Below are 58,466 nucleotides of genomic sequence, written 5' to 3' on the forward strand. Positions count from 1 at the left end.
TTTTATTTAATTCCTCCTCCCTTTTGCCTTTATAACTGCATGTAGAGAAGAATAATGAAAAAACTCCTATAAGACAGATAAAGAAAAGATGGAGCAACAAGCTAAAGACATGAGCATGCTACCTATTGGTTAATTTAGTACCACCACTGCTTGCAACATATTCTCACGTGGAAATTTTTTATGATACACGATCTGATAGTTCCTTGCCAAAGGAAAACTCAGATGCCGAGCTGGTGAGTTTGTCAAATCGATTTGCTAAAAGACAGTATTAGAGTGCTTGGACTAATTTATTTGGGGTGGGCACTCCGATGCTTAAGTCAACGAAATGGAGATTTTGGAGAGAGCTAAAGAGCAAAAGAGCTAGAGTACTTGAGAGCTAAATCGTGCATACCTTCTCTAAGGGAAGGGATGCTCTTATATAGGCATAAGAAACCTGGAGCTTCGTGTAACGCACTCAAGATTCTCGAGAAACCGTGCCCGCCATGTTCAAAGGAGATATCTTTACCGAATACGTGATCCACACAAAGGGATAAGGTCCGTCTGATCAACTCCGATGTAGATAGTGTGGAAAGACGGGTCTAACAATCGAGCGTCGTGATGCCAAAGAAGTCAGAGACGATAACTCACTCAAGGGGGAGGTCACCTGGCAGATCGCTATTTGAACTCGGGTCAAGTTGGCAGAAGTGGGTCGCCTTTCATGTTAACCTGATGTCTTGACGGGACCAGGGTACTTCGGTGGAAGCAAGTCGCATCATACACCGACCTGAGGTCCCATCTAATTGTTCGCAATTTGGTCTACTAGGGTAACCCCGAGGTCATTGATGCAGTTGTAAAGTGTCTGAGGTGATCTACTTACGTGGTGTCGATTTTGAGTCAACTTGGCCCGACCCGAAGGTCCATGGGTCGTGTCGTGGCCTGACACGATTGTATGGACCAATGGGTCGTGTCGGGCTTGGGGTTTTCGGTCAGCGGGCTGGGTTGGCATGGCCCGCACTGTTGTGTCGTGCCACTCGTGGCCTGTGGGCTGGCCTAGCCCAATACGGTTATATGGCCTATATATATTATATATATATAAGTTATAATTATATAATAATATATAGTATACAATATATTAATAAATAACCATTTTTTAATTTTTTTAATTATTGTATATATAAGCAATTGTATACCTCAAAATTCATATAAAGTTAAAACTTTAATTTTTTTTCAACTTTTAAATAAATAACTTTGGCCCGATCCATGGCTCGGCTTGGCCCAAGGCTAGGTCCATAGACCAGCCTGGCCCAATCCGACAAGGTCCCATGCGGGCTCGGGCTGTGGGCCATGCCATGCCATGCATCTCCTTGCTCCAAACACCCTTTCCTAATTTCCTTTTTTTTTGAATTTTTTATTTTTTTTAATTTCACAATTCACATAATTACCCATTAAACTAATAAGAAAATAAGCATAGGCTTAACTATTTCTAACAACCATAAAGAAAGAGGGATTTGCTTTTTTAATGTTTAGCCAAGTGGCATTGTAGGTACATAGTGGTCACTCAAACCATCAAAATACAGAGGATACCGAATTGATACCCCATGGACCCCTGCGATGAGTTCACAACTCATCAGCTGCCTACGATAAACTTATAATCCATCGGACGACTGTAATGAATGTATAACTCATTGCACGATTGAGACAAACTTGTACTTAAGACGAATCACGATGAACTTTGGTTAATGTGAACTCTTGATGAACTTTAGATGCACGTAGTTCTGCGATAAACCTCGGATATGCGTAGTTCTACGATGAACTTCAGGTGTGTGCAATTTTACGATGAACTTCAGGTGTGCGCAGTTTTGCAATGAACTCGAGACCATTATAGAACCTCAGGGTCATCGTAAACCAGGAATAAATATCAGTTACATGTGTTCCTTTAAGTTACGCACGTGATAAAACGCCATGTGGGTCTAATAAAAATGTGCCCACTAATGAATGATGTCACTAGTGTCACGTTGGTTAAATGGGTCACGAAAGGAAGTAGCACACACGGATTATGAGAATCCTCATATGAAAGGAAAGTCAGTCCTTTGAGGGATCTCATAAGACACGTGACGAAACCCTAGTAGTGCTCCTTGATAACCGATAGCAAATCCAATATTCCCCTTTCCTAATGGGAATCAAACACTTTTGACTCCTTCCTTTCGGGACCTCAGGATCTCTCCTTATAAATGAGAGACCATCCCATACAGAAGTCATCATTCGATCATCCTATCTTATCACCTTATCATCCTCATTTGCCCTAACCTTCAAACCTAGTTCCTACCTCCAGTCTTCCTTTGTCTTTCAAGGAGACCACTCTCACACAGCCTAACCACAGCACTTACAGGCACCATTCCTCCACTTTCTCCTAAATTGTCTCTAATTCCTATTTATCTGAGTACACATCTCTGCCCCATAACGTTCCACAGCACATCCCTATCATGTATTGGGAACATCCCCTGATGATAGTACTAGAACTGATGATGTCATCATCGGGAGATGTTCCCAATACATGGCGGGATGTGCTATGGAACGTTGTGGGGCAAAGATGTGAACTCTATTTATCTCCTAAACTTTCTCTAACCCCTATTTATCTCTTAAATTATCTCTAGTTCAATAGAGAGATTCCCTCCTAAACTATCTCTAATTCCTATTTATCCTCTCCCCCACTTTTCATCTATTATCTAATTAAAGAAAGTTCCAATAAAAAAATTCAGAATTATTTAAATACTATAACGAAATTATATACTAACTTTAAAATATTTATTCAAAACACAAAAATTAATTATAATAGATTTAATAATATTCATATTATTAATAATTCTATATTTTTACAAAATTCATCATGAAATTATGTAGTAACAATATAAATTATAATTTTCTGAATTATTCAATTTAAATGTTATTCAAATAATAAAAATTTAATATTAAAAATAGAACATTATTTTAATATTTCAATAACAAAACATTAAAAATTTTAAATATATAACAAAATATTTAATATTACATAATAACTTTAAAAGAAATAAAATTCAAATAATGGAAAATTTTAAATATTTTACATATTATTTAAATATTTAAATTGTGAAATATTTAACATGACTAAATTTTAAATAGTTAAAATAACGAAATTGTGTCATAAATTAAAAAAAGAATTCTTAAAAGTAGAAAAATAATTATAGTAGATTTCATAATATTCATATTAATAATAATTTAATATTTACAAAATTAATAACGAATTATTTACTAATAGTACTAATTATAATTTATTAAATTCAATAAATAATTAATATTTTAACAATTTAAATAACAATATCATTTAAATAACTAAATAATATTGTAAGTAACTAATTTCACTTATATCAATTAATAACTATAGAAAGTAACTTTCAAAAAATTTAATATTTATTAGTAATAATTTGACGATAGTAATGTATATTCATTATATATTTCTGTGTACTAAAATTAATATTTATTTTATTATCAGTAATTATTTATTGTATTTTTTGATAAATATATTTTCAATAATCTATTTTTGTTTTGTTATTTAACAGAAAATTTTTAATAATTATTGGAGATTAAACAACTATTATTTCACTTCTAAAATTTAATTTATTGTATTTTTGTTAGCAATTTATTTTTAGTAATTATATATGTTTTATAATTTATTGATTAATATTTATTAGAGATTAAACTATTATTTGAGATTACACAATTTATTGACTAATTTAATATATTTTCAGTTTTTATTGTATTTTTTAATTAACGTATCTTCATTAGAAATTTATTTTCAATAATTGTGTATTTTTGCTATAAATTTTCAATAACTAATGGAGATTAAACTATTAATTTAGCTAAAATTATGAGTGTTCATGGATTGTTTTAGTTCGATCGCAGGCTGTTTTGCCTACCAAATCAGGTTGTATTAGTGACCATTAGTGACAACCTGTCAAGTCGGGTTGTATCAGTTTGGGTCTATTTTCGATTTAGTTTGTTTGTTCAAAATATTTAAGCTTAAAAATTGAATTTAAATTTAATAAATTATAGTGGTATTATTAAAAAATAAATTAAAAAGAATTAAATTTATTATATAAAAATATTTTAGACTAAGAAATATGGGAATTTTCCCACTTTCCAGTATTAAAAAAACCATATTTAAAATAAAAAAATGTTAATATATATCTATGGTCGGGTCAGTTCAGCTTTGGTCAGTTTATAAATGGCCAAATCGAAATTGATCTAACTTGGTCAGGTTGGAAAGTTGTTGAATCAAAGTTGAATGGAAAATACTAAAAAACCGATAAACTCGGGTCGAGTTCTATCGAATTGGTTATTAAAAAGTTAAAATACAAAAAAATTATGTACTCTTATATATTTCTATTGTTTAGCTTTTGCTTAATAAAACTCGTACGTCATACGGGTCTCTGCAAGTATATATATAAAGAGAGAACTTTGAGTGTATTGGATCACCCAAGATTCAACTTATTTTTTTATTGGTGCTTATAACCAAGTGACTAAGAGTTTGGGAGTTAGCTTTGACTCCTTGAATTAAATTAGACTTCTTCAGGGTTGTGGTGGGTAGCATGAATAGGAAATTCAACAAAAAGGATCTCTATTTGTTCTATTATAGAGAACAAGTAGCTTTTAATATAACTTTAGAAATTCAAAATGCATAGAACAAAGTAGTTTAATTATCAAAGTGTAATAATCATTCAGAAAGTGTATATAAAAGCATCCAATTATCCAAATAAAAAAAAATTGATTTTCTTTTAGTGGTTTTATTTGCTCTTTGGTGCGAATTCATGACCAGGGAACTACACGAATATAATTTTTTTTCATTTATTTACTTTGTTGAAGTTTTTTGAGCGAATACTTCTCTGTTCCATTGCTCATATAAAGAAAGGAAAATCTATGATACGGAAAAGATATGGTATGCGGGAACCCTTTTGTGGTAGCCATAGTTCCCATGGTGAATAATAGATTACTTTACTAAGAAATACTTTAACCCTAAACAAAATTTAATTTCCATGAACTAGGGTTGCTAAAACTCAAAACTTTTTGATTGAAAAGGTGAGGATAGACATTTCATAGTTATCTTAGAAAAAAAAAACAAGAAGAGATATTGTATTGTGTTTGGCTGAATTGCAAGCTCAACTAAGCAAGCCTGATTTAGGGATGTAGCACAATTCATAGTTATCATAGAAAAAACAAGGAAAGATGTTCTATTATTTGGTTGAATTGCAAGCCCAATTCAGTAAACTTAATTGAGCTTATCTCCATGTAGGTATACAAACAGATAGGAATACACTAGATATACCTAGATCCAAATTTCATCGATATTTAGGGCTTGTTCTTTTGCTTTGAAGTTTTACATTTGAAAGTGTAATAATTACATTAACAGATATATTGGTATTAGTGAACTTTTCTTTCCTCTGAACTCTAAATGCAGAAAATGTTGTTTGAATTCTAAAAATTATCAAATATCCATTTTGACCCCATATATAAGGGTTTTTTGTTTGTCTTTAAGAGATAAGAGATAAGAGGAAATCAATAACCATTTTTCTCTTAGGCTCCGTTTGGTTCGTGGGAAGATTTAGGTCAGGTGGGAAAAGATGGGATGAGATGGGATGGGATGGGAAAGTATAAAAATTTATACTTCCCTTGTTTGGTTTTATATGGGGAAAATAATGGGAAAAACACTATTCATCATCTCCTACCTTCAGACAGTGCCGTCGGAGATGATGAATAATGCTTCTCCCAGTCTTCCACTACCCGCCGCACTGTCGCATCGTTGTATGCGATTACATTTCTGTGCAGTAGAAACGCGCATGCCCGCAGATCCCCTGAAAGCATCTCCCTAGCAGAAGCGACCATTGGGTTCAATTCGCTGATGACAGTTCACTACCATTTGGAATGTGGTTGCTTTGGAAGGAGGGTTACTATCAGCTTCAGTATCGCTGGTTAATCTCAGCTTCAGTGTTCAGTATCATTGGATTTCAGCCGGTTAATCTCAGCTTCAGTATCGCTGGACCTGTTAATCTCAGTTTCAGCCTCGACTGTTAATCTCAGCCTCGACTGGTTATTATCACTCTAGATTTTAGCTTCAGCATCGCTTCTTTGCTGAAATGAAAGATTCTCACTTTGAGGGGCGTCGGCAGAGAACGTCACCAGGCGATCGTCCTCAAGGAAGGGGAGGTAGTAGATCGCCGATGGTTTTGGTGCGACCCCTCCAGCTCCTGCTTCTAGGTTCGAACGTCACTGTCACCGAACCAGCTCCTCTTCTGTATTTTCCACACAAGTCATTCCTCACTCCCTCCTCTTTCTCAAAAATTTCCACTGGGGTCGCACGATTTTGGGATCTGACATCCCACATTTTTCTCATCCCATCCCTCTCTTTCCTTCAAAACAAATGAGAGAAAATAGTATTTTTAGAATATTCCCTTTTTCTCGTCCCCATCCCAGAAACCAAACGGAGCCTTAGAGTTAAAAATTTCCTCTTTAAGAGACGAGTCGAGGAAACGGACAAACACTTAGTGTTATTTAGATTCGGGTTCATGGGATCCGTCGGATCGGGCCCGACCCATTGACAGCCCTGACCATCGTTTCGAACTTGAATAGAAATCGAAACTCCGCGGACAACTTCAACTCTGCAATCGTGACTCTAGCAGTTCCTCCGTTCACCACTTAGGCACTCTCACCTCTCACTAGCAACAGATAGAGTAGAGAACTGGTAGTGTCACCTCCCCACCCAAAATGAATGTGAATTATAACCAATTAAAGCCATGGATTGAATCTTGAAGTCTCTTCTCTCTTTTTTGTTTGCTTGTTTGCTAATGCAAACCAAGAAACCTGCAATCCTTTGTTTGTTTGTTCGATTCTCTTTCTCGACAGTGTTAGCTCGTAACCCCGGAAAACCCTTTTTTTCTTTCTCACTTTCCACGCTAAGCCATCCAGAAACCGCCAAGTCCCACACACTCAAGACATGTATTGCTCTCCTGCGTTCACGCGCCTCCTCCAAACCCAAACTGAAGCAAATCCATGCCTTCTCTATCAGACATGGTGTCCCTCTTACCAGCACGGACTTGGGTAAGCACCTCATCTTCACTCTCGTGTCCCTTTCAGGCCCCATGACCTATGCCCACCATATCTTCTCCCAAATCCAGAACCCTAACATCTTCACTTGGAACACAATGATCAGAGGTTATGCTGAGAGTGATAATCCCAGGCCAGCCATTGAACTCTATCACCAAATGCACTTCCTTTGTATTGAACCTGACACCCATACCTACCCTTTTCTTCTCAAGGCTTGTGCAAAGGTATTGGATGTTAGACTAGGTGAAGGGATACATTGCATTGTTATAAGGAATGGGTTTGAGTCCTTGGTCTTTGTTCAGAATGCACTAGTTCATCTGTATGCTGCATGTGGGCTTGATGAGCGTGCACACAAGTTGTTTGAACTAACGCCCAAAAGAGACCTGGTGACCTGGAATTGCGTGATAAATGGGTTTGCCGTTAATGGGAGACCTAACGAGGTTCTCACCCTTTTCAGGGAAATGTGTTTTGAGGGTGTTAAGCCAGATGGGTTCACCATGGTTAGCTTGCTTACTGCTTGTGCAGAGCTTGGAGCTTTGGCTTTGGGCCGGAGAGCCCATGTATACATGTTTAAGGTTGGCTTGAATGAGAACTTGCATTCTGGGAATGCCCTTATAGATCTATATGCCAAGTGTGGAAGTATTAGAGAAGCACATATGATCTTTCACGAAATGGAGCTGAAGAGCGTAGTCTCTTGGACTTCCTTGATTGTTGGTTTGGCTGTTAATGGGTTTGGTAAGGAAGCACTCGAACTTTTTGAGGAGTTGGAGAGAGAAGGACTAAAACCTACTGAGATTACTTTTGTTGGGGTCTTATATGCTTGTAGTCACTGTGGAATGGTGGATGAGGGGTTTGGGTACTTTAAGAAGATGGAGGAGGAATATGGCATTGTGCCTAAGATAGAGCACTATGGTTGTATGGTTGATTTGCTTGGTAGGGCAGGGTTGGTACAAGAGGCACATGATTTTATTCAAAGCATGCCATTGAAGTCCAATGCTGTTATCTGGAGAACCTTACTTGGTGCTTGCACAATACATGGGAATTTGACTCTTGGAGAGGTGGCACGAGCCCACCTTCTTAGACTAGAACCTAGACACTGTGGGGACTATGTACTCCTCTCAAATCTATATGCATCTGAGAGGAGGTGGTCAGATGCACAAAAGGTGAGGAAGACAATGTTAAGGAGAGGGGTGAGGAAATTCCCTGGGCATAGCCTTGTTGAGCTAGGGAATTGTGTCCATGAATTTGTCATGGGGGATAGATCACATCCACAAAATAAGGAGATATATGAGAAACTAGAGGAGATAATGATTCTATTAAAATTGGAAGGATACGTGCCTCACACATCAGCAGTGCTTGCAGACATAGAAGAAGAGGAAAAGGAGAATGCTTTGAGTTATCATAGTGAGAAGATTGCAATTGCCTTTGCACTCATCAATACCATCCCTCATACTCCAATAACAGTGATTAAAAACCTGAGAGTGTGCGGAGACTGTCATCTGGTGATTAAGCTAATCTCAAAGGTCTATGATCGAGAGATTGTTGTCAGGGATAGTAGTCGGTTTCACCATTTTAGAGGTGGATCTTGTTCTTGTGGGGATTATTGGTGAACTGCCCCTCTGGTGATTATTAATTATTATAGGCCAACTCTTTGTATTAATTGTACTATAGTAGGTTTAACTGAAGTCAATATCAGTGATCCTACAAAAAAGGATGAGATGCTAACATCTAGAACCAGTTAACCAGATCACCATTCAACAACATGCATTATGGAAATCTACCAAGGCAAAACTTCATAGGATTTACTTTGGTCTTAGCTGAAATGAACTTTTACCAACTTGGCTTGGGTTTGTGGACTTGGCTATGCACAGGCTCAATGTGCTCATGAAGCGACTATTGAATTTGGAAGTTCAATTACATGCATGATGTATTCTGCAAGTAAGCTCTAGTTCAATTTTCCTTTTCTTGATTTTACACACATATGGTTATATGGTTTTATATATCTTGAAATAAAGATATATATTGAGCTGATATTGTAGTTCGTTTTTCTGGCTCTTCTTTTTCTTGTGCTTGTGAATTGTAAGCAGTTCATGTATTGTGAATCCATGAAATCAAGTTAGATGTCCAGTTTAAAGCGTCTTATTCGCAGAGTACCAAGTGGATATCTATATTCATTTTGGTGGAGCATAAATTATTAAATCACAATGTTGTTATAGTCAATTTTGATCTATTGAGATGAAATTCATCGCAAAGTTCCTATCATGTTGACTGAAAGAAATAAAACATCTATCAAGGGAGCCTAACTCTACATTTGATGGAAAACCAACTCATGTAAAAAAAAAACTTGCCTAATGCTAATGTTATAGCAGAAGGCAGAAGCAAAGAAAGTAAAATTGAAGGAAAAATCCAGAATCAAGGGAGTAAGCACATGGGTACACAGTTCCCTCTTTCATCAGGTGTGGAATCTGAACTAAAAAACATATAAGTTCGAAATATAAAACCATGAAAATATGTAAGACAATAGAGCTAATTGGAGAATATTTCCAGACACTAAGTTAAAAAATGATCTTTCTGTAATTGTATACCAGGCTATAATCTTGGAGTGAATACCTTGTTGTTCCACTCCTTTTCACATAAAATTTTATTAATGAAAATGCTGCTACTTATAAGGAAAAGGTAAAAATATCAGAAATCTCATCCTAGAAATTCAAAAAGAAAATCAATGTGTCAATTTTGTTATTGCTAAAAGTTTGAAGAAATTTCTATAGATGAAAACTGGGTGAATTAGAGTATTAGTTGGAATTTGTGTATTTTGTCTTGCCTGGAAAGCAACGAGGGATAGACTTCTTATTTGGAAGAGAAACAGTAAAATCTCTAAAAGAACCATGATTCATGTTCAGAGAGAATTGAAGGGGAAGCAGAGTTCTGTACCACCTACAGTGTAAATAACGGGTTAGTTGATTAAGTTTGAGATGGTTCTATTTAGACAGGAACCTCAAATTTTTAAATGAGTTGAAGAGAATTTTGGAGTTTGGCTTTTGAGATCTATTATGGGAGATGGAGAGGGATCCAATGGTTCCCTACCAGCTATCCTTTATTTTCCTGGTTGTCTGTATTACTTACAAATTATAACAGGGAGGTCACATTAATAACCCCATTACCCCATACATTGCTATCTTATATGATATATGGTTCCAACACCACACAACAGTATTGATTATATAGGTGTTGGGGGTAAAAAGCATTTCTTTATTTACTTTCTTTGTGTGTGTTGGGGGGGGGGGGTCAGCTTTGTGCGGGGTCGGTGACAGGTTGTTGGGAGTAAAATGTAATTTGACTATTGTATTTTTGTGTCTGTTGGGAAGTGGTCTTGGTTGGGGGTTGTCTTTTTGTCAAGTTCGGAAAACTTCTGCAAAGAGAGCTCAGTAGATCAAAGTAAGGGCTTGGGTCTCTCTTTCTATGCCTAGAATTCTTTTGTTCTTAGGCAATTTAATTGTTGCAGATACCTCATCATGGGTTTGGGCGATTTGGGGTCCTCAAAGCTCTTTTTCTCCTTTAAGATTCTATGTTTCTCTTCTTCCTTGGCAAACCTTTACCAATGGAAAAAATCAATAGAATCTTCACTGTAGTCGTTGATAGTTCAGAATCAGTTGAGGAGGTCCTTTTTATAATTTTGATATATTTCTATCTATATGTGGATGTACTCCTAAACCAACTTTGCTGTGATTTTTTTGTCAACTTCTCAAGATGATCTGTTATACTTAGAATTTATTATTTTTCCTATGTTAGTTATCACAAAGAAAATGACCTATTCTATGTCCTAATCTTGCCAATTTATTTACATCTTTTTATATCTATATTGTGATCTACTTTTCCATTAACAAGCTCATTTGGATTTGCAAAGCAGGGTTTCAGGGGAGATGATAATCTATAGTGCCAGGCTTTTTGCTTCAGAATAAAATGGAAGCTCCAGTTGAATGCATCCACATGGATCTCTGCGAAATGCATGACAAGGTTACCTCAAACCCAGTCCGCACACCAGAAAAATGAAGAAGATGAAAAAAGAAGTGCATGTTTGTCAGATATGTGTTCATGTTTGTTTCCGGATATCTTACTGATCCTTATCATTTTTTACTGGCGAGTAACTATATTGCTTATTCATTGAATTCTCTAACAAGAGATGATGCTATAAAAGATGAGAGACAAATCTTCTCTTTTGTAAACGAGTTTTGGTTGTGAAACTAAGGTGGCGTTTGATAAATCTGAAGTCTGATTTCCGACAAGAGATGATTTTCTGCTTTTAAGAGCTCTGAAAAGAGCAAGGTTTAATTTAGCTGAATGAGATGGCTGTTCAGCGGGCCATCCAAATGAGCTTGTTAATGGAAAAGATAAGATAGTTTGAGTTTGAGCAATTCTCCAACATCTGAAACTGTGAAGTTTATTATTTTACCCTTAGAAATAAATAGTTTGATAATATTATAATAATAAAAAGAATATTAAATAAAATATTATGATTTATTGAAATAAATAATAATTTATTATTTAATTAATAATAATATTTATTTATTATTATTAACTAATAATGAATAAAAAAATTTTAATTATTATTGTTAAACATATTATTAGATATTCTTATTACTAAATATATATTATTAGTAATATTATTATTTATTTAAATAAAGAAATGATAATGTTTATTATGATTATTAAATAATAATATTTAATATTATAAAATAATAATTATTATTTTAAATAAATATTAGTTTTGTTATTAAATAAATGTTGTTATTTATGTAAATAATAATATGATTTATTGTCCAATTAATAATAAATATTTACTAATAATACTTATAATGATTATTATTAAACAATATTTTTTAATATTTAATAATATTATTTAAACAAATATTAATATTATTTATTATTATTAAATAAATGAAAGTAATGAAGGTATTAACATCATTTCATCACGTCTGAAATGCATCTGATTCTAATAAGATACGAGATTTTTTGTTTTTATTTTTATTTTTTCTTTTTGGTAGAAGACATGAGTTCAGGTTTTACCATTTCAACAGTCTTTTCTCTTTTCAGATGTTAGAAATAGATATAATCTCAAGCACCCTTTACCTCTAAAAATCAAGTTTTTCAGATATTTAACGTCGGAAAGGTGTTGGTCACATCAGAAAGACTGATGCTATTGTGGAAATTTGGATCTATGGACATGTGAGGATGGAGTTTCACTTATTTCTGCAGTTCCTGCACTTGATAAAAAAGTGGACGTCTGTTCAACCATATAAATGAAGTCAAAATATGATGAGCGCATAACTGGTAGCCACCCATCCATGCTTCCATTTCCAAGTTTGTTGAGTTGCTTGATCAATCTCCACTTGATTAGTTCAAGCAGCATTTGCGACTAGATATGGGGGGCAATTAAGACGTATGCAGTCTTCATCAACTTCCTGAAGACAAATTCCATCCCAATGGGGCAATGGAGATACTTCAGAACAGGTTTATTCGGTTAGGAAATACTTCAATTGGTTTAAGCTCAAGGATGCCATTTCTGACATAAATGAAGTGGTATTGACAAAATTTGATGTTGTACGGTGCTATTTCCTGATGGAAAGATGGACGACCTCGACCTGTGCACCTCAATCATCAAAAACATCAAAGATGTATTTGGTTGGGTGGGAGACATAATAATGGAAACAGATCGATGCTGGTGTTTGGACCGGAGAACTTTGAACTCCTAAGCTACGTGAGGATTGGTGATGTAATCTAACTCAAGAACTTGTTTCCAGCACCGAAGAACATCAGTTTTTCGGAGTACGGAAAGACCCGATGCAGAATTCTGAATTCTAGCCCCCCCTACATCTTATCCGTCCATGAATTTGGTATCAGTTCAAGGTTAGGATGCATTTTTCCTATAATATGGGGCTATAAAATTCTGATCTGGGCTGATTGGTCATTCTCCCTAATTTTTTTTTAGTTCTTTTCTTTTTTCCCTCCCTAATAAATTAACAGGAAAACGATGACTAGGAATATCCGAATATGGATTCATAAAATTCCAATATATTAATAATGGTTCTTTATATTTCAGAATAATTTAGCTGATGATATAAATATATGTTCATTGGTACTGGTAAAATCTTGGCCTCTTGGGGAAGGATGAGAAATTTGAGAATGGGTTCGTGTCTCAAGGCATGTAATGATGCAATGCCAAAAGCCAGGACCGTAACCCATGAGCAACGAGAAGCAGCGGGTGATGCTCATTGGACCATCATCACCACTGCCGATCGGACAAGGTGCCAAGTCTGGAACGAACCCCAAGGTTGAGTCATCCCGGTTCGGGAAGAAGGGGACAATCACTCCCACCGCCATCACTGTCATCAACGGTGGTCGAAAGCGAGAAACAGAGTTGCCGCCTTCACGTCTCCCTCCATTTCTCCCTCTCGTCTCTCCTCTCTCCTCTCTTCTCTCTCTCTCTTCCAATCCTTCACCGTGCTCATCCTCAAAGTCTCCCAAGTCTTGTTTCTATAGAACCAGCACCATAACAACCCACTCTACCCTCCGATCGTCTGCATCGTCAACCTCGACACCCCGATCGATGACCCAGAAGCCGATAATTTCCGATACATCATCGTTGCTAGGCTCATTAATTCAATTTCACTATGATCTGGTTTGGTTTGTGATGTAGGCGCACCTGGCCCGGACCAATAGGATGCCTGCGCGTGTTCGAAGGAGGTGCTTAGAGCAGACCCAATCAGGGAGCGCGTGGACAGAGGTCAGCATGCAACCCGGAACCAATGGCGCGGGTGCATTTGGTGGCCTCGGATGACCACACACCTCATGTCTGGACTGCATCCTGACCGTCTGAGCTCACATACCTCCAGGCAGCCTCAAGTATAAATAGAGCGCTACCCCCTTAAGGTAAACATTTGGAACTGGAACTTGAATTTAAGAACTCGTACTCCCTTTGTGGCCTCGTCCACCTCACATTGCACCTATACTAACTTGACCATTGGAGTTTTCGCCTCGGGTACTAACGCGGGGCCTCTGACATCCTTCCTCATTTGCTCCTCGTAGGACTGGCCTACCTGCCCTCATGTCACGGTCTAACACGGGCTTAGCCTTGCCTACGCTTGGCGGGCTTACGTTAAGGGACACCATCATTATTTTTACCTGTAAGATTTTTGGGAAAAGTGATGTTATCTTTAGGCAGACCTCCAAAAGCTTAACGTACTCTTTGAGGAGGGGTGGTCGACCTCCTTGAGTGCCTAACCTTGGCACTCCTAGACCAACATCCCTTGCGGGGTGGCCCTGGTTAATGGCTAGCATGGCTACCAGGGTTCCTCATGGGTGCACACATGCTCATGGGGATAGTGCATGGACCGGCACTGCGCCACCGACACTTAAGGAAGGCTTGGCATACGGGCCTGGCTTAAGCATGACCCTTCACCATGATAGCCCCTTGCCTAAGCTGAATGAGCTATCCCATTGCCCATAGCGCACGGGTATGTTCTGGCCCAAGCGGTTGCCTATCATCATCGACACATCAGGTGCCTACATGATCGGCATACAGGAGTCCCTCTCATCGGCGCCTAGTTGCCTCTCATCATGGTTGTCCCCCTTTAGCACGTAAGAGGTGCCTCCCATGGTCCGGTTAGAGCCAGCAGAGAGCCCCGACCATGCGAACTGAGGTCATGATCTAGTGCTACTGAACTTGGTGGAGCCATCACATCGGGCAACTCCTAGCTCCAAGCACACATAAGGCTTGTCCTGGCTGGCCTTGGCCTGGATGCCGCACGGGTTTCTTCCGCTACAGAACTACCCCATGACACTTGGCTGCCCCTAGGCCTCAGACTACTCAACCATGCCTCAGCTTGGAAGAGAATTTACTATGTTGCCCTCAGCCTACTTTCCCCAACAAAAATTGGCATCGTTTGTGGGAATGGTTGCTACGACTTCCCTTAACTTAATTTACTCTAAGAAACTCAAGCAATAACTCCTAAGCTTCAGCGGATGTGCTAGCCAACTGCCAAGGACCTTCCGACCTCCCAGTCAAGGAAGGGACGAATCTGCAGAGTCTCACGATTATCGCCGAGACCAAGAACACCACTACTACCGAAGAGAAGACTCCCAGGATGAAGGATGGCGGTCGGGCCACCACAGCCCCCCTTTGAGGGTTGAGGACCGACACTGTGCCTCTCCCTCCCGCATCTCGAACCTCCGAGACCTCCTGAATGACAGGCGGGTCAGAGGACACAGACACACGCCCACATTAGCGTACTCGGGGAACTAGACTGATCCACACCGCGTCCAAGAGAACTAGGACGGGGCCCAAGCTCCCCTTGACCAAAGAATCGTTGACCTGCAAGCACAGCTCGACACCATCAAGGACGAGTTTCGCCAAGTTAGGGAGAGCCAAGCCGAAGCCTCGGCAGCCAAAACCCTCCGTTTGGGAGAATGGACGCTTTCACCCCTGACATTATCTCTTAACCTCTCCCACCGCACTTTAAAGCGCTCGCACTCGAGATGTATGACGGGACGACAGACCCGGACAATCACTTGGAAAGTTTCAAGGCGTTCATATTCCTCTATGGATATTCCGACGCCCTGACGTGCCAGACTTTCCAAGCGACCTTCAAGGGGGCAGCCCGCCGATGGTTCTTCGGACTCCCCTTCGGTTCATCGGCTCATGGGAACAATTCGCCAACCTCTTCCTCGCCCACTTCATCAGCAGCAAGCAATGCCAGAAGAGTGTCATCTCTCTCATGGCCGTCAACTAGAAGCACGGTGAGAGCCTACGGTCCTACATCGATTGCTTTAAGATGGAAGAACTCGAAGTCTAGGACCCCGATTCCATGGTCTCCATGCACGCCGCCATCAATGGCCTCCTATCGGGCTCAGCCCTCAAGTGCTCGGTAGCCAAGACAAAGGAGAGGCCGACCACCATCACAGAGGCCCAAAGAAGAGAAGAAATGGAGATAGCCACAACAACAACAACAGCAACAAGGACAACAAGAAGCCACTGACCTCGGCCCTGGCTTACAGCAAATACACGCCACTCAACTTCACTTGAACACAGATCCTCATGCAAGTAGGGAAAGAGGAGTACGTGAAGTGGCCAGAGAAAATGAAGAGGAACCCCAAGAGGGGAAACCTGAAGAAGTACTACAAGTATCACTGTGACACCAACTATGACACTGAGGACTACTATGAGTTGAAGAATGAAGTTGAGTCCCTCATCTGTCAAGGTCATTTGAAGCAGTACATAGGGGGTGAGGTCGACGCCTTGTCCTCGCACCAGTTGCAACAATAACAATAGCTAGCCAATGTCATAGACATCATCATTGGGGGCACGGCTTCGGGTGGAGCCTCGGCCTCGGCCCGCAAGGCCTATGCTAGACAGTTGAACATCCAAGAGCCAGCTCCTAAGAAGCCAAAGCAGAATGAAGCCCTTGCGTTCATAGACGAGGACTTGAAGGGGATCTTAGTCCCCCATGATGATACGCTCGTAGTATCCACCATCATCGCAAATTTTATGATGAAGAGGATACTGGTGGACAACAACTCCTCAGCCGACATCCTCTTCTGTGATGCATTCGAGAGAATGAAGCGGCTTCTCCGGAAATGTGGTCAGACCGAAGGGAAGAATCACCCTACCAGTCATAGTAGGGACGGATCCTCGACAGGTGACGAGGTTGAACGAGTTCTTGCTTGTAACGATTGGATCCCCCTACAATGCCATCATTGGGAGGCTGACCCTCCACGTGCTCAAGGCAACCATCTCCTCCTATCACCTCGCCCTCAAATTCCCGACTGAGCACGGCGTTGGAGTCATTTGGGGGGGGGGATCAATAAGTCACCCGCCAGTGCTATGTGGTCGCACTAAAGGGTAAGAACAAGGAAGCCCTACCGCTTGAGGGCCTCGACCTCAGGGAGGAACCAACGAGCTGAGGCCAGCTAACCAAGGACCTCATCTTGGTTACCCTAGACGAGGCCGAGCCCGAGAAAGCAGTTTGCATCGGGTCCAACCTTCCCCCAGAGAGCCTATCCAAACTAATAAGTTTCCTCAGAATCAATGCCAATGTCTTTGCTTTATTTGCCGCTGACATGCCCGAAATTGACCCTTCGGTCATTACTCACAAGCTGAGCGTGGACCTGAGCTCTAGGCCAGTTCGGTAGAGAAAGAGAAACTTTGCACCAAAGCGATGGACGGCTATAAGAGAGGAAGTTGATAAGCTACTCGATGCTGGATTTATCCGAGAGGTACATTACCCTAACTAGTTGTTCAATGTGGTTATAGTGAATAAAGCTAACGGGAAGTGGTGGATTTGTATTGACTTCATAGACCTTAATCGATCCTGCCCCAAGGATAGTTTTCCTTTGCCAATGATAGACCACCTCGTTGACGCCACCACAGGTTACAAGCTACTTAGCTTCATGGATGCCTTCTCCGGATATAACTAGATCAAGATGCACCCCAAGGAGGAAGAGAAGACCCCGTTTATCACCGAGCATGACACGTACTGTTACAAGGTCATGCCCTTCGGCCTCAAGAATGATGGGGCCACCTACCAACACCTCGTTAACAAAGTCTTCAAGCATCAGATGGGGACAAACGTCGAAGCCTACACTGACGACATGGTGGTGAAGAGCCTGAAGGCCGACCAGCACACCTCGGACCTAGCTGAGACTTTTGACACCTTGCGAAGATACAACATGAAGCTTAACCCTAGCAAGTGTGCCTTTGGCGTCACATTAGGCAAGTTCTTAGGCTTGTCGTCATGCAGCGAGGTATAGAGGCTAACCTAGAGAAGATCCGAGCTATCTTGGACATGGCACCAACTCGGTCAGTCAAGGAAACTTAGAGACTCATCGGCCGAGTGGCTGCCCTCAACCGCTTCATTTCAAAATCGGCTGACTGCTGCCTACCTTTCTTCCGAGCCATCAAGAAATTGAAAGGCTTTCAATGGAGGAAGAGTGTCAACATGCCTTTGAAGAATTAAAGCACTACCGTGCCTCGCCTCCCCTCCTCACTCAGCCACTCCCAGGAGACGTGTTGTGCCCGTATCTCTCGGCCGGGGACGAGGCCATCAATTCAGTACTGATTAGAGAAGATGGAGCGCAAAGACCAATTTACTATGTTAGCAAGGTCCTCTCGATGCTGATACCTAGTATCCCAAAGTAGAAAAACTAGACCTCGCCCTCGTGGTCTTGGCCAGGAAGCTCAGGCCATATTCCCAAGCCCAAGCCATCACGATCCTGACAAACCAACTTCTTAAAGCCGTCCTCGCCAAGCCAGAAGCCTCGGGACAAATGATCAAGTGGACCATCAAGCTATATGAGTTTGACCTACAGTACCAGTCGAGCCGCAATCAAAGCACAAGCTTTGGCTGATTTTGTGACAAAATGCACCTTCAGCTGATCCCTCCGCCAAGTCCCTGAAGAAGAGCAAGAAGAAAGGCATCAACTGGCCAAGTCCGAAGGAGCTCGGTCCACCTGGAAGTTGTTCGTTGATGGATCATCCAACTCTAAGGGAAGTGGAGCCGGTCTCATACTCCTCAACCTGGATAACACCGAAGTAGGGTATGTGTTGAGGTTTGACTTCTCAGCCTCCAATATTGAAGCCGAGTATGAAGCCCTCCTCGCCGGATTACAGCTCACGAAAGACCTCGGCTCCCAACACATTGAGGTCTTCAGTGACTCTCAGTTGGTAGTTAATCAAGTCTACAGGGAGTATGAGGCTAGGGAGCAAAGCATGACCAAATACCTAGCCAAGGTGTAGGAGCTAGCCCGCCACTTCTAGCACCTCTCCCTACAACAAGTTTTGCGATCTGAGAACATGAGAGCTAACGCCCTATCCAAGTTGGCAAGCACCTCCGACACAGCCCTCGGCCACATTATCCACGTGGAGAGGTTAGCTCACCCCATCATCGAAGAAGTCCATGTACTCCTAGTGCAGGCCGAGCCATCCTAGATGGATCCCATCATTGCATTCCTCTTGACCGAGCAGTTGCTTGACGACATGAATCAAGCCAAATGGATCCATTGGCAGGCTGCCCACTACACTTTACTCGAAGGGAATCTATACTAAAGATCTTTTACCTTGCCTTACCTCCGATGCCTCCACCAGGAGGGTGAGTATGTGCTTCGAGAGGTTCACGAAGGCATCTGCGGCAACCACCTCGGAGGAAGAGTCTTGGCCCAAAAAGCACTGGGCCAAGGGTATTTCTAGCCAACAGTTCATAAGGATGCAACCGAGCTGGTGTGAAAATGTGATCGATGCCAGAGACACTCCAACATCTCCCACCGGCCAGCCACAACCCTGTCGGCCCTCAGCAATCCTTGGTCCTTTACTAAGTGGGGCATGGATCTCCTTGGCCCTTCCCTCAAGCCATCAGAAATAGAAAGTACCTCGTCGTTACCATTGACTACTTCACCAAATGGGTTGAAGCTGAAACCTTAGCCACCATCACAACTAGAATGATACAAAATTTCTTCTAGAAGAACATCATCTGCCGCTTCGGCCTCTCCCACATGCTAGTCACCAACAATGGGAAGCAGTTCGATGACACGAAGTTTCGAGAATGGTGCGCCTCCCTCAGCATCAAGTAGTAGTACACCTCAGTGGGCTACCCTCACACTAGAAGGGCTGAAGACTAGACTTGACAGAGCCAAAGGCCTCTGGGCTGATGAACTAAATAGCGTCCTATTGGCATACTAGACGATACCTTGGACAGCCATGGGAGAAACTCCATTCAACTTAACTTACGGCACCGAGGTCGTCATTCCAACAGAGATCGGCCAGTCGATGCTTCGAACTGAGGCATATAGCAAAGCTGAGAACAACGAAGAACTCGGAACCAACCTAGACCTATTGGAAAAAGTTTGAAAACAGGCACAGATCAGAGTAGTAGCCTACCAGCAAAGAGTAGCTCGCTACTATAACTCAAGGGTGAAAGAAAGACATTACAAAGGAGACCTTGTCCTCAAAAAATTCATGGTGCCTGAGCCCGGTGTAGGCAAATTCGAACCCAATTGGGAAGGTCCCTACAGAATCAAGCAAGTCGTCGGCCTCGACACATTTCGATTTGAGCATCTGCATGGAAGACCAGTCCCTCGAACATGGAACTCCGAAAACCTCCGGATGTATTACTAGTGAATGTACTCCCTATTAGCTAAACAATGAATAAAAGTGCAAAGTTCCTCCCCCCCCTTCCCCCCCTCCTTGGCCCAAGGCCTTAGTGTACAAGTTCTCGCTTTTGCCAGCAGCCAGGACCGCTTGGCTACACAACCAGCCGACGCATACAGCCTCTCCTGAGGTTACACGCTCGGATTGAATGATGGTTGGACACACGGTTCCTTGCGAACCATATGTCCACCTCGCCTTCACACTAAGGTAGGGAATAATGGGGACCTCGGCTACGAGCGTCAACCAAAAACCTAGTCCGTAACGAACATACACTAAGAATAACCTAAGTGCTTTGCCAAACAGGAAGGGTACGGAAACCTCGGCCAAGCGCAGCTTGAAAGCCTCGGCCATCGAGGGATCACACCTCAGGGGCACTCCTAAGAAAGTTAAGCCAAGTCAACCAAGATATCCACCTCACCCCGACCCCTCAGTGGCGGCAGATCACCTAGGCTTCACTCACTTAGTGATGCAAAGGTCAAGAGGGAAACAACCTCGACACCTCAGTGGCTCCCCCCGACCTCCCCCAACCAACATCTTATGAAGGTGAAAAGCAGGCCAGGAGAGCTAGGGACTTCGCCTCCCCTTCCTCCCTGAGAAGCAAGGGGCCTCAATCACTTCGGTGCCTTAGCTCGACCTCGCCCGATCTCCTTAAATTCAACTTCCTAGGCGAGTGACTAAGTGGCAGGCCCCCTCAGATGATGACTTTTTGCTACTTGTGACCTCTCGGAAGGGGGCATAGACCCCTGCATACACAAAAAAAAAGAAAAGAGAGAAAGGAGCAACAAAGGCACAAGACATGCAAAAAGTATACTTCATTAAGTGTTCACTTTCAGATCTTACAAAAATAAGGCCTTGGATGAGGAGGGCGGGCCCTTTACAAAAAAGATAAACAAAAATACAAGAGAGAAGCAACAAAAAAAAAATAGAAGAGCTGCCTATGCATCACCCTCGGCAACAGGAGCAGCAGAGTCCTCGGTACCAGCAAGAAGCAGGGCAGGGTGGCAAGGACCCCTCTCGCCCATGACTAGCACAGACACCAAAGCCGAAATCGAGGCCTCCAGACGACAGGAGCCTCCATGACATCCCTTAGAGAAAGGAGCGAAGATCGAGTTGATGCCATCGCACGCAATGCCAAGATCATCCCCAACAAGCCGAAGCCGAGGCCGAAGCGCTCATCAAGTATGCCCAACGGCGCCTCCTAGCACAGACAATGCACTCTCTTTGCCTGAAGCCAAGGTCCACAACTCAGACCTCCACCACGGCCTTGAGAGTGGGGGGCAAATGATGTAGGTGCACCTGGTCCGGACCAATAGGATGCTTGCGTGTGTTTAGGGGCGACACTCAGAGCAGACCTAATCAAGGCACACGCGGAGCAGAGGTCGGCATGCAACTCGGAACCAATGGCGCGGGCGCACTTGGCGGCCCCGGATGACTGCACCCCCCATGTCCGGACCGCATCCTGATCGTCTAAGCTCACCTACCTCCAGGTGGCCTCAAGTATAAGTAGGGTGCTACCCCCTCAAGGTAAACATCTAGAATCTAGGACTTGAATTTAAGAACTCGCTGCTCCCTTTGTGGCCTTATCTGAGTACTCTCTCTTAGGCCTCATCCACCTCGCATTGCACCTATACTAACTTGATCGTCGGAGTCTCCGCTTCGGGTACCAACCCTGGGCATTTGATGTCCTTCATCTTTTGCACCTCATAGGACTAGCCTACCTACCCTCAGCCGCCTTGAGGCCTCAGACTACTCGGCCACACCTCGGCTCGGAAGCAAATTTATTGTGTTGCCCTCTGCCTACTTTCCCTAGCAACAGTTTGCAATAGAAAGACAGGGGTGGAATGAAAAAGAGTGTGGGAGAGAGGAGAGGAAGAAGAAAAAGAGGAGAGGAGAGAGAAAAATCAATGGTGACTTACCTTGCCAATCCAAATTCGTTCTTCAAACTTCGTCCGCAAGAGAGGAAAGAGGGTTAGAAAGTTTAGAATAGGGTAGTGTAAAGGGTTTGAGGGCATGTTATTTTGTTTTTCACTATTTTGTTATCTGACAAATTTCTTAAACTAGCCATATAGTTTAGCTAATTGATTAACGTTATCTTACTGTTTATATATTGTCTTAAAGTATCCTTATTGTTTCTAAAAAAATAGAATGTCAAATTTATCTTTCACTATTCCTCAAATTTTCAAAATAAAACCCAATTAATAAAACCTTTCAGAACCTTCCAAAATTCTCTATGTCATGCATTTATTGCATCTCGTTATTGCCATCATTGTCGTCATCACTACATCCATCGTCCATCACTTCAAGAATGTTCTTGGCGTAGAAATTCAAGCGCAATCAAGCGATTCTTGGTGAGAAACATTGCCATCCCCACCAGTTGTCACAACCTTGAGACTCTACAGCAATTTGGATGCAAGAGGATATGGGTATCGTCTGTACTGAAAGAATGGTAGGATCCATCTAATGGACGCCAAAAAGATTGCGGAATGGGTGGGCGAATTTCAAAAATTTTTCTACCTTCTTCCAATTGGGAATCGTAATCCCTAAATTTAGAATACAATATTCAAGGATCCTACTTGAACCATAATCGAACCAGATCTGAACCAAAAAGAAAAGGGAGGATTATACCTGATCCGGAAAAGCAATATCTCCCAATGTTGGTGTTCACGCCCAAAGAGGACACCAAGATCCGCTCCTGCTGAAGATGACACAGCTGTAGGTGGAACGGAACCAGCAGAGTGCGTCCTACACACTGGATCCTTCTCAAGAACCCTCTGGAAACTCTGAGCACCAAATCTTTTACAGTCTTTTCTGCAAGACCGATGTCAAGAATCGATTTCTTGATTTCTTTCTTCTACAAAGATCAAATCTTGCAAGAAGGAATGGTGGCGGCTGGAGGAGAACTCCTGGGACGAAGATGGTTGAACTGCTTCTCTTTTCTCTTGAGTGTGAATGAGATCTAATCTCAATTCGTAGGATGCTTTCTTGCTTACTACCCTTGGTTCGAAATCTAATGTGTCTCTTAGGGTTTCTCCTCTTTTTCTTCTTGATTAAGAAACCTCCTAATTAGGAGTTATCCCAATCCAAATTAGTATTTGAATAGGGGATGATCTTAATCCTATCTACAGATTAAGTTAGCTTACTCCTAATCTTATCAGGAGTTTACCAGATTCAAATCTGATTTGAATTTGGTCTCCTAGAGTGGATAAGGTTAAAGGCCCATTTCTTTTGCTAACATTAATCTCAGATCCGCCCCATAGATGGGTGATCATATCAGCCCAACTCGAAATGGGCTTTTGGCCCATTAAGTGTTCAGTGCTTAACTAGTTTCCAATCTGTTGCCCAGTTGGGCTTCTTTGTATGGCGTGGGACCCAAGCATTGATCTACACACCAGCCACATGGGTTCGGCCCAGCCAAATTCATTGAAAAACTCAGTGAACCCCTGAGCCCATCACATGGACCTTATGGGCCCAACACTTACATTAAGTGGTCCCTGGGCCAAGCCATCTTATAAAAACCCAGGGACTGTGGGCAGGTGCAAGATTAGCCCATCAGGTACTATCCTAAATGGTCTTACACTTAACCTCTCAGCCCTTAATGATCAAGCACTGCCCGACAAGAGAGGACCTCTCCTTCGGCTGCAAGGAACAGTGCCGCACTCTCCACTCACATGGATCCCGGGAATTAAAACCATTTGCAAACACTTTGAAACCATACATATATATATATATATATATATATATATATATATATATATCATATATAAATTTTGCAAAACAAAATTCCAACGATTGAAATCAACTGCCGGCAGTTTGGTTTCCATCAGAGAAAGTGCATTCCCAATCATTACCTTTGTCCGACAAAGGGGCTGATCCTGTCACTATGATCACCCACTCAGATGAATTCTCAGACTGCCCCAACATGCCCAGGTTTTGACCCCCGCTAAGGATCTCACTGATTGGCATATCAAAGACAGCCCGATCCAACACCTAGTGAAGTGTCATAATCGAGTCTAGGGGTCAGGTGTAACTTTCCAGTTTTGCCCATCTATCTCCAAGGTCCAGGGCAATACTAGAAATCTGGTCCGGTTCAAGGATTCAAGTAATCCCATACTGCATGTGCCTTGGGTCTTACCCTGGTGGCCGAGACAGGCCATCCCAACACTTGGTGGCACACCAGTATCAGCCTTAGAAGGATAAATCTCCCCAGACTTATTCAATGGCTGTGAACATTTAAAACTAACACGAGTCTCTATAAGTGTCCAGTTTTAGGGTCTTACACAGAATTATACCAAACAACATGAATCAAACATGCATTTTATTTATTTACACTAAATATCAAAAGTACATCAAATCGGATTGAAGCTAAGGGCATACAAAACTGTCTAACATGTACATGAGGGTGTTGAGGGTTAAAATAAAATAAATATAAAAAAAAGCAATATGATGCATTTCTTGGGCAATCTCCATTGTTGTCTACTACATTGGGAGACAACAGGGTTTACTTCTGAGTTGGTGCTTGAAATGAGGAGTCTAGAGAGGAGCCCCATGAGGTCTCTAGAAATGAGGAGTCTAGAGTTGGTGCTTGAACTTCACCGATGCCAAAAGGGTTTATGGCTGCAATTCTAGGCCCAATTGGTCAAAGGAACTGGAGCTCAGGGCACCTATACCATGACTCTCACGGTTATTATTGTTTGGGTGCTTTGCATCTCCCAAAGGACCCAACCCACTCACTATCCCTTGTCTGTTCATGTATCACACATTCGTTGTCGATGCCACCACCGTGGGCAATGGTCGAAGTAGTTGGTAACAAGGTTCAAAGTATTGATTTGTATCGGCTGATACATATCATGCCGGTGGCTTCCTGATACGCCCTTACAGGGGTGTATCGGGGTTCTGACCGGTTCAGGGGGTGGAGGAGCCTTAAACCGGCCCCCCTGAATCGGTTTTGAAAAAAATAAAAAAGGCAAAAAAACACTATTGATATCGCCCGATACGGCCCTACCGATGTATCGGGCGTATTGATATTTTGATCCTTGGCTGGCAATTGGACATGATCTGATTTTCTAGGAGTTCCATATCCATGAGGCACCTAGAAGTTTTTTGTGACAAAGGGTATTCTAGGGATTTTTGAAAAATATATCAGTTATATGATGTCAATGTGAACGGTTTATGATGGAGAGGTAATGGTAGGGTAGGTTTTAGACGATTGTCAGAAATAGTAGGTACTATAAGACAATATGTAAACAGTAAGAGTAGAATTCGACAATTAGCTAAATCATAAAGGTAGTTTAAGAAATTTGCCCAAAATTTTATTATTAAAGGGGCATTTTTGTTCCATTCAAGTGTTAGTGGCTTTCCCCTTGGGTGGAAAAGTTATTGACCCACTTAGGAGATGAGTATCACTTACCCGGGTTGGTGATACCTAGGAAAACAAACTTTCCCCAGTCCCCACATAAATCTGAAAAAAGAATACGAATTTCTTGGTCAATGAGTATCACTTACCCGGGTTGACCAATTTTTCCCTTTCAAAATCCAAAAAAAAGAACGCCCCCTTATATGACCTGAAAATTAGAGTGGCTGGGGATGTTAATATAATAATTAAATAATCATTCTCTTAAATTAATTTTGTCGTAGATGTGGATTTTCATTTGGATGCTCTTAACAAGTATCTAGGTATGCCAATAGTGCTTTTCTTGCAAGTTGCAAAGGACTTATGAGCATCTGTCTAACCTATTCTTGTGATGATGTGATTTAATTTTTTTTACTGCTAAATAGTTTATATGTGCTATTGATGGCAGTTTCTTTTCCTTGACATCTCCCTCCACTGCGTGCCAGGAATTTTCTTAAATTTTGAAGGCTATGGCAGTCAATATGTATGAAAGTATGATGGGTTGGTTGGAATTGACCCGTCCTGATTGATATTCTATCGGTACCGGATTTTAATCTAGATTTCGCAGTGCCACGGATGCCTCCACCACAGGAACAGTGCCCTTAAAATTCCTAACTCAAAACAGATTTATCAGGCATCTATGATGCACGAGGATGTTCATGTTACATGCTTGCTTTAAGAGGGATGAGGAAATAAGCTTGGGAATTGGGAAATCAATCAAGGAAACTGGAAATGAAAAATGTTTAAGAGATTAACAAGATTTATTAATGAATAAAGAATTCTCAGGATTCACCTACTTCTCAGACATCTGTTTTGGTGGAGGCAGTCATGCCTCTGGAGTGATGATGTGTTACCTTCGGTATTGCTCAACTGTCCTTTTTATTACGTTTCTTTTAATATCTGGTCTCTTGTACTACCAGTGCATATAAATGGAGGCCCAGAGGGTGTTTGGCATTTCCTTATTTATCTGCCGCTGCAATAATTAGTCACATCAGTGTTTTTCCTTTGCTTTTGTATCCATTGAAGTATCGTTCGGGTTGTGGCAAATTGAGAAACGAAAAAGCAAAATCACTAATTGGGCATTGAGCATGCACTCACTGGTCTCCACAATTGTTGGAGATGGAAGCAAAACAACATAACAAACTAATTGGGGTTGTGTTTGGTAGCATTGCTATTTATTTTTACCTGAAGTGTTTTGGGTTGATCAACACAAATTGATGAAAAATATGTATAGTTATGGTCACATCACATATGAGAATCACTTCAACTAGAAGAGATGAAATGTGGGACCTAAGTAGAAACAAAAATTTGTATTGATCAACCCAAAACGTTTAGGGTAGAAAAAAAAAATCTCAGATTTTATTAAACCCGAAAATGTTTCAGGTAAAAATAGCAATTTATATTGGTCAACCCAAAACTTCTCACAAATTTGCATTGAACAATCCAAAACATTTGAGGTAGAAACAGCAATAGTACCAAACACAACCTGGATATTAAATTCCCAGTTCCCATACACCATGCTTAGAGTTAGAAGATAACAATTCGTGATCAAGTCCCATTGTCCTAAAGTATGTCATTCACTACTCATCTTTTCTCATTTTTCTTTACTGAGCATGTGTTGCTGGTTGACCATGTTTAGATGACTTGTTGAATCAAATGCAGACAATTCAGGTATAGTTTCATTTAGGGCAGATACATGATTAAAGTGCTTTATGTTCAAGCAAAGCTTTGTCTTTGCATGGGAAATGAGCGGAGTTCCTTGTGAACTAAATCTAAACTCAGGTCCACTAAAATGGCTTCTCAGAAAATTACTGTCTTCAATCTGTTGATAATTCAATGATTTGAACTAAAAATGTAACAGGTGAAGTCCTTTAGCCCCAGCACGGTCATTTTCTCAGCTTCTCTTTCATTCTTTCAACTACAGTCCTCAGAGTGTCCTCATCTTTGCAGAAGGTGAACCTTACCAGATTCTTTCCATCTTCTGGGTTGAGATAGATAGAAGACACTAGTTGGGATTGCTACCATACCCACTTCCTTAATCAGATACTCACAGAAAGCAATATCATTTTCCAATCCAAAAGGAAGTGTGATCTACCACTACAAAGTAGATGGGAATACCTTAAAACGGACAGCCTTCAGTCCCTCCACCAATATGGCCTTCTTTTCCATATAATCCCTTTTAAGTTCCTCATAATAAGAATCAGGGGCTTGAAGACTGCATTGGAGTTGAGGTGGCAAAGGTGAGGAAAGAGTGCGCCTGCCTCACTCCCCATGTCAAATGTGGTGGAGCTATTGCCCATCCAATCTTCCACCCTGTTAAGGAGAATGTTTTCCCCAAAGAATTCAGAGTGACAGTTCTCTCATACATGCCTGGAAGTGAAGCCATAGAAATGTGATCAGCTTCAAATGCCAACTTGTCATAAACTTCATCTGTAAAGACCAGGACATCATTCTCAATGCAAAGAGATGCAATCACATTGAGCTCCTCTCTAGTGAAGTGAACATCTTTCCTGTGGGGTTATGTGGAGTGTTTATCATTATTGCACGAGTGTCCCTTGAGATTGTAGCCTTAAGCTCGGTAATTGGGACTGAAAATCTGGAGGTCAGAGTGTGATGGCTTTTATTTTGGCTCCAGCCATTGAGAGAGTGGCTTCATAAGAATCATAAAATGGAGCAAAAAGGATCACCTCATCAAAGAAGACTGCAACTTTAAGTTATTGAGTCATCGAGCATCCAAGAGGGTAGCTCAATCACTGTCTTTCAACAGCTCATGCAAGATCTTGCAAAGAAAAACTAAACTTGAAATGAAAAGTTTGAATCCCTAACATTTAATAAAAAGAAACCATTTTATAATTTTCATACCCTCACTTCAGATTCTGCTTCCCCCTTCTTTCTGCTTTTTTTGGTCTCTGCAGCTCCCTGTTGCTGCTGTTCAGCTTTTCTCTGAGCTCGAATCATTGCTCGCCTTGCACGAGGCCGCATCTCTCGTACCTTCCGAGGAGGCATCACATAAGGTTCAAGGGGACGATCACCAAAAGGGTGCTCACTGCTAGCAAATATCCTCAATTTTCGATCTCTATCCTGCATTCACACAAATCACTCAAGCGCAGGGTTACGAGTTACTTTGGCAACACTTTACGAGATGGACTTCCCAACAATAAGTGCTGAAGGCAAATTGGAATATGTTTAAAGCCACAATAACTCATCTATCTACAAGCAGAAATCAGTCCTTACAAGAAAATGCTCTTCACCCTTCATTAATTAATTACAATCCATGTCCCAACATTTGAAAAAGGGCAAGTCATTGAGAAAACACACTGCATATAGCTGATCAACAAAAACAATACAAGATAAGAGAAATAACTGATCCCTGCACCTGGCACCTCTGTTGTACAACAGCTATACATACACCTTGTTTGCAAGAGACAGACTTTTCCAGATCATTGACTGATCAAAAACATCCATCTAAATGAGTTGTATAACATACATGCCAACACTACTGCTTCAGGGTACAAGAACCTACCTTAGCAGGCGTCCTATCTCTCACCACTTCGCAGTCACCCATTCCAGCCAGATGATTAGGCTAGTGTCATATCTTGTAGAAGAGAAGAGCTCAACTATGAGTTACCTTCTCTAAAGAGCTTAACTATGAGCTCAACTATGCGACAATAGCTCGTTAGGATAACAGCCATTCCATCTCTAAAGACACCACACTCCCAAAGAGGCAAGGGTTGCCAAAGGCACATCCACTAAAGTTCATCTTCATGATCCCAGTGCTGGAAGTACAATGTATTTGGTTCTTGCTTTCCAAGCCATCCAAGTAAGCAGCTACTCCAGGTCAATAATTCTAGTTTATCATTATCCAAGACTTGTCCCAACTATATGGAGATATGAATCATGTTCGGTCATTCCCTTCTGCTCAGTGCCCATAGTTTTCAGTGCACCAAGGCGAAGCTAGGCGACAGAGGGCGCCTTGTCGCCTAGGCGCCCGCCTAACTGATGGATTTTTTTAAGTAAAAACATGTATCCTAGGGTAGTTCCCTAGGTTCCATAATCATATTTCCTTAATAAATATCCATAATTTTCATAAAAGTATAAACTTCATGTTAAATTATAGAAAATCAAACATATTCATGAGAAGAAAAAGAAGAAAGAAAAGAAAATTAAAAAAAAATAGGGGCTGAACCCCTATATTCGTTATAGGAAAAGAAGAAAAGAAAAGGTGGAAGAAGAAGAAGAAATTAGTATATAAACACACAAAATTAGTACAGAAAAAGAAGAAAATGTGTTGATTGGACATCATTTTATGTTCTTCCTTACTTATTGGTTCAGGTTTTGAAAGTCTTTTGAGGGTTCAATACAGCATTTAGCAATGTTTGTGTTGATTAAACCCTAACAAATAAGAAAATAATAAAAAGAAATTAGTATATAAACACACAAAATGAATATTTTAGTTTAAAAATGTCTATTTTATAATTATAACCTCGAAAAATTAAGAACATAAAAGTATTTTATAACATGCTATAGAAAACTGCTTGGCAATTAGGCAAGGCGAGCCTCCAAAGGCGCATTGCCGCCTAGGCGTTGCCTTGACAACTATGTCAGTGCCATAACTCAATAGTCAGTAATTCTAATTCAGTGTCACAAAGTCATTTACAAATTACAATTTTAAGAGCATTGAAGTTTTTCCTTGCAAGTACACATAATTCAGCAACAAGACACCAAGAATCTTCATATTTCTTTTTCTTCTAATTATTTATAATACTCTGACACAATAGATATAAAGTAGGAAGCAAAAAAAATGTAAACCTGATTTATTTTCTTACCAAAATATCTTGACAAAATTATTAAATTCCAAATAATTCTGAAAACCAGACAAGATAATAATATGGAACAGTGACAAAGACAAGTCTTATCCTACACAACACTTTGCAGGTAAAATCAAATGTTCACCAGTGATTTATTTTATAAGCAACAGTGGTTCTATAATTTCACTTGGTTTTGTTTTGAAAAAGAAATAGTTTCCATTACCACTTACATCACGTAATTTATTTCGTGGAAGCATCCGTAGGACAGCTTTTTGAATAACTTCAGTAGGATCCTTTGCTAATTGGTCCTTTAAACTCCTTTCCTTGAGGTGGCCAACATACCTACAAGTTAATGATAGATTAATGTTGAGTCAAAGAGACTTTTACATAAAATACTTGATGTCCACAATAAGAACTTTTGTGATCAGTATGTCCACAATAAGAATGATTATATAACCATTGGTACTTGCCCAGTATGCCAACGATAAAACTTATCAGTCAGTTTCCTCCCTGTGACACAGATATCTTTTGCATTGAGCACAATGCACATATCACCATCTTCGCGGTAAGGTGTGTATGTGGGCTTATCCTTGCCTTGAAGCACAGTGGATATTTGGGAAGCCAACCTCCCAAGGACCTATTAGAAAATAGATTGCTGATATTGTTATCTGTTCAGAAATCAAGGAAACAAAACTAGAATATACATATATATTAGAAGCAATAATGGACATAGCAGCAAAATACAAGTCCTTTGATTCCACCAAGCCAAATCAATTTTGAACCCTATCTTATCAAAAACTCCATCAGGTTACAAAATTGCCTAGTTTTCTACCCATTAGCAATCACATGCGGCGCTTATTTTTCCTTCATACAACAGAGTACCATGATCAACATCATCATAACCATTGCCAGCCCAGTGTACATTGCACGCTTCAATCCATTGTAAAAGCAAAGAGAAAGAATGAAATAGAATAAAACCTGACCTTCGGCATCAAATACTCGCCACCGCAAACCTTCCAAATTGATACGCCTCAGGCCAGCAAGTGCTTTCTGCATGACACATGCATTAAAAGAATAAAACAGTATTCTGCATGTGATACGTAGAAGATGAAGTTAAGAAGTAAAATGAAATGACAGTAATACTCTTCAATAGTGACCTTTCAATGGCTTGTGTATATTACCGATCACAAAAAAAGTACATAGAAATCTAACTCATGCATATATAGAGAGAAAAGATGACAAGCACAGCCTAACATGGATCCCAGTGGCATGATATAACAGACGGAAACTGCCACTGGACAAGTCTCACCATAGAGATATTCTAGGTCAAAAGAACCATTCCCTACATTTTTTTGACAAGTAAATTATTTTATTAGACCAAAGAGATAAACTAATAAAGGCATCCCTTGGAGAGATGCAAGTTGTGTCTGCTCCCAACAAAACAAAAAACAAAATCAAACTACAATTGTACCCAAGACCGATACAAAAGTTCCCTACTGCCCCTTGCTTGGTGAGACAGTCAGCCAAAGCATTAGCTGATCTCCCCACTCATTGTATTCTTACGCACAAATTCCTTGTTAGCCACTTGAACTTCTTTACTTCATTCTTAAAACACCAAAATATAGACTCTAGGTTCTGCAGCCAGCTCAGTACCACCTTGGAGTCCCCTTCAATTATTAGTTGTTCCACACCTAGCTGAGTTGCAAACTGTCCACCTTGAAGGGCAGTTAAAAACTCAGCCGCAGTAGAGTCCCCAACTCCTAGAGGACCCAAATAAAAGAATACCACATTTCCAGCCTCTTTGCTCTGGATCCCTCCATCCTAAAGGAACATGGACAGTTTCAAAATTCAGCTTCAAAAAGACTTTAGGAGAGGTGTCCAGCTCGTGCTTATTCTAACCTTTAAAGAGGAACAACTTGCCACTGCTGACCAATTCCTCCAAATATCAAAAAAAGAGATCCAGCCTCATTCCTCAGGACCCCTCCCACCCCAGAGGGCCAGGATTACCTTGACTGCTTCCATCAAAATTCAGCTTCAAAAAACCTTTAGGAGGGGGTATCCAGCTTGTGCTTACCCTAACCTTTAAAGAGGAACAATTTGCCACTGCTGAAAAATTCCTCGAAATATCAATACAGGAGAATTGGCAGAATAAATCCAAGGATTTCAACCAATGAATAACCCTATTCAAGACACAATCCTTAAGATCTTCTTGATTTCTTTCCTTCTTTTGGAATATTCGGGCATTCCTCTCTCCCCAAATTGTCCAATCAGCACTACTCTTGCACACCTCCACATAATTCTTCCTCTTCTTTATTGCCAAGAAAAGGTAGAATGATCAAATAACATGCTTACTTTTTGATAAGTAACGAATCATATTCCATTAATTCAAAAATTGGTTACATGAGAATCCCCTTAGAGAGGCGCAAGGTGCTGCTTCTCCATACAGAAAACACAAAAACTACATCAAAAAGTGCATGACTGTTAAAAAACACAAATTACAATTGCGCTCAAAACAATGTTTCTCTGTTTGTCTTTGCCAAGACATCAGCAAATGCATTAGCTGATCTCCCAACCCACTGTACTTTTACAGACATACCTAGTCAGCCATTTGAATTTCTTTATCTCATTCTTGTAGTCCCGTGTGACATCCTCCGGATTATTTAACTAGTTCACCACTGTCTTAGAGTCCCCTTCAGCCAAAAGCTGCTCCACACTCATTTCTTTTCCAAGAATTATTTCTTGTATTGCAGCTAACAGCTCTGCCTGAATAGAGTTCCCAACACCTCAAGGGCCAGAGTATAGTAAGACAGCCTTTCCAGCCTCATTCCTCAGTACACCTCCCAACCCAGAGAGACCTGGATTGCCCTGGCTACTCCCATCAAAATTCAACTTCAAAGAACCGTGAGGGGGGACCCAGCTTGTCATTACCTTTACCTTGGAGGAGGAACAGCTTGCTACTAATAACCAATCCCTCCAACAGTGAGTAAAGGAGAAATGGTCAAATAAATCCAGAGTCTTTAACCAATGTATTGGCTTATACATAATGAAGTCCTTTAAGGCCTGACTACTCCTCCCCTTTTCCTGGAAGATCCTGACATTCCTTTCTTCCAATCTGTCCATAACAAAGCCGGTTGTGCATACCTCCACATTTCCCTTCCTCTTTTATGGGTCCAATAGAACATAGAAGGGTTAAAGATTGTACTTACTTCTGTTGGCATGTCCCATCTACACCCAAACAATGTTAGAAACCCAGAGATATGAAGTGACACTACAAGATAAAAATAAGTGATAACAGTCCTCAACATGAGATCTACAAGGAGTCCACCAGTTTGGAGAGATACATAGGAAGGGTCTTCTCTTTTGTAGGTTATCCATCGTGCTTACTTTACCATGCCACACTACCCAACACAAAGCCATAACCTTGGGGGGAACCGGCCTACACCAGACTTCTTTGGAAGGGAAACTTTGTTGAGAGGAGGTTTGGCACGGGAATTTAAAAAATGAACCTCAAGAAAAAGGCTCATTGGGGTGAATGGTCCAAATCCTCTTATCAGGCTTTGAAGAATCCAACCAAACCTTATCGAGGAGACCAAGAAGAGTAGACAAACAATCAACCTCATCCTCCCTTAACCCTCTACGAAAACCAAAATCCCAAGACAATGATGACAAATTTAAAATTGAAGAAAGGAATTTTGAAATCACCTCTTTTTTAAACAAAGAAACAGAGTACAAGGATGGAAAAAGGTCTTTTAAGGGAAGATCTCCAACCCAAATGTCCTCCCAAAACTGAATATAATTACTAGAACAAGCACCATACCTGACACAACTGAGAAACTACGGAAGAATTTTGTGAATTGCTTTCCATGGTGTTGCTAGGTTAGCCCTCCTTGAAGCACCAGCATCCCATCCACTCTTTGAGCATCCATGAATACTCTTCACCACTTCCCTGACAAAGCCAAATTCTTTTTAAGTACATTCCCAATCCCCAATCCTCCTTCCTCTTTGCTTCTACTCACAACCTCCCAACTAATTAAGTGGTCTTTTTTACTTTCTCCCGGTTCCCAAGGAAAATCTCTCATCAATTTTTCCAATTTCTTCGCTTCCCTAGATGGTATCCTAAAGACAAAGAGGTAGTAAGTAGGTAAGTTCGTGAGGGTAGCTCTTAACAAGGTGATCCTCCCACCCAAAGAGATGTAATTTTTCTTCCACACAACTAATCTTTTTTCAAACTTTTCTATGACTGGGGTGGGTCCAGAACCTACTCTCCCTAGGGTGTGCCCCTAATGGCAGCCCTAAATAGGACAAAGGCCAAGTAGAAATGCAGCACTAAAGATAATCTACAATAACCTCAACCTCCTCAAAGTCCAGATTGACTCCAGCAATGCAGCTCTTTTCTAAATTTATTTTCAAATTGGACACTCCTTCAAAGTCTTTAATCATTTCTTTCAAGTTTCCCACCTTCTCACTAAAATCTCCATCACAGAAGATCATCAAGTCATCCGAAAACTGCATATGAGTTACTAGAATTTGGTTTGTGCCTATTTTCCATTCCCTTATCATATCTTCTTACTTCCACTAGCACATTCCACCTGCACCCAAACATCAAGAAATGCCAATCTCAAATCTCTTAGTAAAGGAACAGGAGATTAGTAAATGGTAACAATCCTCACTACGACGCCTGCAAAAGATACACCAGTTAGGTGAAAGATAAAGGGAAGGTCTTCTGTCTTCTCTTTAATTTGTAGATTATCCAAGGTGTTTACTTTCCCATAATACACTTCCCAATAGAAAGCCATAACCTTAGGGGGAATAGGCCTGTACCAAACTTCCTAACAGGGAAAACCTACTGAGAGTGAGACTAGCAAAGGGACTTGAAGAAAGGAGCACAAAAGAACGACCCTTTAGGTTGTAGGGTCCAAATTCGTTTGTTTGGTTCAAAGGGACCCAAACAGACTTTATCAAGAAGGCTCAATAAATTGGATAAACACTCAATCTCTTCATCCCTTAAACCTCTACGAACCCAAAATCCCAATTTGGTGCCAAGGGAGTTTCTAGTGGTGGAGAAAATTTTTGAAACAAACTAATTTTTTGTACTGAGAGATAGAGGATAAATAAGGGAAAAGGTCCATCAAGAGAATATCCCCAACCCAAATATCCTCCCAAAAGAGGACAAATTGCCAACACACACACACATCATACCTAATAAAGCTGAAAAACTAAGGATACTGTGAATTGCCTTCCAAGGTGTTTACTAGATTTGCTCACTGTGATACAGCAGCATCCCATCCATTCTCTAACCGACCATGAATGCTTCCTACCACCTCATGCCAAAACCTCTCCCTCTCTCCAAGGGCCACTGCCACAACCACTTCCCCAACAAAGTTGTATTCTTGTGAATTAAATTTCCTAAGCCCAGCGCCCAGGTCCCCTTCTTCTTTACTCCAACATACCACCTCCCACTTAATTAAGTGGTCCTTTCTACTTTCCCTTGGTTCCTAAAGAAAGTCTTTCATTAACTTCTCCAACTTCTTGGATTCCCTAGTTGGGATACTAAAGATAGACAAGAAGTAGGTTGGTGGATTAGCAAGTGTGGCTCTTATCAAAGTGATTCTACCCCCCAACAAAATATAATTCTGTTTCCACAAGGCCAATCTCTTCTCAATTTTTTCTACAAATGGGCACCAAAAACTACTCTCCCTAGGGTTAGCCCTAGATAGGTCATGGGCCAAGTTGAGATAGAACACTCTAAACACTCTGCAAGAGCCTCCACCACCCTAACCTCCAAAATAATATGTGATATACAATTGTTTTCAAGATTGATTCTCAAATTGGAGATACTTTCAAAGTTTCTAATGAATACCTTCAGATATCTCACCTTCTCAAGATCACTCCCCTCACAGAGAACTAATATGTCATCTGCAACCATTCCCTACTTCCATCCATGGAGATATTTCACACAATCACATTGAGAGACGGACAAATTATCAATTCAAGGAGATGAATGGTCTAGATGTTGAGTTAAATTTACAAAATAGTATAAATTTATATTATAATTCTTGGTTGATAAACTTTGACAAATGTCAATCATCAATGACAACAAAAAATAGAACAATGAAACAACAACTACCAGTAACTATAAAACAGGATAAAGATGCAGTGACCTAGATTTTGAACCAATCCTGTCAACTTATCTACATACATACCAACCACAACAAACTTGTCCAAGCCCCAAAGAGTAGTAGTGGGGGTTATAGTAAAGTGTTTAAGGCACTCATCAGTTCCATGCCATGACAGTTTTATCCTAACACTTTCTGCTTCAAGCCCCTCACCAAAGTTAACCAACGATGGAAAAAGAACAATTTAGAATAGAAATAGAAAAGTTAGTACTTAAGATAAGATAATGAAGAGGATGGACTAAATTACAACGCCAAATAGGAGGTAAGCTGGATATAAGCCTAATTGAATTCACTATGCAGCACAGCTTCAGGTTTATCCTGCCACCATAACCCAAGCTTAAGCTTCCAATTCAACCTTAGCTAGGTTTCCAGATCAAAACTCAAACCCATAATACAGAGAATTGGTTTATCGTAATACAGAACTCAAAAACTTCACAACCAAATTTCTAAAAGTATTAGAAAAATGAAAAGATTTTTTTTTATTAGCAACACAAAATTGATTCATTAGATTAAAAAACAAAGCCCACCCAGAAATTATTCACTATTTACAGAATTGCCCAGAACATAGATCGTCTTTGAGTTCCTTGCTTTGCCAGACTATCAGCCAAACTGTTTGCAGACCTCCTTATCCATCTTATTTGGATCATCATAAAAATGAAAATAATCACTTTGCATGTCTCGACAAATATCTTGTGTTCTATATGTGATTACCCTATATAGCTTTTCCACTCCATTTGAAGTTGGGATGCAATGCACCAATTCAAATACAACATCCTCGTAACAAAAAAAAAAAAAAAATTGCTTACTGTTTCAAAACAGTTTTGAACTCTATGTGAGAATGAGAGAGGAAGGAGAAGTGGATAGATAAAGTTCAAGTTGAGCAACAGCAATGGCAACAATGTAAAAGGAAAATGAGAGTAAAGAAAGTGAAAACCCACCTTCATGTTCCCAGTGAAAGCTCCGGGGGTGGCCGTCATTTCTCCTCCAAGCTTTCAATCAACGCTCACACAGCTATCAATCAACGCAGTCTTTGGTGGACCTGCAACGTGATACAGATGGTAAGATTATTATGTTCCAATGCATCATGCGTGGCCTTCTAAGGTAAGAGAATATCAACTAACCACAGTATCAACTATGGACTAAGACCCTGGGATAAGATATTTTTAGGGTAAGACAATGATATTAGTATTTTTTTCTCACAGATAAGTGAGTAATTTACGTATAATGCTTAGGAAGACTAATTTCTTTAATACGAACGAACACTAACTGATTTTTAAAGTCAGAGAATATCAACTAACCAGAGTGCCAACTATGGAATGAAACCCTATGATATGATATTTTCTGGGCATTCAACGGTCTCAAGTAATAGAGATTAATGGGGAATGGATTATGATGATGTACAATCCGGTCGATCTTAGCTGTCAACGATCTTGCCTCTGAACCGGGTGGTAGGGACCTGAAATGGAGGGAGAAGAGAAGCTTCGGGGAGAACTCGGCGTAAGGGCTCCGAAGCTCAAGTTAGCGTCTTTCAAAGGCAAGATAGACCAGATAGCACAAAAGTTAGCATACCTCGTTTCTGGGGGGTAGGAGCCTTTTATAACCACCTCGCGCACTCACTTCCAGGCTTCCGTCAGATCGGATATGATTACTTCTGAACCCCTGCCAGTTCGGATGTCATTTCCTCTGGCCGGACAGAACCGCCACTGCTCCTTTTGTCGGAGCCGTCTCTGTGGCTAGTAACGACAGTGGCAGGTGGTGGTAGCAGGAGGCCATTTGAAGTGCGGCTGTCAGGCGTCATATCCCAAATCAGTCAGGTGCGTCGCCCTTGGATACGGACGTCCTTGGCGTCAGGTACGTTTGGTCAGCCTGGTGTTTCGGAAGCGAAGTGTTGGAGTGAGCGGGATGTCTTGAGTTCGGTTTGGGGAGTGTTCCGAGCTGCCATGGGCCAGCTCGGGTCACAGCTTTGCGAGGCTTGCGGCCCAATATAGTTTGTGCTCCTTGCAAGGAGCTCGGGTTCTCAATAGGGAGCTCGGGTTCTTAATAGGGAGCTCGCTCTTAATAGGGAGCTCGGACTCTTAATAGGGAGCTCGCTCTTAATAGGGAGCTCGGACTCCCAGTAGGGAGCTCGGGCTCTTGGTGGGGAGCTCGGTGTTCCTAGTAGAGCGGTCTGGAGTTCGGGCTCAGTAGTGAGCTTGGACTTGCTTTCGGTGTTTGCTTCGGGCGCTCTACTGTCCCGAGTTGCTTGTTTTTGCCACATGTCGGGTGATTGTGAGGTCGGGCCAAATTCCCCTTCATCAATTGCCCCCCACTCCCTGTGACAAGGGTCCTGTCCTGGCGCGGGGAGTTTGTAAGGTAGCATAAGGGTTTTGGTCTGTGCTAAGGGCGCTCGCTTTAATTTGATTTTCAGAAAAGGGCGCACGTTTGGGAGACGTGACGGCAGTCGTTCGAGAGTTGGGCTGCAGACGCTTTTATTGCGAGGGGACGTGCGCCGACACCCCGTCAGTTTCAAGAAGGTGTGTGCTGACACCCGTCCTCTGACAGGACGTGCGCGATGCCTTGTCAGTTTCGGAAAGACGTGCGTTGATTGGCCTCGGAAGACGTGCGGTTTAGCGCGGCTATGGGCCGTTGGATTGGCTTCGATCTGGGCCGTCGCTTTCCGGCCACTGTGGATATAAATAGCACGCGGGGGGGGGGGGGGGGGGGGGGGCGGCGGGGCCCGTCCTTGCTACTGTTGTACCTCTTGAGCTCACGCCTAAGTTTCAGTTTGCGTCCAGGCTCTTCAGCTCGCGTCCCAGGTTCCTTGCTTGTTCGAGCTTTCGTGGTCTACTTCAGTCTTCTTCCCGGGTGAGTGCTTTTGGAATCCCGTTCCATTCTCTGATGTCTAGTTCGGAGGGTTCAGACTGTTCAAGCGGGTCTGATGTAGGTTCTACGAACCAATTTGCGTCCCCCGGTAGTTCAAGTGAGCCCGATGTAGGTCCTGAGGAAGGGGTTGAGCCTACAACCCGATGTGCTTCGGGTAGGTCGGCGTCCACCTCCCGTCGTGGCCGGGTTGTAGATCAGTTCGGCCCTTCGACTATGACGCCTGAGGGACTTCAATCCCTCATAGACTACTACGACTTGCCCGGGGAGCACGCCTACTTCATCCCTACGAGTAGCTTCCCTTGGGAACACGGTCCTGATGAGATCGTGATTTTCCGGGAACAGCTTGCTGCAGGGCTGCGACTGCCTTTTCATCATCTTCTCGTCGAGGTTCTAAACCACTTCGGTGTGACGGTCGGCCAGCTTCACCCGAACTCCATTAGGAATTTAGTGGGGACGATCTCCTTATTTTGTGACGAGAACTTTCCTTTGGATCTGGAGATTTTCTCCTCTATTTTAATGCTGAAAAAGCAAGTGAGTCCCCTTCCTGGGCGTAGGCGGGCATACTACCTGTCTCCTCGCCCTGGCTTCAAGCTCTTACACGGACTCCCTAATAAGGTCCCGGCGTGGAAGCGGGACTATTTCGGGGTGCGAAGTGCGCTGGGGTGGCCGTTTCAGACCGGCTGGGGGATGGCCGCTCCCGACTCCGGCGTCACACTCGATAAGGAGACGGCGAAGGGCCTCCGGCAATGGGCACGGCTTGGGCTGGAGTGTCAACGGTATCTGACGGAGGCCAAGCTTATTGCTGCGGGCCTGAGTTCGGGTAGGTTCTTTCCCTAGCGACCCTGTCTTGCTCTTCTTTTACGTGTCTTACTGATGCCGAACTCCTTTTCGCAGGTACGATGGACTCTCGAGGGACCCGAGGTGGGCACTTGTTCCAGGGCATGAAGAGGAGAAAATGGGTGGCTAAGCGAGCTCGCGCCGAAACCACACACACAGGGGCTCCTATGCAGGAGCCGGCGGGAGCTCCTTATGCTGAAACCACACACACAGGGGCTCCCGCTTACTCCGAGTCTGCCCATACGCGAGCTGGGCCGTCGGGCTCGGAGGCCTTGGGGGGCTTCAGGAGCGTGCTGTTGCCTGTTCATGCTCTTCAACGGAGTAAGGAGGCGATGTTTCCCGAGGAAGTTGCGGCGTGGACCGAGTTCCCTCTGCACCAAGTGGCCTGCCGTGCCATTACTCATGCTATGGTGGTAAGTGCTCCCTTCTTTAGAGTTCTTCAGCTTTTATTCTTCTATTCGTTCTTTTGATCCCGTTTCCCTTTGATAGGTGAACTCTTCTATTCACGCCTTAGCGAACCAGGTGGAGAGATGCTCGAGGCAGGCGCGAGCTGCCAAAGAGGCTGCTCGAACTGCCGAGGAGGCTGCTCGTGCTGCTGAGGCTACTGCTCACCTCGCGCGGTGTAGGCAGGCGAGGTCTCAGAGAGATGCCGAGGCCATGGGAGTGGTGGTGAAGCATATGGCGGAATTGAAGCTGGACCTGCAGCACCAGGTCGAGTATCTTCAGGAGGATATCAGGGAGAGGACTCAGATCTTCTCTCAAGGCATCGAAGACGCAAAGAAGAAAGCTGTCAGTGATTATATTGCTTCGCCGGATTTCGATGATCTGATGGTGGACTCCTACAGGAGGGTTTCAAGCTAAGCCGGTGGATGATCCGGAATACGTACCCCGAGCTCGATACCAGCGCCATATCCACTTCGCGCATTACTTAAGAAACGGCTAATGCTGCGGATGCCGAACTGGACTCCGAGGGGGAGGCAGGTCCTTCGGGTGTTGTCGAAGTGGCTTCTGATAATGATGAAGTAGCCCCTGGCTTGTAAAATGAAATGTACACATCTATCTGAAATAGATCCTTTTTTTTTTTTGAATGTACACATCTATCTTAAATGAAATGGCTTTTTGTTCAAGTGCTGGTTGTCCTGTCTTCGAGCTGCGTTTTTTGCCGAACTGACCATTTCGGTCCTTCAGTTCGTTTTCTACCTAGGCTTCGGGGTACTTGCCTTGGTGGTCTATAGGTAGTATCTTCTTAAGTTGACGATGTTCCATGCTCGGGGTATTTGTTTTCCTTCTAGGGTTCTGAGCTCGTATGCTCCCCCACCGAGTGCTTTCTTTACTCTGTAGGGTCCTTCCCAGTTTGGTCCAAGTTTCCCTACGCTGGGTTCGAGCACCATGACCTTATGGAGAACCAGGTCGCCGACGCGGAAGTTCCTCTTCTTTACTCGCGCGTTATAATACCGAGCTACCTTTTGTTGGTAGGCCACAGTTCGGATGTGCACGAGGTCTCTCACTTTGTCCAGTAGGTCGAGGTTGGTGTGTAACTCGCCCTCGTTTGTCTGTTCGTCGTACGCTTCTAGTCGCAACGTAGGCACTTCGATTTCTGCCGGGATCACCGCCTCGGTGCTATAGGTGAGGTTAAAGGGGGTCTCTCCTGTGGCGGTTTTTTCCATGGTTCAGTGAGCCCATAGAACACTTGGTAGTTCGTCTGCCCACAAACCATTGGCTCGGTCCAATCGTGCTTTCAGTCCGCGGAGGATGGCTTTGTTCATTACTTCTATTTGGCCATTTGCCTGCGGGTGTGCGACCGACGTGAAGTTCTGACTAATTCCCATACTTTGGCACCATTCTTGGAACTTGATATCTTTGAACTGTTTGCCATTGTCGGAGATCAGTACCCGAGGTAGCCCGAAGCGACATACAATGTTCTTCCAAAAGAAGTTCTGTATGTTTCGGGCTGTAACTATTGCCAGGGGTTCAGCTTCTATCCACTTTGTGAAGGAATCTACTGCCACCACTAGGAATTTTCTCCCGCCTGTCGCTGGTGGGAATGGCCCCAGGAGGTCGATGCCCCATTGGGCGAAGGGCCATGGGCTGGTGAGGTATTTGAGGTCGGCAGCGGGCTGATGGTGGATGCTAGCATGCTTCTGACACTTGTCACATTTTCTGACGAGCTCGATTGCCTCTGTCTTCATCGTTGGCCAGTAGTATCCTTGTCGAAGTGCTTTTTGGGCGAGGGCTCTGCCCCCCAGGTGTCCGCCGCACAAGCCTTCATGGGTGTCGCAGAGTACCAACTCGGCTTCGGCTGGGCGCAAGCATCGCAGGTAGCGGAGCGTGTAGGATCGTCGATACAACCGTTCGTCTATCATGACGTATTTGGCTGCCTGACGCTGCACCCTCTTGGTTGCGTTGCGGTCCGTGGGGAGGGTTCCGTCTAGCAGGAAGCTCGCGAGTGGGTCAATCCAGCTCGGCTCTGCTTCAGTGACGGGAGCGACCTCTTCTGCCCCATCGAGAATGCTGGGCCGAGGTAAGTACTCTACGTACACGGTTCTCCTAGCGTTGTGGCTCGTGCTAGCTAGTCGGGACAGGACGTCGGCCTCAGTGTTCCCTGACCTCGGGATTTGCTTGATGAAGTGTGACTGGAAGTTGAGCAGAGCCTCCTTTACTTTTGCCAAATATGCAATCATTGTGAGCTCGCGCGCTTCGTATTCGCCTGTAACTTGGTTGACTACGAGCTGGGAATCACTGCAGATAACCATGTGCTTTGCTCCAACCTTGTGCGCTAGGTTTAGCTCGGCTATCAGCGCCTCGTACTCCGCCTCATTGTTGGATGCTGCGAACTCAAAGCGTAGTGTGTATTCCAGTTTTGTTCCGCTCGGGCCGCGTAGCACTATTCCAGCCCCGCTACCTTGTTGGTTCGAGGAGCCATCTACGTGAAGGATCCAGGGCTCCTCCTCCCAGTTCGCGCTTGGTCTAACCAGGAGGGATGCCACACTGGCTGCTACTTCACGGGGTTCAGACTCGTTTGGTTTGGGAGCTCCGTGTTCGCCCAAACTAGGGATCTCGGGCTCGACCGGCTCACGGGCTTCAAGGCTAAACGTGCATTCTGCGATAAAATCTGCCAAGGCTTGGGCCTTAATGGCAGTTCTTGGCTTGTACTGGAGACCGTACACGCTGAGTTCGATGGCCCACTTCGTCAGTCGGCCGGAAACCTCGGGTTTGAGTAAAACTTGTCTCAGAGCTTTATCGGTCAGGACGATGACAGTGTGAGCCTGGAAGTACGGGCGGAGTTTCCGTGCTGCTATCACCGTGCGTACGCTAGCTTTTCTATCTGTGGGTACCTTGTCTCTGCTCCCTGCAAGATTTTACCAACATAATATATGGGTTGTTGGAGCCGGTCTGCCTCCTTTACTAGTACCGAACTGACCACCTCGTCGCTAGCCGAGAGGTACAGTTCTAAGACTTCGCCTTCCTCGGGCCGAGCTAAGGTTGGCACACTGGCGAGGTAACCTTTTAGCTCGTCAAACGCGAGCTGGCAGCCTTGGGTCCATTCGAACCCTTTGCCTTTGAATGCTTTGAAGAAGGGTAGGCAGCGATCTGCCGACTTGGACATGAAGCGGCTTAGAGCAGCTATGCGGCCGTTTAGCCTCTGAACTTCTTTTACTTTCCGAGGCAGTCTCATATCTAGGATGGCTTTTATCTTGTCTGGGTTGGCCTCGATGCCGTGTCGATTGACAACGTAGCCTTGGAATTTTCCCAAGGTGATGCCAAAGACACATTTGTTGGGGTTCAATTTCATGCTAAACTGACGCAGGATTTGGAAGACAGAGTCCAAGTCTTTTATTAACTCTTGTGAAAACCGTGTCTTGACGACCATGTCATCTACATAACACTCTATCTTTGTGCCAATCAGGGGCCGAAACAGCCTATTTACAAGTCTTTGGAAGGTCGCCCCGGCATTTTTAACCCGAAGGGCATGACCTTGTAACAGTATAGACCGAACTCGGTTATGAAGGAAGGGGGAAGCAGTCTTTCGGGCAAGCTCGGTTCAGGTCAGTGTAGTCGACGCACATGCGCCACTTGCCGTTCGCCTTTTTCACCAGCACAGGGTTGGCCACCCAGCTCAGGTAATGGACTTCCCTTATGAAGTCTGCCGCGAGGAGCTTCTCGACTTCCTCGTCGACCGCCTTCCAGCGCTCTGGGGCTAAGTTCCGTTTCTTCTGTCTAACGGGTCTGACTAAAGGGTCAGTGTTAAGTTTGTGAGTTATAAGACTAGGGTCAATACCGGGCATATCGGCCGCGGACCATGCAAAAACATCTAAATTTTGGAGTAAAAAACTTACTAGTTCGGTCCGTAGGGGTTCTTTGACGGAAGCACCAATCTGGAGTGCGCGAGCTGGGTCCATAGGCGAGGTTGGGATCGCGACTGTTTCTTCTGTGGGCGAGGCTCGTTCTTCGCCTTGTTCCGCGGGCCGCTCCAGATCGAGGTCGCCGGCCGCCTTGGTCTTTCCCTTTTGGGCGGCAACGTAGCACTTGCGGGACTCGAGCTGGTCGTCCCGCGCTACCCCCACACCGAAGTCCGTAGGGAACTTCATGGCCAAATAGTAGGTGGAGACCACCGCCCGCAGGATATGTGTGATTGGCCGCCCTATTATGGCATTGTATGGGAGGGGGTCGCGATCACCAGGAAGTCGTGGTTGAGTCTGACCGCACAAGGCCACGTGCCGACTTCCACAGGCACGGTTATTCTTCCAAGGGGCCTGACTTCCTCTCCGCTGAAGCCCACCAGGGGAGTGTTAGCGGGCTTTAGTTTGCTCCTCGGCAGCTGTAGCCGATCAAACATTGATTTGAAGAGGATGTTCGTTGAGCTGCCCGAATCTATGAGTACGCGTCTAACCTTGAAGTCGCTGATCCTTAGTTTAATGACAAGTGCGTCATCGTGGGGGTAGCGAACTCCTCGCGCGTCGTCTTCCGTGAAGAGGATTGGCTCTTCGGTCTTTGGCCTTTTTGGAGGGTTCTGCTCCTCGAGGACTGCTTCGCGAACTGAAGTCCGAGCTACCGCCGATGTACACCCCGCTACCACCGAACCTCCCACAATTACATGGATGGCTCCCCGGATTGGCCTCTCTACCGGGGGCTGTCGCTGCAACGGTTCGGCAGGCCTGCTGCTAGATTCGGGGGCATTCTTTTCGTGCTCGCCTGGCCGATCCGCTTTATTGCTATTATTGTTGTGCTGTACAAAGTTTCTTAAGTATCCGCGACGGATGAGCCCTTCTATTTCGTCTCGGAGGTTATTGCACTGCTCGGTACTGTGACCGTGGTCCCTGTAGAAGCTACAATACAAACTCTTGTTTCTTTCATTCGGATTTCCCTTTAGGCGAGGTGGCCATTTCACGTACGGGGCGTCCTTGATCGTCATTAAGATCTCAGTCCGCCTCGTGTTCAGTGGCGTGTGATCCGTCCAAACTGGCAGGGGAGCTCGGAACGACTGGTTCGGTTTTGGGTCCCGAGCCGGGGTTTTTCGGTCGGCTGGGTTAGAGGGCTCGCCATCCCTCTTTCTTTTCTCGTTTCCGCCCTCGGTTCGTTGGTTGATTTCGTCCTCCGTCCTCATGAACTTGTCCGTGAGCTTGAGGAACTCGGCCACGGTCGCAGGCTGGTTAGCTACCATGTGCCATTTGAACTCCTTGTGCGTCACCCCTCTTTTTGCTGCGGCGAGCTGCACCGCGGGGTCTAACCGCGGTATCTGTAAGCATGCTTCATTGAATCGTTTGATGTAGCCCCATATGGGTTCTCCTTCCCTTTGGACTACCCCGAAGATGCTTTCCTCTGCTCTGGGGCACCGTTTGCTGGTGACAAAGTGTGCAGTTAAGACCTGCACGAACTGAGCCCAACACTTTATCGACCCGGGGGCCAGGTTCCTGTACCAAGTGCGGGCTACCCCCTTAAGGGTGGTGGTGAAAGCCACGCACATGCATGATTCGCTGGCTCTGGCGAGGTGCATTTGGGACTGGAAAGCGTCAACATGGTCGTTGGGGTCGAAGGACCCGTCATACTTGTCTAGAGGCAGGAGCTTGAAATCTCTGGGCAAGGGGACTGCCAGGAGTTCTGATGCAAGGGGGGAAGGAACTGAGAGAATTGGGGCAACTCCTACCTCGTCCGAGCTCGTCTCGCCTTTGCCTCTGAGCTTCGACAGGACGCGGGTGGTGGTTCGTCGACCTCGACGGCGCCTTCGCTGCTGAGTGGGCCTTGTACTGGCGCTGCTGGCCTCCGTGTTGCCGAGCTCGATGGGCCCGGAGTGCTGGTAGTCCGCTGCTGCCAGTGCGCCGAATCGGTTTTCCGCGAGTGGGAACTCCGGTTTGGAGCCCCGAGGTGCCGATCTCGCGGGCGAGGTTCCCGATCCGCCTGCGAGCTGCGAGGCAGGGATGACTTTTCTTTCTCTCCGGTCCGAGGACGAGGCCTGGCTGTTTGGGGGGGTCTGGGGCCAGGAGGCCTTTCCTTGGTGGAGGTACCCCTCCTGCGGAGAGGCCTTGACCGGCTTCGGAGCAGGGTGGCGAGGTGGAAGTAGTGGTTGGTTCGGTGGCAGTTGGGGGAACTGCTGTTGATAGTGATACTGGGAGAGGTTGTGCAACACTTGGTGCTGGTGAAGCTGGTGTTGCTGGAATTGTTGCATCTGAGCTTGCATTGCCCGCATGCACTGCATTAGGTCGTCCAACCGATTTTGGCTAGCTGCTAGGGGGACGGCGGTTGGTTCAGTGAAGGTAGTCTCGATGGGGAGAGGAAAGGGGATGTTTGTGGCAGGTAGGTTTACAGGCGCCACTGCTTGTGGCGTATTCAGATTGGGAATTCCATCCACCGAGAGGGGGATGGTGAACTGCCCAACACACACCACGGGAACTTGAGGCTGTTCCCCAGTGGTGTTTGTCTCTGTGCCGCGTCCGGCGTTGCTGGATGAGGCCATGAGTATTGAGTTTTTCAAAGAAGAAGAAATGGGTATGAGAGTTTTGGAGGGAGGCTTTTTGAAGCGTTCCCACAGACGGCGCCAATTGATGATGCACAATCCGACCGATCTTAGCTGTCAACGATCTTGCCTCTGAACCAGGTGGCAGGGACCTGAAACGGAGGGAGAAGAGAAGCTCCGGGGAGAACCCGGCGTAAGGGCTCCGAAGCTCAAGTTAGCGTCTTTCAAAGGCAAGATAGACCAGATAGCGCAAAAGTTAGCATACCTCGTTTCTGGGGGGTAGGAGCCTTTTATAACCACCTCGCGCACTCACTTCCAGGCTTCCGTCAGATTGGGCATAATTACTTCTGAACCCCTGCCAGTTCGGATGTCATTTCCTCTGGCCGGACAGAACCACCATTGCTCCTTTTGTCGGAGCCGTCTCTGCGGCTAGTAACGACGGTGGCAGGTGGCGGTAGCAGGAGGCCGTTTGAAGTGAGACTGTCAGGCGTCAGATCCCAAATCAGTCAGGTGCATCGCCCTTGGATACGGACGTCCTTGGCGTCAGGTATGTTTGGTCAGCCTGGTGTTTCGGAAGCGAAGTGTTGGAGTGAGCGAGATGTCTTGAGTTCGGTTTGGGGAGTGTTCCGAGCTGCCATGGGCCAGCTCGGGTCACAGCTTTGCGAGGCTTGGGGCCCAATATAGTTTGTGCTCCTTGCAGGGAGCTCGGGTTCTCAGTAGGGAGCTCGGGTTCTTAATAGGGAGCTCGCTCTTAATAGGGAGCTCGGACTCTTAATAGGGAGCTCGCTCTTAATAGGGAGCTCGGACTCCCAATAGGGAGCTCGGGCTCTTGGTGGGGAGCTCGGTGTTCCTAGTAGAGCGGTCTGGAGTTTGGGCTTAGTAGTGAGCTTGGACTTGCTTTCGGTGTTTGCTTCGGGCGCTCTACTGTCCCGAGTTGCTTGTTTTTGCCACGTGTTGGGTGATTGCGAGGTCGGGCCAAATTCCCCTTCATTAGATTAGTTATAGCAATCTTCGGTGCTTTACTCTGCTATTTTCTGTTCGATTGAAAAAGGGGATGGCTGGTCAGTGAAGATGAAAGAGAAAAGGGATGGAAAGAAAGAGAAAAGGGAAGAGAAATGGAGGAAGGGGGACCAGCGGCTGTTGTTGAAGCTTGGGTCCGATCTGGTCACAGGCAAACAAGAGATGGAAAAGAATAAGAAAGAAAAAAGTGAGTAAAGGACCTGAAACGATTTTATCACTGCAACGTTCTATTGGGTCCGGTCCTGCCGTGTTCGCTCATGCTAGACTGAGGAAGAAGGAGAGACGGAACTAAGTATGTTTGGTTTGAAGGAAAAGGTAGGGAAAGGAAGGAAAATGTAAGAAAATCTATACAAGATTTGCAAGCCTATGTTTGGTTTGAAGGAAAATATAGAAAAAAGAAGAGAAAAGTAAAAAAAAACTTTATAAATCTTGAATTGGTTTTCCTGTCTTTCCTTCAAACCAAACATAACCTAAAGGTTTCCTTACATTTTCCTACAAGCCATACACAACCTAAAAGAGAGGAGAAGAAGAAAAAGAAGAGAGGAGGAGACATTTAAAAACATAAGGGCTCAAAGTTCTTAAATTACCTTTATGGTTTAGCTAATTAAATATACTTGACTATTGTCTAATGCCACCCCTATTGTTTTAGAAAATTATCATTATCTTTAAAATGTTTATAAAATGGGCTGAAATGTTCATTTTTCCCTTAAGTCAAATTGAAAGTTTACCTAGGTTCTTTGATCTGAGATGAGGTAAGGCAGATACAGAGGAGATCTATCGTAGAAGTGGCAGATGCAGATCTAGTTTCTTTTCTCTCTTTCTTCATTATAGGTATGGTCGCAAATTTGGACGGAGGGTCCAAGCTTCATTTTGATGCATATGAGGGGATTGTATACAGGGGAGGTGGGGAGGTGGAGAGGGAGAACGAAGAGGGGAAGGGGGTGGAGGAAGAAGATTTGTTGGATGCTAACGGGGGAGAAGAACGAAGGGGAAGAGAGAGAGAGGCCAGAGGTGGAGGGGTCTAGAGGGAGAGAGAACAAAGGGGAAGAAGATGGGGAGAGAGAGAGAGAGAGAAGGGGGGACCGGTGTTGTGTTGCCTTTGAAACTAGTACAGGCATAGGTAGCCCTCCATCGAGTCTTGAACACCACTGCCAAGGAAGAATCATCTTCCTATGCAAATCCTACTGTCAACGAAGGTCCTGAGCAGTAGAAGCAGAACCAACGTTAGATTAGGAATCCTACCTTCGTCTCGTATCTGGAAACCTGAATTTGCCTTCCAAAACCAAATTGCTTTGTGAAATCGCAAAATCATAGCCAACACACCTTCTATAACTAGGGGTGTTCACGGGTCGGGTTGGGTCGGTTTTTTAGGATTTTCCCAACCGACCCGACTTGGTCGGGTTAGCTAAGGTGGGAACTGAAACCGACCCACTGACAGGCCAAACCGACCTGGTCGGTTTGAGTCGGGTTGGGTCGGTTTCGGTCGGTTTCGGTTTTGCTCCTGTACAAAGCCAAATAAAATCTGAATTAGTTGATAATTTGATATTCAAGAGTCTAAGATAAATCTAAATTTAATTCAGGTAAAGAATAAAATCAATAAATTCTTCATGTAAAAACAAGTGTCAATAATGGGCCTTCTAGAGTAAAAAACTAGATAAATCTAGGTAGGTAAATCAATAAAATAAAAATTTAGAAACCTTATAAATTCTAATCTAGGTAAAAAACTAAAAAAGGACACCTAATTGAATTCTAATTGTAATTGCCTAATGGGCCTTCTAGAGTTCTAGTAGAAGTCTAAAAGTAGAAGACTAGTAGGAATTAGGAAACTACTCAAACTAGGAAGTAGGAACTACCAAACTAGTAGAATACTAGTTCCTTTGGCAATGAAATACCCGGTTCAGCCTTAAATAAGCTCCTTTTGTATTATATTTGATGATTAAAGTTTTTGTTTTTAATTTAATTGGATGAAAATTTATTATAAGGGTGAATATCATTTACCTTTTTAAATGATCATGCATAGACATTATTACTATCAACCATATTATGTTCTCTAATTATATAGAAACTAAGGAATATGCAATATATAACGATCGACTATTCATTTGTTCTTAAGATCAATTTGAGGACCAGAATCCAAAGCATTTGGGGCTCAAATTGGTATCAAATACTTTGTGATTTTGCCATGACCATTCCATTGAACCCATGAATGATTAACCCAAAGGTAACGTTATTTATCGTAGTTTAATTGGAGTGATCAAGGGAATTTCATGTGTGTACATTTATTATTAATTACTTGAACCCAAAGGCTTAAGTGATTAATGGTCATTATATACATGTGTGATTTGCCTTGTAGTGTGATTAAACTCACTTGGTTATTATGAAACCATTCTTGAACCCAAAGGCTTAAGTGATTAATGGTCATCAATTTGGTATTTATATTTGCATGTTAGCCTTGAACACTCAAAACCTATTTGCTCAATTTCAATCATTCTTTGTTGAACTCTTGACTAGAACCAACTACAAGAGATGGAGAAGTCAGATTGACACAGTCTTAGGAGCCTGTGGATATGATATATTGACATTTGCCTTACACAACCCGAACCTTTACAGCCTCCAACAAATGCAAGTATCCAAGCTCACACTAGATATAACAGTTGGCAACAAGCCAATAAAATGGCTCTTCTCATTATTCAAAGTCAAATTTTTGAACCATTGAAGGCTGGAATTCCCATTTCTGATACTGCTAGGGAAACCCTTGATACTATCAAGAGTTAGTTTATAGGCTCCACAAAGGCCATGATCATGAGTTTGCTTTCCTAGCTCTTTGTTGCAAAATTTGAACAACCTAGGAATATTAAAGAATTCATCAGTAAAGTATCTGGGATTGTTTATCAACTACGCGATCTGAAGATGAACCTAGGAATATTAGAGAATTCATCAGTGTTATCTACTTTGCCTAAGTCGTTTGAAACCTTTTGGTTAATTACAACACTAGTACTCACAAATGGAGTGTGAATGAATTGATAAACCAATGTGTTCTAGAGGAGGAGAGATAGAAGAAAGGCAGAATTGAATCTACACATGTTGCTACTTTGGGACCAAAGAAGAAATAGTTTAAGAAGAACGAAAAAAGGAAAAACCATAAGTATAACCCTAAGGAGAAATTTTTCATTAAGACTGAGCAGAAGAAGACAGAAGGAATTATTTGCAATTATTGCAAAAAAAACCAGGACACTACAAATCTGATTGTTGGAAGTTAAAGAAGAAGGAGAGCAAGCAAGGTAACCCCTTAGCCTTAGTGTGCTCATAATTGAATTTTGTGGATATACCCTTAAATACATGGTGGATTGATTTTGGGTGCACTTTTCACATTTCAAATACCTTACAGGGGTTCTTAAATGCAAGGAAGGTTGATTTGGAGAGCATCTACATCTACATGGGGAATGCAGAGCATGTCAGAGTCTTAGGAGTTGGCACTCATAGACTTATCTTAGAATCTGGATTCACACTACATCTTCTTGACACTTATGATGTGCCTTATATTAGAAGAAACTTAATTTCAGTTTCAAAGTTAGATACTTGTGGGCATTCATTTTATTTTTCTAGAGGAAGTCTTACTATCAGTTATGGTTTGAATAATATTGGCTTTGCAAGTTGTTTAGATGGGCTTTATAAGTTAAATCTTGATCAATCATATGAAAAATCATTGTTTCTTCTGAATGTTGAATCTTGCCACTTAAAAGAAAAAGGATGGAGCCTTCATCTATGCTTTGGCATCAAAGGTTGGGCACATATCCAAAGATCGTCTTAATAGAATAGTAAGAGAGAGAATACTACCAAGGGTAAATTTTGACGACCTTAGTGATTGTGTAGATTTCCTTAAGGGTAAATTGACTAGAAAACCATTCCCCAAGAGTACTAGGTGTACTGAGCTCCTCCAGATCATTCACATTGATATTTGTGGTCCTTTTAAAGTTCCTGCTCAAAGCGGACATAGATACTTTATTACATTTATTGATGATTGTTCTAGATTTGGTTATCTATATCTAATTGAGAAAAAATCAAATGCCTTACAAATATTCAAGGTTTACAAAGCTGAGGTGGAAAATCAACTAGATAAAAGAATCAAAACTGTAAGGTCTGATAGAGGTGGTAAGTTTGAGATTTTTTATGCCTTTCTCCAAGAGCATGGGATTATTCATCAAACTTCAATAGCTCGTACGCCTCAACAAAATGGCATTGCTAAAAGAAGAAATAGAACGTTAATGGATATGGTACGTAGTATGATGAGCAATACCATCCATCCTTCTAGGGAGAAGCTATTAAAATGGCAGTTTACATCTTGAATAGAGTGCCTTCTAAATCAGTGCCCAAAACACCATTTGAGATATGGACTGGAAAGAAGCTAAGTGTGAATCACCTACACGTATGGGGTTGTGTTGTTGAAATTAAGATTCTATCTCCAGGATTACCTAAAACTTCATCCAAATCCATTAGTTGCTACTTTGTGGGGTATTCAAAAAGATCAAAGGGATATAGGTATGATCCGTCAAACCCTAACTCTAACATCATCGCATCTAGGGATGTGAAGTTTTTTGAAACTAGTAATGATAGTTTTGAAAGGGGTAAAACTCAAATGGAAGACTTGATTGATTCCGTGCATTAATGGCATTGGTAGCTCACTATGACTATGATTTATTTCAAATGGATGTAAAAACTACTTTTCTCAATGGAGAATTGGAAAAAGTTATTTATATGCTTCAACTTGAAGGTTTTGTCATGGAAAAAAAAGAATAGAAAGTTTGTAGATTAAAAAATCCATTTGTGGACTTAAACAAGTTTCGAATAGTGGTACATCAAATTCCATACTATCATAACAACATTTGGATTCAAAGAGAACGTTTCAGACAATTGTATCTATGTGAAGGTCAGTGGAAGTAGAGTTGTTTTTTTTAATATTATATGTTGATGATATTCTCTTAGTAGGAAATGATTGGTCAATGTTGTTAGAAACTAAGCAATTCTTATTTACCTCATTTGACATGAAAGATCTTAGTGAAGCATCCTATGTTTTGGGAATTAAAATATGCCAAAATAGGAAGTTAAGACTTCTTGTTCTTTCATAAGAAACTTACATAAAGAGAATGCTGAAGAAATTTGGCATGGACTCTTGTTCTTTTGGAGAGTCTGCATTTGTTAAAGGGGACACTTTAAGTCTTGATCCAATGTCTTAAGAATGATTTGGAGCAGCAAAAAATAAAGAACATCCCTTATGCGTCTGTAGTTGGAAGCCTAATGTATGTCATGATTTGTACCAGACCTGACTTGAGTTTTGCGGTAGGAATGTTGGGGAGATATCAAAGCAATCCAGGATGGAAACATTGGCAAATAGCTAAAGTGGTAATGAGATACCTTCAACGAACTAAGCACTATATGCTCGTATATGGCCAAGTTGAAAATCTAGAGGTGACTGGATATGTTGACTCTGATTATAAGGGATGTCCAAATTTTAGAAAATCTACATTTGGGTATGTTTTTATGATGGTTGGAGGAGCCATTTCTTGGAGGAGCCCAAAACAATGCGTGGCTCTATCTACCATGGAGGTAGAATACATCTCTTATTGTGAGGCTACAAGGCATGTCATATGGTTAAGAAACTTTCTAAGAGGATTGCTTGTCGTTGACTCTGTATCCAGACCCTTACAATTTTATTTGTTAATTCCGTTGCAATTGCACTTTCGAAGGATGCACGACATCACTCAAGAGCTAAACATATCAGTGTCTAGTATCATTTTGTTCATGAAAAGATGCATGGGTGAATAAATATATCTTATGTTGCCTTAGAAAGCAATTTAGTAGATCCTATAACTAAAGGACTTCCAATTAACACATTCAAACAACATGTTAGTGATATGGGAGTCCATGATGTAAATGAATTTATTTAATTAGTGGGAGCTTGTTTTGTATTTCAGGTATTTGTTATTATGTGCACATTTGATTCAGGTAGTTGATCAATACCAGGTATATTTTGTCATCTTGATATCTAGGTGACATACACCATTATGGTTTGTTGATCATTACTAGGGTTGTGAGCTTATTCTATTATGCCCAGTTTGGTAACTTTCTAACTTGGGGGGTGGTGATTATGTAAGTACTTTGACATGAAAATGGGTTTTGCTTGCATTAAATTGACAAGGATCTCTTCATGCTCAAGTATTTGTTGAAATCATCAAAACCAAGGTTGTTAACATCCTTGCCTCGATTCTTTAAAAATTTCAATCTTAAATAAATAAATAAATTAATTAAAAACCAACAATAGACCAAGTGGGGGATTGTTGGAGTGGTCACGTTGATTGTTGGAGTGGTAACTTTAGACCACGTTGTAGGAGATCAATAGACTCCTATTAATTAATAAAGAACTGAAGCAGAATGTAATGTGTTCAGAGACTTCAAAGTCCTTGATGGGAGGACTTTCTGAATGCCTCAAGAACGCCTATAAATAGAGGCGGTCACCACTCGGCAAGGCATCCTCTTGGTCACTTCTATCCCATCGTTGGAAGCCTAGAGTCGAGTGGAGAGTGTCTCAGACCAGCAAACTGAGTTAAAGTTTTCTTCAAGTCTCGAGTAGACAAATGGAAGGTATGCGCCTATTTGATTCTCTCATTAATTTAAAAATGCTCAGAGGTGAATGCTATGCAGATTTCCAACATTTTTTCTTCAATAATGAGATTCTTCAAGGCTGCATTGGAAGAAATGGTTGTAGACCTGATACAGTAAGGAGGGAGTGAAGAAGATAGCCAGCAAATGGCTGCTCCAGGCTCCAGCCATAGAGGGTACAATAGTGACGACTCTACATTTGGTTATGTGCCGAGAGGTCTGGCCGTAAGTCTGATCAATTTTGCATGATGATAGGGGTGCTAAAATGTCCAATGATGTATAATAATCAACGACATAAACTTGGTAACCTGAAACTCCTAAGCAATTGATAAGGTACAACCCATCTCTTGATTTTGTTGCCGATGAGCAATTGAATAAGGAGTATACATTAAAACCTTGATATTGTTGAAAGGGAGAAGATGATAGATTGAGGTTTAGAAGTCGTCTAATTCTTCCACTTCCAGTTGCAGCAAAGAACTTTGCTCCTACTGAAAGGAAGAAGAGGGTGAAGAATACTAGAATAGGAATGGCAACGGGGAGGGCATGGGGCAGGGCACCCCCTCCCCATCCTCGCTTCATGGATAAAATCCCCTAACCAATCCCTGGTATCAGGGTATGGATTCAACTCCAATCCCTGGCCCTGTTGGGTATGGGGAATCCCCAACACATCCCTGCCCTACAACCAGCCAAGTTTTGTTAAAACTTGAAATCCCATGTTATATGGATATTGAAATAGTTGAAATGCCAGGTTATCATCTGTTCATTTATTCAGTGGCCTAAATGAGCTAATGCACAAAGTATTTTTAGAGTAACAAAATGGATACTCAAAAATAAAAAGTTTAGATGAAAGAAAAGAATCAGGCAATTAATTGCATTTTCAAATGAGCATGAAAGATCATGTCAACTGATTACAATCCATAAACATAATAAACACTTCCAAGCATAGCTAACTTTAGAAAACCTAGGAGGCAAAGGTGAACAACTACACACAAAAACATAGATGACTGATTGACTGCAATACACAATGCTGCTACTTGTAAAGGATTCATGAATGGAAGGGATTAAAGGGAAGAAGACCAAGCCACAAGTACATGCATTATAATAAATTACAACTATAGGTACATGTTGACCACCACAATCATAATAGCATAGAAGGTGCTAAACCAATGCCACAAAGGTACCCATGACGAGTTCAAGATTCGACACAAACTCGCGATAAGCTCTGAGTCTACACAAGCTTACAATAAACTCAGAGCCTAAAACGAGCTTGCAAGAGCTCAAGGCAACCGTAGGCCTGCAATAAACCTAAATCCATAATACCAAAGACAATTTTAGAGTCATCACAAACCTGTGATGAGCATAAAGCCATTGTGAGGCTGCGATGAGCTTAGATTCGTTGCATATGTGTGATGAGCATGAGCCACCGCAAGTTTGCGATGAACTTAGATCCATCACAAACATGCGATGAGCTCAAGTCCATTGCAGACCAAAGGCAAACAAAGAAATGCATGCTTCACCGGCATTGCGCGTGACAAAATTCCCAATAGGATTAGAAAATTCATGTGAGATTAGTATCGATGTCATTTGTGCCACGTCAATCTATTAGATTTGCAAAAGGAAGTAGCATATGTGTATTATGAGAATCCTCAAACGAAAGGAAACCTCGTCCTTGTGATATCTCATATGACATGTGGCAAAACCCTAGTGGTGTTCCCTGACAGCTGACACCGAATCAAAGATTCCCTTCCCTAGTGGGAGTCAAACACTTTTACCTCCTTCCTTTCAGGACCTCGGGATCTCTCCCTATAAATAGACACCTGACCCATAACAAGAACATCATTCTATCATTCCATCATTCTACCACCTTGTCACTCAGAGCCTTTAAGCCCACCCTTTACCCTTAGTCGTCCTTCGTCTTTCAAGGAGACCCCCGTGCATAACCTTACTACCACACTCACAAAAAACATCATTATATTACCTAATTGCACTGACCTAATTCTTCTTGCATACCAAGAATACCAAAAAGAAGATTGGAAGAAGAAAAGAGGTTTTAGATTTTAGGATAAGACTAATACAAATGCATGAAAGTAAAAACATAAGAATGCAAATGTTCATTGTTGCTACGATGAATTGAGAAAGGGAGGAGAATGGAGCCAATAGTCTACACTCCACCGTCAGTGTTCTTCTTGTTGGTTGATTTATGGGATTGCAATCTAGTTTTTGGCAGGAGTTAGATTAGGGGGAAGTTGTACTGCCGATTGCACTCTACGAAGAGGAGGAGAACTGGAGAAGAGTAAACAATGAAGTGAAGAGAAGTCTAGAAGTGAGAAACCCAAAATACAAAACCTAACTCACATATATAAGGGGTATTATTGTAATTTACAACTAAGGTCAGGTCAGGTTCGGGGATTTATATGCAGACCCCATCCCCACCCCATCCTTGATTCGGGGGAAAAGAAAAATCTCCAAACCTGATCCGTCCTCGTTTAAGTTCGGGGCAAGGTGGATCAGGGACACAGTTTTGTGGGGAAAATTGCCATCCCTAGTGAAGAAGAAGAAGAAGAGGGAGAGGGATGAAGGGCAAAATGGGTTTTAAAAAATATTATATGCCAAGTATGACCTACGACGAAATATTAATGGATGCTAACAGTAAGGGTAGAGCTAGTCAATTGTCAAAAACAATAGAGGTAGCATTAGACAATAGTCAAACAATAGGGGCATGTTTAGTTAAGGCCATAAGAGTAGTTTAAGATTCTACTTAGATGGTTTAGATGTTAAGTTCACTTTTGAATGGTGTGGATGAAAGATTCAAGGGTGTAGTGTGGTTCCGAAAGCAGGGGTGGCCACGAGCCAAGCTCTCGGTTCGTGAAAAGCTCGATTTGGCTTGGTTTAAACTATACTTTGAGCCTAGCTTGAGCTCGAGCCCAATAAAGCTTGTCTCATGAGGCTCATGAGCCTAATCGAGCTTTTACATATATACATGTATCTATGTATACATGCATATATACATATACATACATATATACATATATATGTATATATGTATATATTATAGAGATAGCAAATAATAAATATAAAAAATATTATACATATAAAAATATATATTTAAATTTCAATTTCAATGAAAATAAAAAATTAAAATTCTCTAAACTATCTTTATGGTTTAGCTAATTGACTAACTCTTTACCTTTACTGTTTATATATTGTCTTAAAGTATCCCTACTGTTTCTAACAATTGACATCATCGTTAAACACTAACAGAAAAAAAAGTGTCGAATTTACCCTCCATTATTCCTCAAATTTACAAAATAAAACTCAATTGATGAAAAAATTCAGGAACCTTCCTGAGTTCTCCAGGTTGTGCATTTATCGTATCTCGCTACCACCATCATCATCCCCACTGATTTGCCCTTTGTTATTTTAAGAAGCAGGAGATTCCTGGGGTGGGTCCAGAATA

The 58,466-nt window shown here is 42.5% G+C and overlaps 2 protein-coding genes across 2 annotated transcripts; one reads left to right on the forward strand and one right to left on the reverse strand.

The window, feature by feature from the left end:
- Positions 1-6,664: 6,664 nt before the first annotated feature.
- On the forward strand, positions 6,665-11,374 carry LOC104588796 (Tetratricopeptide repeat (TPR)-like superfamily protein). Its single transcript, XM_010246882.3, has 2 exons — positions 6,665-9,051; positions 11,021-11,374. Exon 1 carries the CDS (start codon positions 6,855-6,857, stop codon positions 8,721-8,723), a length of 1,869 nt encoding a protein of 622 aa, XP_010245184.1. The 5' UTR covers positions 6,665-6,854; the 3' UTR covers positions 8,724-9,051; positions 11,021-11,374.
- Positions 11,375-28,167: 16,793 nt separating this feature from the next.
- Positions 28,168-37,835, reverse strand: LOC104588795 (uncharacterized). Its single transcript, XM_019196207.2, has 5 exons — positions 37,620-37,835; positions 31,484-31,555; positions 30,976-31,142; positions 30,736-30,847; positions 28,168-28,778 (listed from the first exon to the last, which is right to left on the reverse strand). The coding sequence occupies exons 1-5, from the start codon at positions 37,656-37,658 to the stop codon at positions 28,554-28,556; spliced, it is 615 nt and encodes a 204-aa protein (XP_019051752.1). The 5' UTR covers positions 37,659-37,835; the 3' UTR covers positions 28,168-28,553.
- Positions 37,836-58,466: the final 20,631 nt, after the last annotated feature.

Source organism: Nelumbo nucifera, chromosome 3, assembly GCF_055504915.1.
Source record: "Nelumbo nucifera cultivar China Antique chromosome 3, China Antique-T2T, whole genome shotgun sequence".
In the NCBI taxonomy this organism is placed as follows: Eukaryota; Viridiplantae; Streptophyta; class Magnoliopsida; order Proteales; family Nelumbonaceae; genus Nelumbo; species Nelumbo nucifera.

Coding starts and splice junctions, on each gene's coding strand:
- LOC104588795 (XM_019196207.2), bottom strand. CDS start 37,658: ATGACGGCCACCCCCGGAGCTTTCACTGGGAACATGAAG. Junction 31,143..31,483: donor TATTTGATGCCGAAGGTCAG/GTTTTATTCTAT, acceptor ATTTTCTAATAG/GTCCTTGGGAGGTTGGCTTC. Junction 30,848..30,975: donor TTTTATCGTTGGCATACTGG/GCAAGTACCAAT, acceptor ATTAACTTGTAG/GTATGTTGGCCACCTCAAGG.
- LOC104588796 (XM_010246882.3), top strand. CDS start 6,855: ATGCAAACCAAGAAACCTGCAATCCTTTGTTTGTTTGTTCGATTCTCT.